Below are 72089 nucleotides of genomic sequence, written 5' to 3'. Positions count from 1 at the left end.
TGTGCTGTTGAGCAATCCAGCTGATGTCTTGTGGAATGCAAATAAAGTGCAGCAGCCGACAACGGCAGCCTGTCTTCTCGGTGATGTTCTCATTTGTTCGCAGTAATTAAACTAATTTTTCAAAATTAATGTGGTAATGGTTTATTGATGCTTAAAATGCTGCATGTAATAACTCTCAAATGACAAATTAAAATGTTATTAGCTCATGGATATCCAGGTGGAATACAGAGAAATACTTGTACCACAGCAGAGACACAGAATCTCATGCGAAGAATGGTGCTTGTAGCTTGACCGGGCAACTGGTGATGCAATTCAAATGAGAGAGGTACAAGGTTGTCTGAAAACTCCCCAGGCCAACAGGGGATAACCGATACTTTGGTACCAAGTCGATGCCAACGATGCCATAACGTGACAGTACTCGTTTTTCTACAGTACCGTCAGGGCTCGAGACTAACGGCATCTCAAGGACGATAAAAAACGTGTTTGGGACACAGTAAACTCACTATTGACCCTATTTTTTCTCTGATAATGCTACATTGTGAACAACAAATCTGTGTTGAAAACAGCAGGATGAGAGCTAGTTAACATTAAACTACATTAAACATTAACTAAACCAGCGCTCGTCCTGCCAATTTCAACACAGGAGGTACAATTGATTTACTTTATGATGCGTTCATGCTCTATTTTGTAAAAATGAGTATTGAGCGACAGTAAATTCTAACGTAATCATGGTGTGTTCAAATGTATCATGTAAAATGTAGTTTTTGACGAGAAACTTGAATAAATCCAGTTGTTTGAAGGAGATGTTTTCACAGCAATATGAAATAGATAATAGATAGGAAGTTAAACAGGTCATAATTCCCTAACAAAAACAGTATGCAAACGGTAATAAAGGAGTGTTGAAGTACATGGGATTTATTTAAAGACCTCCAAATCACATTCAAATGCTTTGTTTTTTCTTAATTTTGTATATATAAGTATGTAATAATGATGTATAAGTCCCAAAATAACCCATCAAATAAGGAATAATGACAACAATATTCATTATCCATATTCAACATTCATTATTATTAGTTATTCTCAGACAGATATCACTGTTTTCTGTATGTAGAGGTGCATGAGTGCACAGAAGTGTGGCAGCGGCACTGAAACGGGGGAGGTTCGAGACAGACAGACACAAGAACATGTCAGCCTGCTGCGCCACTCTGCTCCTCGAAGCTTCGAATACCTTTGAATATTTCTCACAGAAGCTCCGAAGGCCAAAAAATGGCATTCGGAACAGCCCTATAGATTGATTGTTTTACTTTTGTTTTTTACTGTGGTATCGAATTGGTATCGAGAATCGTGGAATTTCACTGGTATTGGTATCGACTACTACCTTTCTGGTATTTTGACATCCCTATCACAATCGCTAAATCTGGAAGGAAATAATTGACAGCAAACAAGCCCGTATCTTTCTATCTGTATCAAAGTCTCAATTTTCCGTCTGCAGGTTCAGCTCCGATTCAGTCTGCAGAGAGAGACGGAGATGGTCCTGAGGTAATGGACCCCCCACTGACAGCCTAGAGGGCTCACATGAGAATATGCTTCCTGCTTTCAATTAAACACTGCCAAGTGGAGCTTCATGTGCAGATTCCAAGCTCTGGGCGTCGTACGCGGGCCCTTGGCAGGCTGCTCGGCTGCACCCAGCCCGCGATCAAGAGGCCAAGCTCTGCCATAAAATACCACAGAAGCAGGCTTGGCTACAGCTCCCAAATGTAACTCTAGGAAGCGGAAAGCCTGCCCAAGGCAGCGAGAGTTACAGGCGCTTCTCATTGCCAGCATCCGTACACACGCCATGGATGCGGTATTGGTGTTAATCAGATGCTGCTTCGGAGGGGAGGATGAGTCATGTGCTTTGTGGCTGTTTGAAGAGAGATGTTCTCGGGTCAAAGTAGGTCATGGGGTAAACGGCTGTGTATTTTATCTTATGGGTATTAGGGCCGGATCCCTGATGTAGCTATATGCTGATGGATTGCTGATGTCAGCTCATTAGTGTCGTTACCTTTGCAGAGTCATCAGTCCATGTAGGTGTAGCAGTGCGCACCGGTGTTACAGGGGGCAGAATGGCAGAGAGGGATATGATAATATTGCGATGAAGAGCTGAAGTTTACCACACTAACGGACACATAGTAGTCGGCAATGTCACAAAAGTTAAGTAAAAGTCATATAATTTCTTTCCAAATTGGCCATTGCTCTACTGATAAGTGAGAAATGAAAGAAAAAACTAATTAAATGAGTATAAAAGATATGATGAATGCAGGTGTTTCCATACAAGGTTTGATGAGAATGAAAATAATGTGAATCATAATGCTTTTTCAGTGCTCAGAGCTCTACAGGAGTTTTAAAATCTGGTTTTGAAATGGAGTTACATCACGCAGAGGAGATGAGGAGAAACTTCGCAGATGTTCTTCTCTCTAATCTCAAACGTGCACACACTACAAGAAAATAATGACGCATCACACACACTACAGGATAACATTAAGATTATCGTGCCAGAGTGAGCAATGCACTCACGCAGAAGCAGATCTAAACAAAACAGAGAGTGATGTGGTGGAACAACTTGCTGGAGTAAAAACAAAAGCAGAAGGCTAAATAAGCCTAGATGAGAAATGGTTTGGGTAGATGCGGTCAACACAGGTTGTCTATTCTTCAGCGAGAACTGGAGGTGAGATTTTAACTGTCAAGGCCTTCACACACCGGGGGCGTGTGATGAATAAATGACATGAAAATGCAAAATACCCGCCTGCGAATATTATATGTCTAGGGCTTTTATTGTGAAAGGTAAGAACGGAAGGAATGCATCTGGTCTGTGCTGCCTTTGTCAAGGTTGAAAGGAGTAATACAATTTGCTGTCTTGGTTCGGACAAAGGACCCTCTGTGTTGTTGTTTCGTACATATGGGCGCAACTCAACCCGTTCCGCACAACGTGATTGGATGATGCCTTTATTCACGGTGCGAAAGCGCTGAAAAATCACCCTCAGTCCGGAAAAAGAGTTGTATTTTCACGTTAGGTAATATTCACGTTCTGTGTGAAGAAAAGTTCGAAAAAAAAGCTGCCAGTGTGTAAAGGCTTTTAGTTTTAATATTTGTCAACAGTAGTGTGCCAACTAACATTAGCCTCAAGGGCTAGAATGTTTACCGTTGTTTGGCAACAAAGTCAGCTGCTTTGGCTCGTCTCTCTCTCATGGGCTATTGTGGTCCCGCTCGGAAAGTACTCACATAATCATCCAGACTTTAACTTCTCAATATCAAACAGTTTGGGAGATTTAGGACTGTATCTGTAAACCCCTCACATTACCAGATAATCTGGGCTGAAAGCCGGTAACGACCAAGATCCCTGACCAGTTTACTCAGGAGGGGTGAATCGAGGGATAAATCGGACCAACACTCCTGTAGTCAGAGCTCGACTTTAGACAGCACTCTAACCACCATCAACAAAAACCAAATGAAGGAATTTGTCTTGTAAAAATGGTGTTTCGTCCGTCCAGTGGGGTTACACGGCCTTGTTGAATCTATGCCAAGGAGAACTGAGGCTGTTTTGGCAGCTCATGGGCGTCCTACTCCTTATTTGTCACTCACCTGTACTTTACAGTATATAACTCAAATTTAGGATTGACTTTACTACTGCGGCAGACACTATTGCACATCACATCAAAAGAAAGGTTATGTACTGAACTTATTTCAAGAATGCTCGAGTAAAAAGGCTGCATTATTTTATCACTTTCAACAGTGTCTCTGATAACCGTTTGAGGGCTCCACTTTTTCTTTATATGGTTTGGCACGATATTGCAAAATAAATCCTAACAGACATGAAGTGACCTGGCTGCTTGTATAAGCACCCTTGAGGTTTTTTCCCTGCACAAAACACAGTCTGGTTTTACCTCTCTATTTTTATACTTGTTAATTGGATTGCAATTCCAAGCATACAAACAGAGGTAACCTTTTAGTGGCGATAAGGTTAACACAATGTTGGTCTTCGGAACGAGAGGCTTAAATAAGCACAAGTTCTGCTGCCAGGTTTTTGAAGTCAAGGAGGTGGGGGCTACTGAGAGAAAAATCATAACACACTTTCTCAAGAGCAATAGAGAGAGGGAGCGAGGGAGAAATTGAGAGAGCGCAAAAGCGGCAGCTCTCATTCTGTAATGGAACGCTGTGGCGGGTGGCATACCACACGTTGCACTGGTTGCCTGGAGCACCATGGCAACAGGGAGAGAGAAGGATTGAGAGAGGCGGAGGTTCAAGGACTTCACTTGTTCCAGCATCATTTTAATTACTTTGGGCGCCGGCGTTTAGTGAAACAGATGCATTCTGGAGCTCCGGCAACAACTGGGAGAAACCCCCAGAGATTCTGGTGTTTGAGGGTTTTTCTTTTTTCTCCCCTATCATTTTTGTGAAATTACTGCAAAAAATGGAAATACAGCGAGATTACAAAGGCAGACTGATAATGAGAGAGAGAGAGAGAGAGAGAGAGAGAGAGAGAGAGAGAGCGAGAGAGAGAGAAAGAGAGGAGGGTGGAGAGAAAAAAGCAACACAAGAAAGACGAATGAGAAGAGAGATGAAGCAAAGTGAACACAGATAGAGATCGACAGTATGGGAGATACAAGCTGTTTGAAGGAGGTTGGTAAGAGATATGAGGAGAAAGGACCAAGGGAAAAAGGATTGGGGGGGATTTGTAGGGATATAAAAGCTTCAGTATTCCCCTTTTAGATACACACACACACACCAAAAACAGAGACAAAAAGTAATTATTTGGAGGATGCGAGGAGTTTTGCTTTGTCTGGCAGCTCCCAGAGTTGTGACAACATTTGCAACATGCTTAAATGCATGCGTATTTTGCGTACGCCTGTTTTCGCATGTGGATCCGTGTGTGAGAATATATAGCAACGAAAGCGGCTTTTTTTTTTTCTCCTGATGCCATGCCTAACGCGATCAGCGCTCATTAAGAGCTCTCCAGAGCCCCGGCACCTCACAGACAGAAACCCTCTCCAAAAGACAACCCCCGAACCCAGTAAACACACACGGCTTCCTGCCTGTAAGCCTCTTCTCCAGTGTAAACAAACTGGCATCCACTTGAAGCACTGGCAAGGTTATTTATATAAAATGTAATCCAAAAAATGCATCACATGGCTCTCCCCGTCTGCTTAAAAAAGTAACTAATATTCATGGTTGTATGCCTCCGCCAAAAGTTGCCGTTTACGTCCATGTCCGTCCAAAATGTCATTACCTTATCATTTTATCCTATTAGACATTTGTGTGAAATCGTCATAATTAGCATAATGAATTATTGAGTTATGGCCAAAAAAACGTGTATATATGAGATATTGCGTTCATGAGAATGGGGCGGACGTAAGGCCACAGTTGGGGCTGGGTATCTTTTAAAAAATGACGATGCCAGTACCAATACCAGTGCCCTTACAGTGATACCGATACCAATAGAGTACCTGATTCGATGCTCAGATTCAGCTCACACATCTCCGTGTTCAGAGTCGTGTACAGGCAGGCAATTCTGGCTGTATGGGTTGAAGATGCTGCGGTAGTGGGCTAATCACACGCCGCAATAAAATGAAGAATACGCTTCGAGCAAAACAGTCATTTTTATTTCTATATCTGGACAGAAAAAGGATCGAATGCAGGCGTCGTTTGACTGAAGAAGTTTCGATACTACTTGGTACTGGGTTGTTTCGGTCGATACCTTAAAAGGTATCGAGTACCGATACTCAGCCCTAGTCACAGTGACCTTTGACCTTTGACCACTAAAATCAAATGAGTTCGTCCTTGAGTCTGAGTGGATGTTTGCACCAAATTTGAAGAATGTCCATCGAGGTGTTCCTGAGATATCGCATTCACGAGAATGGGACGGACGTGAGGTCACAGTGACCTTTACCTTTGACCAACAAAATCTAATCAGTTCATCAGTCCTAGTGGACGTTTGTGCCAAATTTGAAGAAATTCCATCCAGTGTCACGAGAATGGACCGGACGGACGTATGGAGGTATGGGCGTACGGACAACCCAAAAAAAAATAATGCCTCCGTCCACGGCTGTCGCCGACGCGGAGGCATAGTTAAAACGCAATTTGTTGAAGTTTGATTTTCTCCTCATCATTTAAATGAGATTAATAGTATAGTATTATCTCTATGTTTAAGAAGAAATCTATTACCTTTTCATGATTTAATCTGTATCAGATTATATTACCACTATTTTGTTAATCAGATTCTTCTAATCCTGTTACATACTGTATAAACCATTACTGTCCAAACCGATCCACGGATGGATAATCCTACATCATAATCCTACAGGGAATATTGGTGTACCTTAAAATCCCCAATTCATGTTGCCACATCAAGTACTGTAGCTGCTGCATCTGGTTGACGGTGGAAGAAGCAGTAAAAGACGTCAGGAAAGCAGCAATTTAGATTTGCTTCACTGGAGGAAGGCTGCTATTTTTCATCCTAGTGCTAAAGTATGATTGTAAGAGGTCACACGTGCACATCTCGTGTGCATAGACAAGCCCGATAATGTGCTACGACAAGCTAATCCATTACACCTATGGACGTTACATCTGATGCAGTGCTGTAATCTGCTGCGTGAGGCGAGGCGGCGGGGGGGTGTACGATCGTCCTTGTCCGCGTCATGTTTCTTTCTTAGTGCGGGAGGGTGAAGTATTTAGATCCCCAGGGATACACTCGGGGATGAGAGCAGGCCCGTGCCTTTCCCTTTGTTGCCTGTAATGGATTATTTCATACAAACATGCAATTGGGCTGCGTTACTGATGGATAGCGGCCATTGTTATGGTAAAGTCACTCCATCGCCTTCCCTGGCTCCCCTATTAATCTCAGTCAAGTCAATGGCGCCATTGTGCAAAATCCCCCATTAAACCGCAGCACCTTGACAACAATGGAAGTGTCAGCGCGGCACCTTCCACACTCTTCCCAGGAAGGAGAGGAAATGGGATGTTTTCCTAACAGATTACATGGATTAATGGGTGTATTTCTAAATGCAAGGGAAAGAAAAGATGTGCCGTGTATCTCATTTGTAGTCGCATGAATGTTTTTTATGTGGATGGTGGATTGTCTTGCAGGTAAAGGTTGAAGGTAACTAACCCCATTTCCTCAGTGAGAGTGAACCTGGCTGACCTGCTGTGTTAAGCGACATCAGTTTGTGACCCCCGGATTGAAAGATGGTGATGGACGGAGATGGAGGAGAGGAAGATGGACTGACAAGAGGAAAGAGAAAAGGCAGAAAGGGAAGAGTCTACAGAACGACAGTCTGCTATTGTCCACCGCTGCTTTCGCAATGTGACAACATTTTTCTCTCTCGTTTTTTCCTCATGCCTCCCCATTCTTGTTCTCATTCTCTCCTTCCCCCGTCTGTCAATTTGTGAAGGCCCCACATCATTACTGTCAAAAAATCACACTGCAGTGCCAATACAAAAGCCACGCGCACAATATCACACACACGGGCGCACACACTCGTACTTGCCGCCCACTCATGCGTTGAAAGAGAGTGACTTTTTTTTTTTTTCTTCTTCTCCGACTGGGTTCTGACACTCAGCGGCGAAGCTTGTCCCACAGGAATCCTGAGTGAGACAGACAAGCAGTGTGAACTCAGAAGAACTGGAGTCTTTGATTTTCCTGTCAGACACTTTTAGCCCCCTGCCCCCCCCTAAAAAAAAAAAAAGAAAAACAGTTTGTCTCCATCTCCATCTGATTGTGCCGCTGTCTACTGCAGATACAATCTGTGCATCTTGAGACGTTAGCGTCCCAGATCGCCGCGTGATCTCGGTGACCTTTGGCTCCCCTCGCCGCACAGACATTTGTTTAATAACGCAATCAGCTCAAATTTCTACCGGAGGGACAATTACGGTGAAGGAGGGACGAGAGAGAACATTCAAGACCATTTAACTGCAGGGTTCGATGGGAAGAGCTCGAAGCCCTCTCGGAGTCAGAGAGGCAGGTGATTAAACCCCGTCATCAAATCTCACACCTCCCTTTCAAGCCACAGGAAGCGGCTGGAGAGCTCTGATTACCATCGATGACACTCCACCCCATCCATCTGATCCCCTGTAAGAGGCTGTTAAACTCAAATGGGCTCCCTCGTTAAAACTGGTGTCAAGCAAATAATAGATCTTTTTATCTATAGGCGCGGGGACTGGATAAACATGAAAGCAAGCTTATCCAATCCGAAAAGGTGAACAGTTAAAAGGTGCTCTAATCAGATCTGGCACTGATTCCTCTCATATACTTCTTGGCAACTGACGGAGCCGCTCTGATGTCGATGGAGGTTTCGCCTTAAAGCTAACTGACGCCCGTATATGTATCACCAATCACACCAAAGCACTAGGTAATTGGAGAGCACTGACGTTTTTACAATTTATCCATAGATAAGGTCCTTGCTCTGAGTGATTACAACAACATACTGACTCAAATAGCTGGATCGGATATCGGTGACAATGGGGCAGATCTATTCAATACAATTCTATGTTTATATACTATACACATTATATACCGGAATCTTAATTCCTCTTTAAGTTTTGAATAATTTGTTGCTGCATTAAAAAGGTTTACACTTGAATTGTAATTCCTGTTAGTTCCTGTCCAAGTTGTTGGTGTATGATTTATTATTTTAATAATAACTAACAATTCACTCAATTTATATCTTTGTACTTATTTGTTACATTTTGTTTTACTGAATTAAGAATGCAATGTTTAAGTCAAGCTCGATGCTTTATTACACATAAAAAGAATGATCCGAGTTAATTAAACACCGGTATCGTATCGGCACTCGGTATCGGACGATACCCAAAAAGCCCAGGTATCACTCTCGATATCGGGACTGAAAAAGTCGGATCGGTGCATATCTACTTTACATACTGTTTTTTACAAACTGTTACACCTCTGTGTATATATATATATACATACATATCTACTAATTCTCTATACATACTACATTCCTGTTAGAATTGGAGCAAATATGAAATGTTTGTCACAAAGGGTGAAGACACACAGAGCAGTGGCACTTGTGCACCACTGCAGAGAATGACGACATTCAGAGACACCCGCTGCAGCGATGTGTGGCCCCTCGGGCTGCAGCTCTAAGTGTCTCAGGCAGCTACACACACACACACACACACACAGCCCATAACTCTGCCTTGCTGATAGCAGGCCTGGGGATTGTCCCTCCTACCAGGGTTCACCCCTCCCCTCTTTCCCCTTTTCCCCCACCCGCCTCGTCCCCCCCTCCGATACCTTGTCCCACCGGAGTTGTAAATCGCTCCGGTGGTGTCCGCCAAGAGCATTGAAGCCGACACGTGAGGACTAACACACACATGCATGCTGATACACTTGTTCACATGCAATCAAACATGCTAACATATATCATGCACGCAGCAGCCCCCCAAACTGGAATACTCAAATAACCTTAAAATACGTCTTGATGATTAGTGCAAAAATCCCCCACTAGTAAAGCGAGAGATGACATTTGCTGGGGAATAATGTTATTGAGCAGGTTGCTAATGTAGTAGCAGACCTAGTTATTAGTGCTTTAAAAGAAAAGCCTGCAGAGACGGGGCGGAGTGATGAGAGTGGAAGGTGGGGGCTAAGACGGACACGCTGACAAATGAAGAAAGTGAGGGAGAAGCTCATTAAGCTCCCGCGGTTGAGGGAATAGTCAATAAAAAAAAAGCAAAAGGATGATCACGAGAGAGCGGGGGAAAGAAAGAGAAAAATAGATGAGAGCGGAGACAGGAAGAAAAGGAGATAAGCGAGGGGAGGACGAGACTAGGGGAGGGAGGGAGGGAATTGGGGAATGTTTCGAAACGTGGAAAGATAGTTACAGTACAGTTATTGCAATCCTTTCCTTCCACATAAACCTGCCTTGATGTCAGAATACCACAGAGTGCAAAATATGAAATTTTTTTGCCCGTTCACGCTCGTTCGGATGAGGCGTCTGGATGCTGGTTGTTTTTATTCTGTCAAGCTTCATTCACAGTAGCAGCTCTCTCTTTTCTCACCGCTCCTGTCTGTGCCACTACGAGTCTCACAGGGTGGGTGACACTCAGCGGTGGAGTCACTTTAGTGTTGGACTAGGGGAAAACAGCCGTATCCTATAACAGGTATTACTTTGCACATCACTCTTGCTTCAGTGCCAATGAATGGAAAATAAACTGCTCCGCTGAATTGCACTAAGCTCAGTCATCTACTTGCTAGCAGCCGCCAGGTACAGCCAGAGTGGCTTTTTTTTTTACCAAGATCTATTAAGGGAAACTGAGATTTGGTGAAGGTAAATATGCCGGTGTGGTGTCAGATGTGATACTCGCTCACAAACTTGGATTGTGATTTAAACAGAGGTTTAAAAAAAGGAGGGGTGTAGACAGAGCCAAGGGTGTTGCACATATTTTAAATTGAAGCCTTGTCTTCTTTGCGAATCACTTTTAACTGTGAACTTAAATGTTTTGTTTTTTGACCCATAATGGAGGCTACAGGCCTTCACCAAGGACAAAAATGTTTCTCGGGCACATGGCGTTCTTAATCATCCCACTGCTCATTGCCCTGAGAGACTTTGTGACTTTCCTCTTTCCAAAATGTCTGACAGTAGCCCATTAGCAATTAAGAATTACGGTTACTGCACTTCCAATGGCAGAGAAAGACAAACTTCATCACAGGCCGGGCCTATTCAATTGGCACATCCGGCCCAGAAGCAACCTCCGGGTGGCCCAGCGCACATAAATCTGATATATGACAAAATATGTAAACTACATACGTATATAGTAATGTGGGTGAGTTTCTGTGGATAACATTGCATGCAATATTCCAGCTTCCACCTTCTCTTCCCCTTTGTGCCTGGGGAACGTGTAATAGTGATACTCGTTTCATGGAGAGGATGGAATGAGATATACGTTTCTTTACGTTTCTACGTAAAAAAACTGCGCATCTAACATTAGCAGAGTACGTTAGCACATCATCAAACTCGGAACCCATCGGCAATCAGTCTGGTGACAGATAAGCCTCTGGGTGCAAGTGGCTGCCAGCGGGAAGCCAGCGGGTATCCGGGCCAAGACTTGCTTTTCTGTGCTCTGCTCATTGTTTACAGTCCATAAAGCATCAACAATTTTAAAATATATTTGTAAGCCAGCCTATGACATTCAGACATACAGCAATATGCTTATAATATTATTGTAAATTAGTCATGCAAACACACTCAAAATCTACAGTAGCTTATATATGTTTTTAGTATTCGATGCGTCATAATTTTTATTGGCCCGATGAATCACTCAGAAAAATATATTTGCAGGTAAGTGAAATTAAATAAGTACATTTTTAACGGCCTGAATCCCATAAAGCTTAGTTGAGATTGAAATCCTTGAAATATTGCTAGTGGCAGTCTGAGCTGCGTCCTTTCCTGTCCAATATGTTTATTGGCGATACCTGACTGCCTGAAGCGCCTTTATAATTCATTATGTCATGATTAAGCTTGCCAGAAAATATTAAAGTCTCAATTACTTTAATAGCTTTCCCCGCAGAATAAAAATGATTGCGACGGAACACCCCCAAGGTGTGCACACACTGGAGACACGCTGGTCAACGTTTCGGGGCCAGATATCGGGTTTTACAGTTTCATCATTTTTCCATCTAACCCTTCATTATTCACAAACAGGTTTCAGATTATCTATTAAATTCAGCCTCATGAATGCCCGAGAGGAGAGACAGATTGCACCCTTATCCCTTTTTGTACTATTCATCATACACTACACTATAATATATACATAGACTGCAAAGACATGCAAAAGACCTTCAAGTGTGGCCATTCAGAATAGGTAAACACTTTCGCCTTTAGACATAGGGCAACAAGTCGTATTAACAGCCCTGTCTCTAAAAAATACATTCCCATATAATGAAACTTTATTGTGAATTACGTTTATATATTTTGTCGCAGATTAGTTTGTTTTTTTCCTGTATCACAAATACGTACATACAAACAAACACCAAACTGTCACCCAGGAGACCGCTATTTGTGTCCCGAAACTAAAAGTCAACGTTTGCCCTTTTTTAATCCTGATTTTTTTTTTACTAAACCTTTTTATGTTGTGTTTTGTTTCAATTTCATAGTAATTGTAAGCCAAATCATGATGTTTTTTATACCAAACATAACCAAGTATTTTTGTTGCATTTTTTGTTTTGTTTTGTTTCAATTCACAATGTTAACCACATGTTTAAAACGGTTTAAAAATGCGATCATAATCCGTGAGAAAATACCTAAAAAATATGTCAAATTTAAGGCTTTCAATAGATTAAAACATTTCATCGCAATTAATCGCATTGTTGTCCATGATTAATTGCAAATTAATCACATTTTGTATCTGTTCAAAATGTACCTTAAAGGGAGATTATTTAGATAGTATTTAATACTCTTATCAATATGAGATAAGGCAAATATGCTTGTCTTGCAAATGTATGTATTTATTATTGGAAACCAATTATCAACATTGAACAATGACAAATATTGTCCAGAAACCCTCACAGGTACTGCATTTAGCATAAAAAATATGCTCAAATCATAACATGGCAAACTGCAGCCCAACAGGCAACAACAGCTGTCAGTGTGTCAGTGTGCTGACTTGACTATGACTTGCCCCAAACTGCATGTGATTATCATAAAGTAGGCATGTCTGTAAAGGGGAGACTCGTGGGTACCCATAGAACCCATTTTCATTCACATATCCTGAGGTCAGAGGTCAAGGGACCCCTTTGAAAATGACCATGACCATTTTTCCTCGCAAAAATTTAGCGCAAGTTTGGAGCGTTATTATGATATGATGCCAGTATCTTCAATCTACCTTTAAAACTGAGCCCACTGCAACCTGTGAATGATCGATGGCGTTAAAACAAATTTGCATTAACGTGTTAATATCACGTTCAGTTTGACAGTCCTAGTAAAATTCTGAACATAATTGAAAATGCAGTTCAGTTGTATGGGAACGTAATTTTGTAGCGTATTAACTACTTTGTTTGGAGCATATTGACCCTACAAAAAGTCTTTCAGGGTCAGATTCGAAACACAGATTTGACAATAAAGTTGCTTTAAATTCTTCTTCTATCACAATAAAGAAACAAGTAAGGAGGGTCGCAGAGATTCTGTCTGACTTTCAGACTAATAATACAGCAGCGACCTTGACTACAATAATCTTTTGCAGACTTCTGCAAGAAAATCCATCCAATAAATATTCCCAACTGTCCATCATAAAGGTGTCAACTAATGAAAGTCCCAATGAAACGAACAATAAATAAACAATTTAAGAACTGGAGTGTCGCATTGACATTTTGTTAATGCATGTTTGGAAAGAAATATTACGCCAGTGTTTTTTTTGTTTCTAGTTTTAGCGGGTATACTTGTTATGCGCTGAGTCTTTGTGCTGCCCTCAAAGTACTTAAAGCACTCATGCAACAAGACAAATTCAAATATCATCAGCGTGCTGTGAATGCCTGCCGAGGACCACAGATAGACAGCTATGAGGCAAGATAAAACCTGTTAACCCGCGTTTATTTACTAATTCATTCTTCGACTCCCACCATGACTCAACTCTAATTTCCATTTCCTGCACAACAACAATTTCTCTCCAAAGCAATGAACTCTATTAAGATATCGCTGCGAGAGCCATTTTTCTCCCCAAGACATCCGTTATGGAAAACAAAATCCAAAGCTGTGGTGGCAATTGATCCAAATGACGCTGGAATTTCAATTTGCCACATCTCACATGACTGAAAAAAAACAGATCAAAACCGTTTTCCAATAATAGCTGGAGATTAAAGTTCTCAAGCCAGTACTAACTAGACTAAATGTTTCCTCTATGTTGTGAACTCATACATGCATGTGTAGCAGGAGCCATGAAGCAACGCTAAAAATGGTAAAGGTAAAGAATGAAATGCAGTAGTACTTTTTCTCAAATGGTATATACTGGAAGCAATGAATGAGTATGAAATCCTAACTGCCTGTAAGATTTACTTGGTCATGGTTGGGATGGCGTACAAAAAGAGTCTTGAGGGTTCAGCGAAAGTGTCAGCGTTCAATTTGATATTATTCAACTGAATCCACAGTCCCCTCCTTTCCTGCTTTATTCCACCACTCTCACCATTCTCTCTTTCCATTATGCAAACTCACTCTTTGATCTCAAACAGTGAAAGGTGGCTTTATCTTAGAACAACAGAGAGACAGACGATCAGAGACTTAGTAGACCTCAGAGAAATCCGGATGAGAATAGAAAGATAGAGGAAGAGAGAAGGAGAGGAGGGGCGGGATATAGTAAGGAGTGAAGAAACAGAATATGATATACACACCATACTTACTGAGCCTTTTCACCGAGGGCTACAGCTGGGGATGTTCCTAACGACTACTTTCCATGATGTTTAAACGGAAGACTAGTCGACTAGTCGGAAACACACAAAATTGAGCACAATTTAATCTATAAGGTTGTGAATAAGAGCTATTTGAAATCATTTTAATCACATTTTTCAGTAAATGCCAATATGTCAGCAGTGCGCCTCACAGTGTGTGGTGTAATATTTGATGAAACGCCAGCGGGGACTGTGGTCTAAGAAGAGTCAATGCTGGCAACGATAATACGATTAGTATCTTAGCGTGCAATTTGGATTCACTGAGCTAGCAGGCGTTAGCCCGCTTCGTTGATTCGTATCACAGTAAGTCGGTAGCATACGTGCTAGCCGGCAAATATTATATGTCTTGGGCTTTTATTGTGAAAGGTAATAGAATGGAAGGAGTTGATCTGGTCTGCGCTGCCTTTGTCAAGGTTGAAAGGAGTTATGAAGTTTGCCGTCCTGGTTCGGACTACGGAGCCTCCGTGTTGTTGTTTCATAAATATAGACGCAACGCAACCCGTTCCGCACAATAGTTTGTGAAAGTATTCGTGACAGAAAAAACAGTTCGAAAAAATATATTGACGTACAGATAAATCGCACCGGTATGCCGGTATGCCGGTATGCCGGTATGTAACGGCCTTTAGAAGAAGAATACTACATCTCTAGCATGCTATTAATGTATCTGAAGACTACTAGAAAAATGTATTCATAGCGATCAAAACTGCAGCATAATATAAATGTTGAGTTAGCAAAGAACAGTAAAGTTGTGGGCCAGAAAAAAAACCAAAATAATTAGCTGAAAGATGCGAAAACATTCCGTGGAGATGAGGGAAACTGCAGAGTCAGGTGAGAGAATGAGTCCTAAAACCCGGAAATGAGTTCACATTTTAGCACTTCCGGTTCCCTCGCCTGGAAGTCAATGGGTTTTTTGAATGGGTTGTTGGTTAGATGCCTGAAATAAGGTCTGTGGTTAACACAAGCTGAAGAGATTTTAATGTTTTGTTCTACGACATTAAATCACTAAATATCCCACTCGTGAATTTTGAAGCTTTTATGTGTCTTAAAAAAGGCGGTGGCTAAATGAGACAACTAAAAATGTCATCACGCCGACTCCTCCTCCCTTACAGCCTTGTTGTGAAGATTATCTTGCTGACCGAAACATGTAAGTATCATAAACGTGTGTTTGCCAATGAGCTTATTTTCTGCAATAATCCAAAACCAAATGGAAAAATCCCCAAATAAATCATCCCTGGAGCTCTCTATACCCACTGTATAGTATAAATGTGTATGTATGGGTACGTATGTATGCACATGTATTCACATTTAGTTATTTTTTTATAACATGTAGTCAATATTTTATTGTTTGTAAAAGTTATCCCAATATCTTATCCCAATATTATGTTATCCAGCCGCTTTAGTATCAAAGGCTACTAGCTATTAATGTAATCAAAACCTAATTGAATTGAATCTGACTGAAATTGAATTGAACTGACACACACACACACAGAGAGACTTACAGAGACAGAGATAGAGAGAGAAACTAAAGGCTAAGGATTTTTCAAAGCAGAGGACGGCGAGATTGCCCTTGCAGTACGACCACCTTATCAATTTGATTAGAGTGTGAAAGGACACTTAAGATCTCAATTGCCAGCACATTAGTAGTCTACTCAGCCCCCCTGCCGTAGAAACCTATGGCTAATGTTTGGGCTGGTGGGGGAGTTTGAAAAGATTATTTGATTTCACTTAGATATGCCCCTGCATGTGAAATCAAATAGCGATTAGATAATGTGCGAGCTAAATATGAAAGGGCCTGCTTCATTTGAAACATTGATTTGCATTTCAAATGTTTTTATTGCCGAGGCAGAAACACAACAGTCGGCTCTGCAATATATGTAAAAACGTTCAAATGGCGAGACCTGTTAGATGACAAAGATTACAATATTTATGCTCGTGTAGATTAAACTTTTTAAGAGCTCCTTAAAAAAACAGTTTAAAAAAAAGACAAGCTGGGGTGTAGATATATATATGAGATACAGTATTTCCCTCTGCTCTTGGTCAGAGAGTGCAGCAGTAGGCAAAAAAAAAAGTAATAATAATTCAGTTTGCAAAAATAATTCAGAGAGGATGAAGGGGCTAAGCAGATCTCCTATTAGACCTACTTTATGTTCAGCTTGAAAGCAAAGCAGAGAAGAAGAAGAAGAAGAAGAAGAAGAGGGTGGGCGTCAAAAGGCGAGTTATTTTCACTTTGTTTCTTTTATCCTTTTGTTGTTGTTCCGTGTGTCGCGCTTCATCACGCAACTTTTTGTTTTTTCTTAAGACAATCCTATTTGGGAGAGCTGGTTGACAGTAAGCTTTTAGTGGGACAAAGATGTGGAGGAAAGACCGTCGCATTGTACAAAAATCAAAGCTAAAATTTAAATAGATCTCATGAAATGCATCTCCCTTTTGAAGAGTCAGTACATCTTTCAATGTGCAAAGAAATCAAACTTCGTTTCATTTCTGTGCGAGCGTGCTTACACAGAATCGTCGGCTCCCGAGTCGAACGCCGCAGCCAGCGCCTATACATTCTGTAACTCATTCATCTGCGAACAAAATCATCCGGCAGCCAAAACCTCATTAAGGTCCTACTTCTCTGACGTGACTACGGCACTGTCTAAAGTCAGCGAAGGGGCAATTGGATTTGATCCGTCACTTTCTCCATAAGTACGTTCATTCAAGGCCCGTGGATTGCTTCAGCTGTGGCGCTCATCACATTCAATTCTTTAGGCCTGGATCCAATTTTCAGGGAACTTTATTGGCGGACCAAAAATAGCAAACGGAGCATTTGACTGCAGATCTCACGGTTAAATGTAAGGGGATGGCTTGATATGGTGTTATAACCACAGATGCACACTGTGAATATGCATGTACACACAAGCTTGCAGACATCCTTGCTGTCTAAGTTTTGTTGCATTTTTGTTGTGTTTTGTTTCAATTTCTTAGTAATTTTAAGCTCAATCTTGATACGTTTTTTTTTTTTATTTGTTCAAAATGTACCTTAAAGGGAGATTTGTCAAATATTTAATACTCTTATCAACATGGGAGTGGACAAATATGCTTGCTTTATACAAATATATGTATATATTTAGTATTGGAAATCGATTAACAACACAAAACAATGATAAATATTGTCCAGAAACCCTCACAGGTTTAGCATTAAAAAAAAAATGCTCAAATCATAACATGGATGGCAAACTCAAGCCCCAACAGGCTAGCAAAAGGAGCATTTGACTGTAGATCTCCTGGTTAAAAGGTAAGGCGATCGCTTGATAGGGTGTTATAACCAGTGATGCACACTGTGAACATGCATGTACACACAAGCTTTCAGACATTGAGGATGTCTGCAACAGTTCCTGAAGTGAGTTGTTTTTAAATAAATCTAATGTTGGATTCCTGCTATATCAAAAACACACACTTCATAGTCTCATAGTGAGACTAATCATTACCAACATAGCAGCATATCCAGCCAATAAAGATGACTCAGATCACCAAGGGAACAGAGCACATCTCCTTCACTCACATCCTCTCCCTAGACTATCTCTCCACAGGTCTGTCTCACCAATTCCACCTCCATTTTCCCTCTTTTCATTACCTCTACCTGACTTTCTACTCATCAGTACCCCCCCTTTTCTTTTCCCTTCATCTTACACCATCAAGCTCTTTCTCCTCATCTCAGTAAACTGATTGGGATGCTCTCAGAAGGGGTTTACTGAGCCTTTATAGCAATCACAGACAGGATGCGAGCAAGCGCTGAGGGGGCACATATTCCTGCATGCAGCCATACATATAGACACCTTGTATGTATATACTTGTGCTAATATGCTGATGCCTGGCCCGGGGCAAGGGTGAGACCAGTTTACAGCTCTCAGTTTTTATTGGTGTTTGTGATGGCCTGCGCCGTTTGTGTTCAGAAAGTCGAACATCTCGTCGCCTCGGCCATTACGGCAGCGACCGCCAAGGACGTAAAACGGCAGGGCTCGGGGGCAAAGCAGAGCGAAGGTGTTTAAAAGAAGAATATGTCGATAAATATACACATATATAGTGCTGTTGTGGTCAGATAGGGCGCACATTATTCACACAAAAAGCGATTAAAAGGATGGAATACAGAGTTTCAAGGAGTATGAGGTAATTTAACTGAAATGGCCCCCCACAGGATAGAAGAAGGCGTGAAGTGGGTTTGTATGTTTATGTTTTTATCTGTGTTTATGCGCGCCCATTTGAATTTCTGCATGTGAATGTGTCCTTTTTTTTTTTTTTTGCTTGTCGGCAGCGCACATATGTGGGTGTGTGGCTGGCGAGTGGTTATGTAAGACGCTAATTGTCATGCAGCGCGCGGGGTTGCAGACACTAAGCACAGACATGAAGAAGCCTTCTCCGGAGCCCACAGCGAAGAGCGAATATTCAAATAATTAAGAATAGCGCGGCCGCAGAATTGAAGGGTGAGAGCATGTAAACATCAAAACACTTTCCGCTCACATAGATTACGCCTTAATGTGTTTGTTTGTACCTTACATGTGCGTGCATGTTTGCGAGTCCAAAGTTGCACATCACAGGAAAAAAAAGCCTCACATCGCCTCAAAACCTCGGAGACACTGACACGGGTGTTTGAATTAATAAGCGTGTGCCGTGACTAAACACGATTTCATGTGGTTCCAAGGAAGTGTGGATGGTCCCTAACATATGCATGTAATATTTATGGGCTCAGAATCAAATTAGTTTGATGCTAAATTGGCTGAAATCCTACAAATTGCTGGTTTGTGTTGCTCTTTTAAAAAAAGAAGATTTAACCGTGCGTACGACTTATTAGATGAAGCAACTCGGCTGAAATCTTCAGATTTTTCTAAACCTTTTGGAATTTGAGTTCTAATCGGTTCCTGTCATGATATCAGAGAATAATTCAAGAATGGGGAGATTTAAATATGGATGAAAATATATCAAAGGGCATAAGGAATCAGATTCAGCATTAGTCGGGAGAGAAATGTGATCAATTTTGTATGAGAAGTTTCTCCAGCAATTTGCAACTGAGTCTTTGGAAGACCCACCACAATGATGAGCATTCATGGGCATCACTTTTATTTTTGCACTGCCCTTCCTTGAACTCTCGCAATCCAATTATTTAGAATAATAAGGTTGTCTTGTCGTGCTCTGGAGTAATCCTTTGAATCTTTTAATTTGTTTTACACCGGCTGCTACTGGGCCGAGCCACTTGGGCCGAGCCTTTGCATGTCTAATACACTTCAAATACAAATGATATATATTTATCAAATGTTGAATGTCTTGCAACAATAATACAGAGCTGGTGTAGTCAAAGGAATTCTGCACTCCAGGGATGTGCGAGTATAGCCGGGTTTCCACCAAGAAGTTCCTGGGAATTTTTATCTCGGGACTACTTTTCAAGGAACTAAAAGGTTCCTTCAGCCTGTTGTTGTCTGCGTTTCCATAGCGATCTAAAGACCTGCGAAGATTAGGCAAATTGGTCGTCGCAGCAGTAAACACTGCCTGAAGTTCAGTATGCCCGCCCGTTTCATCTAAAAAACTAAATGTTTTTGTCTCACTGCGACGACATTTACTGCTGTCTGGTATTTATTGATGCACGTTTGAGGTAATGAATGAAATGCAGAGGAGGAAAATGAAACTAAGAGCCACAGTAAATCATCTGTTGAGCGTTTGCTGGTTATTTATTTGTGCTTTAGAATGTGACTGCTGCGAAACAATCAGAAAATAACTTTATTTTCTCTCATTCACAGCACCGGAGTGCCGTCTGTCTCTTCTACCACTCGCCCTCTCTCGATCTGTCTTTTTTAAAATGAGTCAGAAAGCCGATAGCAAAGCTTAACTTCACTTTTAATGTTATCAAACAAAGCGAAATGCTCCCCCCTCATCCTAAATCGATACTAGAGTAGGCTACTTCCTTGTTTATGAATGAAACAGTACACGAGCTGAAGCAGCTGTGTGTGTGTTTCACTGATCAGCAACGGTCATCCCTGCAAACTCCACCCCAAAAGTTCCTGTACTTTCAGAAAGTACAGCCCTGTTTCCACCGCAGGAACTTTCCAACAGAACTAAGAACCTTTCAAGGAACTCATTGCGTTTTGACCCCAGGGACCAGGGTCTAAATTAAGTTCCGGGGACATTTTTCGGGGCCTTTTTACCCCCAAAAGAGGCCCTGGTCGGGGGGTAGTACTTTCTGAAAGTACCGGAACTTACGGGGTGGAGTTAGGAGTTTGTAGGGATGACCATCACTGATTGGTAAAACACACAGCTGCTTCAACTCGTGTACCGCTTCATTTATAAAACAAGGAAATATTCTAGTATCAATTTAGGATAAAGGGAGCACATTTTTCTTTTTCTGATAACATTAAAAGTGAAGTTAGGCTCTGCTGTCAGCTTCCCGACTCATTTACAAAAAAGACAGAGAGAAAAAGAGAGAGACAGAGAGACTGCAGTGGAAACGTAGACAACAGAGGGCTGAAGAAACCTTTTAATTGCTTGAAAAGTAGTTCCTGGGACTAGAAGTCTCGGGAACTTTAAATGGCTGGCTTACTTCCCCCCAACCAGGACACTTTTTGGGGGGTAAAAAGTCCCCGGAAAATGTCCCTGGAACCTAATTTAGACCCTGATCCCTGCGGTCAAACTGCATAAGTTCCTCAAAAGGTTCCTAATTCTGTGGGAAAGTTGCTGCGGTGGAAACAGAGCTTATAGTGGCTATGGTGGCTCCAGCTGCTTGTCTGAAATCTCCTCCTGGACTAATCGACAATTACTGTTATTATCTCTATTATTACCACATGTTTTATTGTTGTTGTTGCTGCTGCCGTCTTATAATCATATTTGTGAGAAAGACTGCCAAGCTCCCCTCCAACGAGCGATGACATCATCGTCTTCAGAGTCAAGTTTTTCATGGAGTTTAGTAGAATTTCTGCTTTTTCTCCCTTTCTCGTCCTTCTCTGTGCACTTTGAACATGATCTAAGTTGTCATTAATCATTACATATGTGCTTTACGCAGCAGTTTGGCTGGTTTACATGTTTGCCAGAAACAGGTTGTATGAGCGTTTTGTTCTTAATTGGTTTATTAATGGCTTTCATTAATCAGCAGCGCTGCTTCAGGACACACTGCTGCTTCTGACACTGTTCCAGGAAGCATTGGAACGGCGGTAAAGACATGAGGACATTCTGGGTGAAAACTTGTTTTTCTGTAATAAGAACATCTCTCACATTGAGCTGTAGTGTTTACATGTTTTATGTGTTTTTCCTGCCCTCCAGACAACCATTAACCTCTCAATCTCTCGGGGCACTGGAGAAGAAATGTACAAAAACAACTCCCCGACAGAGTGACATAGAAGAGCAAGTAAAAAAAAGTCACTTATTCTGTGTCTGTAACTCACCAGGACTTGGGTCTTGAATGGGCCGATAACGCGCCAGTGTGGTGTGAAATGAAAGCCCTGCAAGAGAGAAGAGAAACAGGGTGATTGGTGCTTCATTCATGCTCATGCCGGAGGCTCCCCTGCCACCGGAGGGGCTCTCTGCACAAAATTTAAGCCACATTAGGAGTCGAGATGGCCGGGAAAGAACGACTGGACTCTCTGGTTTCTCCTTGGCAACCCAGCTGGCTCCGTCTGATTAATTTGCCTTTGGTATGCTGCATTACTACGTTCCATTATATGACCAGCTATCTCCTGGGGTTCACACAGTTCATGTTGTTAAGCCTGGAGGGGAAAAAAATCAGCAGAGATCAGCAAGTAATGGCGCCGGGAGTTTTACAAGAAAAGAAAGAAAACGATTTTTTTTGTTTCTTCCAGTGTAGCCGGCAGGAATCAGATGACTTCCATGTCGTATTCACAAAGGCCGTGATTTTTTTTTTTTCCTTTTTGTCACCAGTGTTCATGTTCAATTCATACAAAAAGGTGAGACAGCATTCACTCAAAGTCAATCACAGCACAGTGGCTCCCAACCGCTTCTTTTCTATGACCACACAATTACAATATTTATGAGAACTCCTGCTGATGGAAAGAGTATTTCACTGTCCCCCCCCCGCCCGCCCTCCCTATCTCCTCTTTTTCTTTTGTGGTCCTCATTCTTTTCTGCGGGCTTATTTTAATGAAAAGTGTGGCGGTGAATCGCTCAGGCGTTCTTGTAATTTCCACAACACGATGACGTGAATAACTATGAGCTGATGGTCCTAAAGACACTGACGGCGCCCAGAATAAATACATTAACCAAACACAGGAGAATAAAGAGCACAATCCCTCTTCATGTGGCCCCACTTTGCCCCCGACAGCCTCGAACAATAAATCATATAAAAAGCATTGAGAAACGAAATGTTCATTACAATGACCTTAGACGGTGACAGGAAATGCATGAGAGAGTGAGGCAAAATGACTGCATTTAAAAGAGGAGCGAACAGAAGGGGAACGCAAATGTTCCCATCAGAGTGAATATCTTGAAATACACCTCGGCCGCGGGACGATTATTGATAGCGAGTGTATGATTGTGGGTGGGTCGGTGGGAGGGCATTAAAAATACTCCCACCACCACTGCTTCTGCTGCACCGCCTCTCCTTCATCCCATTAAACCTCGCTGCTATAATATGCATCAGGATTTGCTACTAGGTAGTCGTTCCTGTGCTACAGCAGGCAAGTGAAATCTCAATCATTTGCACTTGAGGGTTGTGTCCTGGTGAGAGATGACTTATTCATAGCACAGTGTACGTACCCGAAGATTATCCGCGGATGGGGCCCGCCCTCCTACCAAGGGCATTCTAAAGAAATGTTAACCTGTGCTATAGCACTTTATGTGTTGCCCGAAGCGTATGTTCTCTCGAACAAAAGGAATAAATATTCAAGAAAAACATTTTCAAAAAGGCAGTAAGAGTTGTTAGAAGCTGGTTCTGTCAAAGTAAGTTACTCATACTACAGGTGTAGCTAAGTTACAGTGTGGGATGATGTAGGTGTGGGGACTATGGATATCTGGACAAACAGTGCAATAAACACAAAAGTACACAAAGTATAGTCAAAATCAAATTGCAGTCCCTACAATGGGTAAAACTCCAAAACTGCTGCATCCAAATTTCCCACAATGCAACAAGTAGCATGTGTTTGTTCGGTCGTCTCTGCCAGGTAAATAACTCTCGTGCTTCCAATTTGTAATTCAGGCTTTAGGACTTCAACCAAAGAAACTCTTAGTCAACTTAAGGTAACGACACGACCTTCAAAGTCAGATCACAGTACTATTCCCACTACACAACCTGTTGTCTTGTAATCGTGAGTCTTTAAGTCGTTTTTCCCGCTACATGACTGACTGGCGACAGGAGGTCACACTATAAGATCTCTCACCAGGATGAATACCCGATGAGGTCTCCAAACTACGTTTTGTCACGAAAAACATGCGAGAAATACACGGTAAATGATGTGACAACAAACGCTAGACACATTGCCAGAGTTGTTGTTGGCACGTGTTCACAAAATAGCCTGTTTCCACACTCTTTTTTTTGCTATTTATTCCTCTAGGTGCAACATAGATACAGTAAGTTCCTATTGTTACAGGTGACCCCTCTCACTGGTTGTAGCTCGTGGAGTCCCCGACAGGTCCAGATATTTAGCATGCTAGATATCTAGAAGGTGTCTGTGAGGCATCGGCGAGCCTCTCGGCGAGCGTCTTTGAGCAGCTCACACTTGACGCAATGTGCGAGCGGTGAGTCAACGCCGATTTGCCTCTGATCTGGGGCTTTTGTCAAGAAGCTCTAAAAAATGTCAGGGAGAGGTAAATGTCAAATGGCACTGTTTTTTCCTTCTGAAGACGATTACATTTGCAGCCACAACTGAGGAGACAACTACGCAGTATCATCCATGTGACAACTGTAAAGGGACACAGTTAATCTCATTTAGTTGCATGCACCAGGAACCCCGGGTGTAAAACAAATCCTGGTTAGATGAGATTTCATCCTGCTGGAATTAAAACCAGCGGGACTCTGCGTCCTCAGGCAGCACAAGTATTACATGGACACTCAAGTTGGAGGTGTCTAGGATAATGAAATGAACCCCACACCACGCACTCATGCACATCCCTCACCATCATGACACATTGATTGCCATTTGGTTTTGTATGTATATCCAGCCAAGCCAAGGGAACTGTGGGTAATGTTGGCACCGGCTCCGGGGACAGCAGACTATTTCATGGCCGGTCACTTTGGCCTCTCCGAGCGCCGTGGTGTGATCGATCCACACACACGCCCTCTCTCTGTTTCCCGCCTCTCCCTGCTTCCCTCCCTCTCTCCCAGGACACTCTACGCCGGCTTACGCAGTGATGCATTTGATTGCACAGCACCTCACCAGGGCCAACTCATCAAAAGCTTGATCCAGGGAGAGGCATGCGAAGGAATAAGTTTGGCGAAGCTATCTCTAGGGGGAAACCTATGGATAAGATAAACTCTGTTTAAAACTTGAGAAACTGCCGAGCCGAACATTTTCACAAATGACAGAATTGTAGTGTCAGTGTAAAATATGTACAGTAGATAACAGAGCAAGGTTTGAAGGCATGAAACGGGAAAGAAATTCCCACATTTCCATAGAGCTCAACAGTGACGGCTCCAGTTCCAGAAATGAAATTCCCTTTCATTCACTCTATTGACGTTTCAGGAAATCCTTATATAAAGAGTAATAAGCATGGAACCAAGCCAACCAGCTACGAGATGAGTCGCGACCATAAAACATTTGATTCAGGGCAAAAAAAATTGGAAAAAGGAAAAAAGGCAAAGGTTCACGACTATGTAAATAATTATTTTAAGAGTGAAAGAACTACTCATCCGAAAAACAAATGCGAATGGAGACTTTGGTGGTGCTCTTTGGTGGATGTTATCACCTTTGGGCAGAGCCAAGCTTGCTATTTTTCTAGTGTTTGTGCTAGGCTTAGCTAAGATAACTGACTATTTGCTGTAGTTATGTAGCGTACAAAATGTCAAATCTGTTTCTGTTTTTTTTTGTTTTTTTAAACAAACCGTTGTCAAACCAAAATGACAGATTCAGCAACTACATGCCTTATTTTCCACCTCAAATGTTTTCAGAAACACATTTAGGTGAACTATATTCATAATATATGAGAAAGTTTCCAAATGAGCCGTCATGTTGGCCTGGTTTGCAATCCTGGAGCAGACACCACGGAGCAGGGTCGTGTCTAGAAGGTTACCCCCAAGGTGCGAACAGAAGAAGAAGAAGAAGAAGAAGAAGAAGGCATACTTTAGTGATCCCGAGGGGAAATTCAATTTCAGGCCCCAAAATACATACACACATGCACAAACAGGACCTATACAAATGCCTTAATGGAGAGATGTCAGAGCGAGCAGTTGGGGGTTTGGTTCAAGGGCACCTCGACAGTGCCCAAGAGGCAAACTGGCACCTCTCCAGCTACCAGTCCACACTCAGTCCATGTGGGGGCTTGAAAACGTGCAAAAACTCTCAAGAGACTCTGCTCAATGACCTATCCAGTCGAGGTCCATACCTAATCCTAACCATTTGAGGTCAGCGCCGAATCTCACCCATCTCATGAGAGTTTTGCAACTTGTGGGTTACCTTCTAGACACAACCACGGAGCAGCACGCACAAGCATGTACCCTCACTAGCCGTTCGCGGGTGCGGTAAACATTTCCATCGCAAGCTCGACCAAGCAGAGACGTCGCTGTTACACTTAGGATTGTGGGTAATGAAGTACTTCTCCATGACATTGCAAATAAAACATGTTTTTCTTAAAACAAGGTTGATATCATACAGACTTGTGGCTTTTACAGGAGCATATACCAGCGTTTCACAATCTCGTAGCGCGTCGTAAGTCTGCCTCGGATGGTTACGACATTATGGCTAACTAGAAAATGCATTCCCTGCAGAAAATGCGTGTGAATGCTGAAAGCTAAAATCAAAGTATTGCTGAAAATGCAGAAATGTGAAATGACTTTCCAAAAAAAAATGTGAAAGCTGAAATGCATTGCACTGCGCTGCTGAAAAACCTGGAAATTGAAATGTCAAACTGGCAGAGTTGGAAACTGAACTACATTATCTAAACGAATGCCGAATCAAGCATTCATTCTAATAATCAAATTCCTCGATTCAGAACATGAATGGGATTTTCCCTTCCACAACCTCACTGTTGAGCTCCATCGCCACATGAATAATCTCAGAGAAATGTTTAATTCATTAACTTCATCAAACAATGAAGAGTCTACAGCGTATCCCATCTATCATACAACAATTCCATTTCAACAGTTCAACTTCAGAGCAACAGAAGCAGCAGCACTCTGGTTCATGTTACAGTCACACGGCTACTGTACATCCAGCTACGCCGTACACTCGGTGTCCTTCAGTTAGCCGTGTCACCGCTTCAGACCGCCCGTTAAATCATTCAGTGGGCTGTCCCCGGCTCTTTACTTAAACTTCTCACAGCGTTGGCGGCTTTATTATTGATGAGACACTGAGTGCAGGATACTCAAATATGCAAGATTTGCAAACTTTCTGTCAAAATGAACACTCATCTGTCCCAGCGCCTGCACCGTCATCTGCCACTGTCATGAAGTGGAGGAACTGGGAGGAATATTATATATGTGTGTGTGTGTGTGTGGGAGTGTCACAGTGTCCTCTATACCCTGTGCTTAGCAGAGATGACACCTCATTATAGTTTTGGATATCACCTTGGCTCAAACCGTGGACCCACATGTCGCCAGCGGACCACCGCAAACTCCACAGGGATCGTTACAAGCCTCTTCGCTCTCACCTCGCACACAGATAGCAGTAGTGATTACTTGGCCGCTTGATAACTTTCTCTGTGTATATAGGTCTGTATGTCCATGTTCGTGACAGCAGGTAAATATAAGAAACCGGCTGTAAATCTGTCCGTACTCGCACCGGGAAACCAAGCTGGGCGCTCTAAGCTGGATCTGGTTGAGCAAACAAGCTCTGTGAAATGAAATCTGTATGCACAAATGCGACACATTGTGCTCGAGTGCTCTCGGTGAGAGAGCCGGGGGGAAACGGCAAAATTACTTGAGCAATCCCCTTTTGTAAATGGACAGTCTATCCTTCCGTGTCACCCACCAGTCTTTTTGCACACACTCACGCTCCTTCAATTTCCTTTATCTTAGGCTCTAAGGTGTACGTATCTCGAGCCTTTTCTCTCTTTTGTGTTATCTCGGCATCAAATCATACTCGCACGCACGTATTTGTACACACACACACAGTGTCTTTTCTCCCTGGAACAATGGTGCTCTTCGGTTGAGGGAGCAGCCGGGCTAGATAAGGGGGCAGAGACTTGATCCCATCTGAGACACACTTGTCACACAGCGCTCCAGTGTAATTACAGCCCCCATCCATGCTGACCATCAGCCCCTGAGCATCCCCCACTGGGACCCGCGAGGCTCTGCAAGTGTTGATGTGTCTCTTGTTTTTTGTGATTTGTCAGTACGAGCTGTTGGGTTTCTGATATGTGAATCGGTCCAATCTTGTGCATTCGTGCAGTGTAACTTTGTGACCACACATCGCTGAGGAAGAGTACTCTGTCATTCGAGACTTAAAACTTTTTTTGCCTTAAGAGTTGACTCCAGGTAAAAGCTATTTCATATTTTTCCCTTTTCTTTTATTAAATCTATAGAAAATCAGAGGAGAAAAAGTTGGAGATAAAGTGAAGCAGAGGAGATCATTGATTTCTCAGACAGTCAATTTCAGAATGTACTTTTAAGTTACTGTGAGGAGTTTTTAACTGGTTATGAAACAGTCTCAATGTAATACTGATGCCTCTATATGACCTCCATAAGTAAACAAGACCATCAGCTAGAACATTGGCTATTTCTATATAGGTAATGCTTGTCAAAGATACGAAAAAAATAAGTGGAGGTAGAGAAACACCAAGTTTGGTTGATGAAAGTTTCACCAAAATAAAAGCCTGTTAGGAAGGAGCAGAGAAAAGACAGAACTCCCTGTTGGTCCCTGACAGAAAAGCTCCATCGATTACCCAATGCAGATAATTTGCTATTGGATGTTTTATACCTGTAGCTGCTAATGGTATAGATGAGCTGGGAGGATAATTGAATCTGACCAAGATGATCGAGTGAGAGGAAAAAAAGATAGACTCACAATGATAGAAAAAAAGGAACCAGTTGGCTGTAGTCCTAAAGAGCGCAGAGAGCGGTGAAATACAGCTAATAATGGCTCCAGTCCAACACCAGCTGAATGAATGCATACATGAATACACTTTTTGCAGGTGTACTGGACAGGTTTGTTCACACATATACAATATAAATCCTTCTAATTCGCAGTCTTTCCATACTTTAGAATGATGACAGCCACAAGCAATGCACCCTATAGAGCTGACAAACTTATGATAATAATGCAAATTAATTTTAACGCCACTAATTTCTTTAATGCATTAACACAACTTATATCGATATCGATCTTCCAGAGGTTGTAGCGGGCTCAGTTTAAAAGCTAGAGTGAAGATACTGGCATCATATGAAACTATAAAACCTAACCATGTCATATTAGCTTGTCACAAAAGAAGCTAAATAACACTCCAACATTTTGGCGAGGGAAAACTGGAACAGCCATTTTCAAAAGGGTCCCTTGACCTCTGACCTCAAGATATGTGAATGAAAATGGGTTCTATAGGTACCCATGAGTCTACCCTTTGCAGACATGCCCACTTTATGATAATCATATGCAGTTTGGGGCAAGTCATAGTGAAGTCAGCACACTGACACACTGACAGCTGTTGTTGCCTTTTGGGCTGCAGTTTGCCATGTTATGATTTGAGCATGTTCTTTATGCTAAATGCAGTAACTGTGAGGGTTTCTGGACAATATTTGTTATTATTGTGTGTTGTTAATTAATTTCCAATAATAAATATATACATACATTTGCATAAGGCAAGCATATTTGCCCACTCCCATTTTGATAAGAGTATTAAATACTTGACAAAGCTCCCTTTAAGGTACATTTTGAACAGATACAAAATGTGGACAATCATGCGATTAAATATTTCAACCGATTGACAGCCCTAATCCTAACACGGTGTAATACCAACAGAACAACTTTCTTCTTCTCTCCGTCTACTGCCACCCTCTTATTCCTCTCTGTCCCTCCTTCCTTTTGCTTCTCTGTACGATTATCTCCCCTTCTCTTCCACCACAGACTGAGAAAATAGTTTTTTTTTGGCCAGGAAATGTGGTTTTGTGTGCAGGAGATTGCACAACAGTGTGTTTCATTTGCACAAATTCAGTGTCTATGTGTGCGTATGCAGATGTCCGTGCGTATATAGTTGTATAAAGCCAAAGCTTCTATTGTAAGTAACGTAATTGGATTACAGTGGTGTAGACCTGCTATTTTCTGTGTAAGGCTTTTCAGATCCACGGGCCTGTGATTGAATTACCTTTTGTTCTAAGTTGCATGGTGCAGCGGGACGTGATGTCCCACGTCCTGTATTCATATTCAAATAGCAGACTCCTCGGTGGGCTCATGTGAGTGTGCAGTACTGTACTGAATGCGCGGTGTGACCAAGCATGTAATTCCCCACTCAGGGTAGCCGCCTATGTTTTTAGCGCGCTGCCGTGGCTCCCGCAGAGGTGTGGTGTCACGACGCTGCGTTTATGTTGATGTGCCATCTCCCAACACTGCGGTGGAAAATTACCAAGAAAGAGCTCAGAAAATACAGAACAGACCTCAGAATAATTCTGAAATTTACAAAAGGAATAAACTTTGCTTCAAGTCACGACGACACAGGGTTCATCCGGGGAATGCAATCTCACCAAGGTTATAATCATTTTAAAACCAAAAAGAAAACTACTTGGTAAATCCAATTGAAGAAAAATAACTGCATGACTAAAAGATGAACTAATCAAATATCACTTCTTGGAAAAAGACCAATAAACTTTAGTTTGAAAATAACAAATAAGCCCATTCAAACCACTGCACTTTTGCCACGATCGTGACTGCTACATGAATGTGAACTTCAGCTTTAGTTAGTTGACATCTCACTTCTCCTTTCATTTTTTCTCTTTGCACAGCTCGACTGTCTGCTTTAGAAAAACACGGGGAGTATAATAAAACATGAATCATCTGATGATGACATAACAGGCGCCCTTTTAGCAAAGGTAACTGAAGAAAAATGTGTGCTTTTCCCCGAACGGTAATTATTCACATAATTATAGCAACAACTGTTGCTAAGTGAAGGTTTATTGAGTTTGCCTCTGTCCCAACTTTGTATCTAAAATTAAACAGTACAAAAGAGGCTCTGATGCATACAGCGCCATTGAAATGAGGGTGGTTGCGTAATATGACATTTAATGTTGTTGGATGTCACTATACCTCCCCTGGTGGTGTTGTGTTACATTACCTACCAACTGAAGTGTGATGCTCCTGACATTAAGGCTATTTTTGAGGCTTTTTAACGATAATTGCACACTAGGAGAGTATTGAAAAAGCTGGTTGAAGAGGAAAAGATGCTAAAGTTTGATCTGTATTTGCTGGAGGTGTTAGACGCATGACTTTCAGGCTGCTGCAAGAAAAAACATTATTAAAAAGGCCTGTGAAATCATCGCCATCATACCATCATTTAAGGGCTCGTATGATGATGGTTGAAGGGCAGTCTCCCTACGCACTCCTTCACACGGCTGTAAAAGTGAAATATTGCCTCAGAGCCCCGACTGGCTGTAAGTATACTTATCAGTCTGTGTTGAAGTACTATCACCCCACTAAACATTTCTGTGTTTTGAATCAATAAATACATCTTTGCGCTCTCAGGATGATTGACTGGTTTGCTGCTTGAAGTACTGACTTGCTGGAAAAACACACAAGTGAATTATTATAGTCCATTTCTTTTTCCAAGGTATGCAGAAATAGTAAAGAGCCAGAAGGCCTGTCAATAAAAAGTGGGCAAAAAAAAAAACATGATTTATTTTCAAAGGACTTCATGATGACTTCACCATCTCTTCCCTCTCCTACATTTATTCATCTCACATATTTTTCTAGTCCCATTTTATCTCTCACAGCTTAGTATTCTGACAACATAACAGGCTCTGGTAGATGTTATGTTTCTCATGTGTATTTATAAAAAAGGGACACTATATCTTTGCATGCACGGCTCCCTCAGAGCAAGGATAACTGGTGGTGGTGCTGGTGTGTGTGTGTGTCCACCCTGTTATGGCAGAGCCATTGCGGCTGTCCTTCAGTGATGCTGACGGAGGATATAAATTCATTACTCCCTGAAGCAGACAACCCATCATTCTCAACACGGTGCTTCTGCATTCACATACAGTGCATCTTCGTGTGTGTGCAACACCTCACTGGGAGCAAATGTGTGTGTGTGTTTGCACACTCCCGGTCTGGTGCGTGGGTGTCAAAACCGGTGAAGGTCAAGCAGATAGGTGGGGTCAGCTGACTGTTATTCAACAGCAGCCGTAACAGAAGCTGCCAGGAATATTGATTGACAGCGTTTACAGTAGACAGCACCACTTGGGCATGTCATTGACATCAAATGTAAGACTTCCACCCCTAGTCAAGGAGCCCATGATTATCTGCCTGCATTCATCACACGATGATAATATGTGGTCAACTGCTGGATGTGCTGTTTTCTAGATCATGAGCTGACCACATGTGAATATTGATCTGAGGGGGCTACAGTGTGTCGGTGTACTGTATGTTCACCCATTACCAAATGCTCCTGACCTTCCATGCCAAGAAAATGTATTGTATGTGGATACCATTATCTGCAAAAGGATAGAAAAGTGAGAAAAAACACGACCCTTTGAGGCTGTCTTCAGCTATATACTAACGTCAACATGCTGAAATGCTCACGACGACATTGCTAACATTTTTCTGTTTTGCAGGTATCATTTTTGCCATGTTAACATCTTTAGTTTAGTGTTAGCTAGGGCTGGACGATATATAACACGCATGTTTAAAACCTCCTAACATGTAGACACACGTACTGTAGGCACATTCTAAAACACACACAAACACACAGACACACAGATTCAGAGATGTTTTGAAAGGGATTCAATCTTAATTCATTCTTAATAGAAAGTAGCCACTGGCTTTTTGCTGTTATTTGTACATTCTTTATCCGTTCTCATTTTCTACCATTTCCACTGGTGATTTATGACTGCCAGAGGTATTAAGGATATCGCTTTAAATGAACCGAAAATGGCCCCTTCCTCGTCCACCCAATGAAGTTATTCAATTGCCAACCAATATGGCAGCGACAAATGACAGCCATTAGGGTGCAAAGCTTCCACTTGCACTTTGGCCTGAGCATCTCACCTAGTGTTTATGCTGGGCATTCATCAGGAGGGTGTGATCACTGGATGGAATCTCTAAAAAGATCATTATTTTCCTATTACGGCTACTGGAGCAATCTTATATTCTTTGACCCTGCAAACTTCTCTTGAGCAGACGTATTATACTTTTTGTACGACACAAACACATATAAAAACATGTTTTCACACAAGCAGCCATAACATTTTAGTTAAGACTACATGAGAAGTGTCCTCTGCTACTTATGGCTTGAAGAGGTTCAAAGAGGCTCCAAGAGGTCAAAGAGCTCAGACAGATCAGAGACAAAGACATTGTGGTATTTCCCCAAAATGTCATTGTCTTTGATGCCACCCACAGTCTGAAATGGGGGGAACATTGAATGAGGACTGGACAAAGAAAAAGGAGGGCTTTCAAATTCTCTCCACCTCCATGTGAGGCAGCAAAAGAGAGATCGAGAGATGAGGAAATTGGATTGAACATCTGAGTCGAACAGAGGACAAAAGGGTAGAAAGGATAGTGAGAAATTGTTAAGAAAGAAGTAAAGAGTAAAGCAGATGAATCGAAGTGGGAGGAAAAAGTGAAAACTCTATAACAAAAAATCACCAAAGCCCCCAGTCTGGGTGAGAAAGAGAAAGGCAGACCTAAAATGGCAGAAAGAGAGACTTGTGGCTCTATTTTTGTGACAATGCATTGTGCAAGGCGGAGACATTTCGAGATCAATTTGGCATTTCGGGTGTATGCTGCAATTTTGGTGTCAAGAATGAGGGGTATTTGTTGCTTTCACTGCCTACCTGTTGAGACATGGAGTGTGGTTAGGGCTCTACCCAATAGTTTAAAACTTCAAGGCTTCATTTATAAAGTTGACATTCAATTTCTAAATCAACATTTGAAAGCTGAATTCTGTTTAGAGCCCCGGTGCATAGTTGCAGGTAAAGATCAGGCTGTTACTTATACTATTTGCAGAATTAGATTCCAGTGGTGGCTGCGCAGGATTGTTTCCGACTCATGTGATCCAAACATTTCCTATAAGTCTAAAAGTCAAAATTTATTGAAAAAAAGAGAGATGTAATCATTTCCAAAATGTATCTATTTTTATCTAATGAAATATCCATATTTGTTGGCGTTTAGCCTTTCAAAAACAACAATTTCACTCTCCCGCTTGCCGCACATAAAGAGAGGCTTGCACCTACTCTACATGTATTTATGTTGACGAAACTGACGAGTCGTATTCATTAAAGAAAGTTGATTTAATTAAAGAAGACTATTTAAATTGAGGATTTTGTTCGAAGCTTCATTCGAAAAACTCTACAGAAGGTTTGGATGTAAAAAAAAATATGACATTCGGTGCAGCCCTAGAGAGTGGCTTATCATGTTCTGTGCTCTTTTAATGCTTCAACCAAGCCTTCACATGTGAACAGATATAGAGAATCCTTATGAGGCCAATTTGACTCTGATGTACTGCAAAACCCAGCAGGAGTGTGACATGTGGCTGTGAGATCTAACATAGAACTGTCTTTATGCCATGACATGTAATCCACATGCTTTATTGGTTTCTAAGGAAATTTAATTAAGGCAATATTCTGCTGCTACTAAGACCGTGTGCGTCTGACAGCAACAATTTAATATGAAGAGCTACCAACGGAGACGTTACTCTTTTCACAATGTTAACGTTTGCTTCATCTTTGTGTGTGCAGTTTGATTTCCTACAACGTTAAAGCATGCGGATCGAACAATAAATAAAACGTTCACTCCGATGAATTGCATTTTTTTGAAGTGATTTTCAAGTGCCTGCAAGTTGATTTTCATTTCATACAGTACAAATGGAAGCCGAGGACTGTCTGGGTCGAAGAAAAAATGCATTCAGAGGTGTGAAAAACCTTTTCAGTTCAGGTGCTCTGTGCATATGTGTGTACCTGAAAAGCAAGGACGAGCCGCAAAACTGCTTTTAAATGGAAGAAGAGCAGGTGTTTTGATTAATAACTCATGCAAGCCCATACCACACTGAGATAGTTCACTGCGCCCAATCCCACCCAATTTCCAGCGGCGTGACGGTAAAGACCCACTGAAGGCGGCCCAACCTACCCTCCTTCATTTTCTATGGGACACGAGCTAATCGCTTTGTAATGCATTGTGGGATTCCAGGAGATGCAAGACTGACAAATGAAGAGAAAAACTTGATTTGCATAAACTTGAAAATGTTTAACCGTCTACAAATGAGGAAAAAAATTGAATTTCCGCCCTTTGTACATTTCTGTTAATGCACCTGTCAATCACAAGGTAGCCATGCCCTAAAGCATACCCTGCTTTGTGGTCTGTTTGACTCTAAATGGGACCATAATTTACTAAATGAACATCATGCTGTATTGAAGAAGACTTGAAACTAGTGATTGAGACCATAAACTCATGTTTTCAATGTTTACTGAGGTAATAAATCAAGTGAGAAGTAGGCTCATTTTGTCATAGACTTCTATACAATCAGACTTCTTTTTGCAACCAGAGGAGTCGCCCCCTGCTGGCTATTAGAAAGAATGCAAGTTTAAAACACTTCAGCATTGGCTTCACTTTTCAGACCCGGAGGCTGCCCACTGATTTTAAGTCAGTGATTCCCAAAAGCAGAGCTATCCTCGTTTGAGTCGAGTTGGTGAAGTCGGTAAGATTTATGAGCCTGTGTGCATTTTCCCACGTGTCTTTTCACCCAGTCCTATACGTCAGAGTTAATTACATGGAAAAGGGATGAGGGGTGCATCCGGCAAGGGAGAGAAAGCACAGAATCAAGACAGGCTTCAAAGAACATCTGTTTTGGTTGCCAAAGTGTAGTTGAGCTTGCGGATTCACTTTTGTGAAACCATATGACCTAAGCAGACATGTAGCAATCACAGGAGGATTATTTTGCATTCACATTAAGACAGAAAGTAAACTTTCACCTGCTAACCACCATGGGACGTTGAGCTTGAACTTTGCCTGCAGCTACTTGAGTTTGCTCATGCCAGCTGGGTTTTTGGAAGAGCAAATAGTTTCAGAATCATTTTTTAATATCTTCAAGAAAGTAGAAGTTCTTTGTTAATTTCCCACTGGTGGAAATATGTATGCAGTATAACTGACAACAAGGCCTGATACCCGACACTATAAATAAGATGGAAGAAATTCCTGACATGGTGTATGAGAAGAGAAAGTTTTGAACTGTTGTGGGTGGCGTGACAGAAATTCTCCCAAAGGTCCTTAAAAGTGATGATGCGGGCGGTGCATCAAATGATGACACAGACGAAAGGTCGATTAGAGTTCATCAACAGGCTCCAGACAGTGGCTGTCGGCCAGACTCAGCAGCTTGGCGATGTATGCCGTAACAACCGCCGATCCTCTGGGAACTCAATCCAGGGGCAGGTTGGATGATGTGCTCGGCCGGGCGTGGTTTCCACATATGCCAGGGTAAACTGGGAAACTGCTTTCCAATCCACAACATTAGAGCTCCAGATACTCAATATAGAATAGGACAAAGAATGCCAGATGGAGAGCAGTTCATCTTCTTCACTCAGCTCTAAATTAAATGGGATCAGAGGGGATATTTGTGATGGAGTTAAGAATATTCTGAAGTAGACTTGCCGCGGTAGTCGTTGTCAGCGGTGTTAAACGGTGTTCAGGCAAACAAACGAAAGGGTCTGCTCCGTACAGCAGCAGAGTCGCAGGAATCAGATTTCACGTGACAAGAGTAAAGCTGTGTTCACACTACGATCAACACCGCGACATTCTACAAGCCATTTTCAACGGAAGCCGGTGACATGAAGCCACAAACTGACTCCTGACGCTTGTTGCTCCCCTAGTCTGCAGTTAAATCTAATGCAACCAGATGTTTAAACTTATTTTCCAGCTGCCAGGGTGAACAGATCAAATATTATGAAGTGGGTTATCATTTATATTTGTCTTTTACTGTTGTCTTTTCTCCTCTGATCCATGTTTCATTCCCCCTAACCTGCTCTGGTTATGTCTTTGTATCAAATGTCATTCCTAAATCGTGTTTCTTTATGCTACATTAGCTCATGGTCTCATAAAAGAAAATCAAATCTGAGAACGGGTGATACCAGCGTGATACATTACTACAGCACAAACATATTTAGCCCCATAAAGGCAATAAAACTGACAAAATGTGAGTAAGTAAATTAGAAACCCGAAAATGAATGAAGACAAGGAACGGAGATATTGTAATGATGAAGAATTAAGATTCTTTGTGTGCTGCCGAGCTCTCTCTATTTTTGGCTTTTCGTTATCTCACTCATTTAATTCACACTTTTTGTCTGCTGGCTTCTCTCTCTCCAATTGGCCTCTCTTATCAACTTTCCTCCCCTCCATCTCCTCTCATCCTCTGAGGAATTTTTATCATCCTCTCCTCTCCCCAACTCTTCTTTTTCCCTTTCACACCTCCTCACTCCCATAACGCTCAGACTTCTGAAGGGCTTAGCGAGCAGCACAGTGAACAGTAAACATTTTACAGCATTTTTGGGAACCGTAAAGAGGAGTCATTTCACCTCAGTCCTAAAATCTTTTTTTAATAATGTCAGTGACTCACTGCAAAGAAGTACACCTCCTCCTTAGTGGGGATATTTACAAAGTTGCCTCGCTCGCTGCCGCATGCCATACTGAATGAGGTGTGTGGGCTGCTGCAGGTTTACAGAGTGGGAACACTTGATTGCATCTGAGGGTGAGGTGTTGAGGGTTTGTCCAGTGTGTGTGTGTTTGTGTGCCATTGTGTATTCATGTGTATACACATGCATTCAGCACTGTTAGCTGGGAACATATTATTACTGCTTTTCCCAGTAATTATAGTATACTATAATTAATGTCCCATTTTTTAAATGATATTACAGTTCTCATTAAAAAGTAAGTTAGTTGTGCTACTGCCTTTTTTGAATATCATTCAATATTATTTAAAAACATTGTGCAAAATACGTGGGTTGGGGGTCTCGGAGCCCTTAATTAACAACTAGGACTTCCTATAAAACATAAAGTCTCATTTTTCCATCTTAAAACTTAAGCCCATTATTTTCTATTCATCCATACTGAAATGTTGAAAGGTGAGGAGCTGCAAAGAAATTGACAATTGACAGTGAGCAGGCAGCTACTGTTTATTGGTGCTGTTTCCATACCGACGCTGCCGGTTATAGTTGTGCAAATATATACTATATATAGGCATATTGATACATTTAAACCTTGCAGTACTGCTTCTCCTCTGCATATTGGTCTTTAATGACCAATAAAAGCAAATGAGTCACGCGTCCTAATTTATTCTACGGGTGTATTATACGAACTGGACGCCAACTCCGAGATGGCGCCCATTCATTTCAATGAAAATTGCTCACAGAGTGCATAAGCCAAACAAAAGGTTTTCAAGCTTCAGGGTTTGTGCATTGGGATGACGTCACGCACATAAAAACATTTCTTTTCTAGGCTCTCCGAAAGATCTATAAATACAAAACCTCCATGGATTTAAAGTTTATAATGCAAAGAGAAAATGAAATTGAAATTGAAAATGGAAAAGTCGTTAAAGTAACTGCCAAGTAGAGGAGGACTGATCTGCGTATGTCTAAATGTTGAATATTATATTCCACTTCTACTAATAGATCCCACGAAATGTTACACACTGTTCCCTTAAACACTGTGCCAGCTGTGTGTAAAGTTGTTTAAGGCTGTGCACATGATTTTGAATAGCTTTCCAGACCTCAGTCCGTCATGCCAACCTCCAACAGTTCAAACTCCTTGTTGTACCAATCATGAATAAATCGTTAATAAATTATGTGCATTTATTCATCTGAGCTTTTTGCCTATACTGCCCAACAGCCATCTCTGAGTTTATTATGGGTCCAAGTCAGGTCTTATATTAATGGTTTGTGTCAGGTCCTGAATGGATTCATGGATAATTGCATGTAATGCACACTGTATTAAAACATGCCTCAACCCCAATTACCATTTAATGTTCGGTATAATTGGTTGCGGTCTTCTTGCACGCCAGACTAAAATATCTAAATCAAATAAAAGTTTGATTTGCATTCGTGGGAGTATTTCTAATGTATTTTATTGGGAGAAAAGATAAATATAAGGAAACACATTATGTAAATTATGTTAATATGTTGCCCTGACTGACAACTCCCCCTCATGAGAGGCAACCAAGTTAATTTGAGTTTTAAAGGTCAGAAGCAGATGCTGTAATGAATTACTACTGTCAGCGAGTAATGAAATCAGTGAAGAATAATGATTAACAGATTTTACTTTTAATTAATGAGAGCGCCAATGCTGAATTTGACTCCACGAGTGCACACCGCACATCACGCTGCGAAACATTAAACGCTAAATTCCACAAGTGAATACTAATATTCAGAGAAGTGTATAGATACACCCTCTTACACAAACAAGACGTGTGCACTGTACGGTGCGTTATATCATCATAAAGTACTTCTCCCCAGACTGCTGACCCTCAGCGTCTGTTTGTAGTTTTCTTCATCAACACTAATGAAACATCTGTCTGCTGTTTCTCCAACAGAGGCGGCACAGTTAATTGCAAATAGATTACCCTACTAATTATGTCACTTTTCAATGTCCAATGTTTGTTTTTGAGAGCTTTTGAGTGGAAAAGGGAAGTGTGTGTGCGTCTGTCCTCGTTCCAACTTCATCCGCAACTATGTAAACACAACCTGTAGAAAATGTTCCTACGACAATGCACTTATCCACTGATAGAAGTGGTTGTGTTTGCAGTGCATGATCATCTGTACATTAGAGAGCGTGCTCTGGGTGTCAGCTTGCATCCCTGCCCTGTCAGCTCCGTCTGCATTCTTAACTAGCAACCTCGCTGGAGAAATAATGACCTCGAGAAACTTTATGCGACCCCTGATAAGTAATCCTGTCTTCCCTGTGGCGCTTCCTTTCAAGAAACGTTTCATTTCTTCTCGCAAGCTCCGGCACACGTCCTCAGTTCAGAGGGCAACACTTTGCACCAATTGCGGAATCTACAGTGGCCATTAAGATCTGTCTCATTCTCCTCCTCTACTCTGTGTGTACGAGTGTCGGCGCGTGTATCGTGGGAGTGGGATCCCCTAAGGAGGCTGGGGAAGGGTCATGGCAAGTCATACAGGACTGCAGATTACATTCAGTGTCTTTACATTTTCCCCCTCCTTCAGCGTAGACTTAAAGAGGACCTATTAGGCTTTTTTTCAGGTGCATATTTGTATTTTGCGTTTCTATTAGAACATGTTTACACGCTTTAAAGTTAAAAAAAACGCTTTACTTTTCTCATACCGGCTGTGCTGCAGCATCTCTTTTCACCCTCTGTCTGAAAAGCTCTGTTTGAGTTCCTGCCCCGCCCTCCCGTATAGCCCAGTCTGCTCTGATTGGTCAGCTGGCCACACTCTGTCATGATTGGTCAACCGAACCAAACTCTTCAGACTCCGCTCCAGCTCCGCTCTAACTAGCTTTGTTTGAGGGCGTGCCAAACTAGCCTCTAGGCAGGTAATATGCAAATGTATTATTTGGTGACATCACCATGTTACGGAAGGAAAGGCTGGACTTCAAGTGAGGCGTTTCAGGCAGTTCAGGAGCAGTGTTTCTGCGGGAGAGAGTAACTCCCTTTGGCTTGGACTTTGTAACTTTTCCAGACCTTTATATCATAGACTGTATATAAAGATGGATGACATGACAGCTCCCCAAAAGTGAAGCCTAAACATCTCGATCGCCCCCTGGTGGCTCGCTGCAGTATAGGCCATAAAGCCCGCCCCGTCCATGTTAGCGGATGGGACATGGGTCAAATTAAAAATCAAAGTACAAGTCAAATAGTTCTTTCCAAAAGATGGTTTCTATCGTTTTAAGTAGTTCTTATCACGCTGATGTGTGTTCAAGTGTTAATTTTTCTAGTAAGTTTAGTTATAATTAGTTATAATTAGTTATTTGATGCTATAAAAAAGGGGGAGGGGACGTCATGATTCTTCTGTATAGTGGGAGGAAGTACAGACGCGTTGTCCATCTTCATATACAGTCTTAAATTTTATAGTTTTATATGCGCAAAAAACTACAGGAAAGGGAAAAAGCAAAAAAGCATAATAAGGAACTCTTTAAGGGGAAGAAAAGGGAACACCGGGAAGCGTAAAAAGGTGGTTTTGAAACACCTGTGTCTTTCCTGTGTAACAGGCAAAGGTGGACACCATGCACAACATAGTGTTGGGAAGGGAAGTAAACGAGAACAAGAAAAAAAGAAGAGGTCAAGAGGTCAGGATGGACACGCTGGGAAAATGAAGGAGTAGATTAAAAGAAACACGCGGCGGTTCACAGATTCAGACCTTCCCCGGCTGGAGAAAAAAAATTAAAGATGGCTGAGGGAGAATGATGGACAGAGACGCTGATCTCAACATCAAACAGGACTCCTCAACTGCCAGATATGAGCACTAGTAGCTACAAACAAAAGTTGAAATACAGCAACTTGAAATGAATTTCAAACACTGGATGAAAGGAGGCAAGTGAGGGAGGGAATTGGAATACATATGAAAGGGGAGAGAAGCAGTGGGAGGCAGAGTGACAGAAGGAAATGCCAAACTTGACATAATCAGAATAGAAGGTGGTTAGTAATCCCATAGTAAGCTATATGGTAAGGTGACCCGGCTGCCCTTGTGGGAATGTAAGTAGGCGTTCATGTAGCAGCCCGGAGGCACTCAGGGGATACAAAGCTGTTCTGAGGTCAGCTCGAAAGGCACAGGCATGGGGCCTTTGCATTTTAAGGGCTGCCAAATCCCCGGGCCCCAGATCAGATGAAATTAAAAATGCACAGGCAGGAACTATACATCTCCGTCCAAGGCTCATCTTCAGTATGCATTAAACAGTTGGAGGAAGACAAGGGACGGAAAAACCGGAATGAAAAATTAAAAGAATGAGGAAAGAAGACAGGTGAGGAAAATATGGAGGGGAGATATCAAAGGGGGTAATAAACTGAGACATAATAATCTCTCTACATATAAACTAATATTGCTAAATGCGCAAAAATGTAAATTACATTGTTGAAGCGTTTAATGAAAATGCATATGTTTACGATCCTCTCAATTGCTTTTAGGATTGGTCTTATATGGAGACTGGGATGCTGATGATGAGCGAGTCTATTAAAAGATACATTATCAAATATTATCACCTCAAGCATCATTGGCAAATATGCATAATTAACTCTACTCGTAAAGCGAGACGGGGTGAGATTTTAAAACATTTATTTTTCTGTTTTTAACTTCGATTAATTTGCTATTTACTTATAGATGCGCGTTATATTTTAGGAGATCAAAGAACATACATTAATAAACAGATTGGCCTTAAATTTGACTGGGCAAATGGAATAATGTACATGTACGCACACAAAAATCCTTTCTTTCAGTGTGTTCTGTTTCTTCACATTTTCAAATCAGATTTGAGGAAGCTAGGTCAACATGTCACAGGAGTCACAGGATCTGTTTACTGATTGGCTGCAGGTTCTCTCTGGCTGCACTTTGCCGCTAAAAGTGAAACTTTTCCCAACTTTTAGTTTGGCCCACTTCGCTGCAGAATCAAACGGCCGTAGACTGCACGGCAGCTCGCCGCAGGCCGCACTTCGCTGCTGCTCTGGTGTGAATTTGGCATCAAATTTTAGAATCATCATATACATACAGGTACATATGACCCATCCTAAGCATTTTTGGAGCAGTGGGCTGCTGTGAAGCAGGGAGCAACTTGGGGTTGAGTGTTTCGCTTAAGGACACTTCAACATGTGGACAGTGGGAGTCGGGGATCGAACCACCAGTTAAAGGATGACCCGCTCTACCCCGCTGAGCTACAGCCGCCCAAAGTCTCCAAAGTTGTCTAGAGGCTCGACATGGAGAAGATGAAAAAAGTTCAACTTTACCCAAATGTTTGAAGCAAGGGAGCAACCACCTGGAGACAACCAAAACAGTTTGTTTTCTACTCCAACTCAACTACATAAAAGCACTTCAAACAGAGAGGAGGAAAAGCTGATTGTCATGGTTAACGTCTTCCAGATCCTATGACTGATCGAAACTTGAATAAAAAAAAATAAAAAATCAATGCATGAAAATACGTCCTCAGTGCTAAACATCGCCCACAAGCATCAGACTCATGAGAGATGAGAGAGAGCCGGCTGCCACTTCCAAGTCTGAATGTCTGAACTTCTCCAAAGATAGTTGTCAGTCAGTTTCTGACACCTGCCAACAGCATGAAACTCCGGTGAGACGCTTTGAGACAATCTGCCCACTTGAGAGTAAAACAACAGAAACCTGAAGTTTGCCTTCTGAGTCGTTCTTTTTTGGCAGAGGCAGACATCATGTTACATATATCTCTTTCCATCGGTAAATATCGCTAGTGTAGAGAAGAGGAAGCAAACTAGTACAGAGAGAAGAGGGGAAATATGGCGACTATATATATACACACACACACACACACAACAAAAAGGAATTCACAGCATCGGCTCTGACGGCTGTGAAATTCCCCGCATGATGCTACCAGGTTTGAGTGAGATACGTAAATAACAGGAGCCCACATTGGAAGTATCACGGAGGCTCTGACTCACAAAGTACCTGTATATACGGAGTGACAGTAAAACTCTGCGTCCAGCACACTGTAAGCCTGCAGCAAGACATGCGCTAAGCTGCTTAATGTCAACGCAGAACAGAGGAAAAAGCAGGGCTGAGGAAAGGAGGAGGAAGGGTGGATGGATGGATGGACGGACGGAGAGAAAGAGAAAACAGGGATTTTCGGCCTGTGATAGGATGTCACAGGATGGGTGAGAAGGGTGAGGATGACAGGGGAAGAAAAGGACGGGTGTGTTTGAGAGAGAGAGAGGGGGCGAAGTAGACAGTGAAATGAAAAAAGCCCTCGCAGACAGCTTGGTGACAGGCCTAAGTAAACCCCCCCACCTCACCGAAGTCAGACGGCACATAATCCAGGTGACGTGGCACGAATAATAGATGAGACATCAAACAGCAAACCCCCACCCCCTACTTCCCTTCCCTTCGCCCTGCCAACCTCCCACCTTAACCAACTACTATGCACCCCCAGCCCATCCCATCCAAAATCCCCTTTCATGTTACCGCCCGAGCAGCACGCTCCAAAAAGCTTATCACCGTTGACAAATCCCCCCAATATGCTGGGGAAAAATAGAACAGAAGAATTACATATTTGTGACGCAGAGAAAAAAAAATTATTTATTTGTTTGAGGTTGTTGTACATTTATTTCCCCCGGGGCGCTGGGGTGGCGGGTCGCTAACACGCACAGTGAAAGATGTGCGGAGTCCCGGCGCGTGGCAGGAAGACGGAGTGTTAGTGCTCCCACGGTGAGAATTTGAGGGGATCGTTACATAAACATGGGACCCATTAAGTATTGGGGGGGGGGGGGTGTAATTTGTGGAAGTGACAGATCATTCTTTCTATGTTGTCGGGGTAATTGCAGACGCTGCATCATTGGCACACAAAAAAAAACTCAGAGAATCGCCTTCCACTGTCTTATAAATACTTATAAGTAGGTTCACTGTCTTTGTTGTAGTTGCTCTTCCTTTGCTTTGTGGTAGTTTCCATCATATTCCGCTTAAATGTGCATAGCTTGTGACTTTGCGGTGACTCGCAATTTTCTCCGTTGGGCGAAAACGTAGCAAAGACGGTGAAATGTTAACCTGCACTTGACCCACCTATGAAAGAGTTTGACAGCAAACACACCCCCGTGATGACAGCCTTTCCTGCTTTCTTCACAGCCATTGAATAAATGCCAGATTTAAAAAAAAAAAAGCATAATGAAAATGTGGGACATCATCTCAATATGTGGGACGTGGGACAAGGGATAAAAATGCTGCGCAGTCCCTCGTAAAGTGGGACACCTGGTCACCCTAGGTCAATGGTGGGTAGATGTGTATACCCACTCATATATACGATGAAAACTTCTGCCTCTTCTCTGTGCTGCTATGGTGCATTGCACCTTCTGGGCCCTAGTTAGTGGAAGCTGCTACCAGATAATTGAAAGTGTCAGAGAAGTGTCTGAGCACCGCTGGGGGCTGAGAGGAGGTGCGGTTTCATCAGGAGTTGCAGGTCACGAAAAAGGTAAGAAAAAGAAGAAGCGAAGGGGTCAGAGTGGACGTCCGCCTCTGTGAGGTTGCGCTACCTGCTGAGGTGGTTTTGATTGGAGCTAAAGGTTTCTTTTTCCTGACTGATATCAACACATACACAACAAAAAATGGGAGCACTGTTTTCTTCCGAGTCAGAATTTACTTCATCAGAGCAGAGTCCTCAGGGCCTGAGGGGGGGGTACTCCTCTGCCCTGCTTCTTCTTCTTCTTCTTCTTCTTCTCCTCCTCCTCTCTCTTCCCCGCTTTCTCTTTCTCTTTCCCCCTCTCACACTTTCCCTTTCGCAGAGCCCCAGAGCCGAGACCTTAATGAAGACGAATGCGAGGAATCAATTTGCGGCATCTTCCTTCCATCTGGCTGGGGCTCGTCTCTGCACCTCAATTAGCACGGCAGCTGGGGGAGAGCTCCTCCAAAGCAGCCCTATTACACACACCAGCGTCTAGTGGAGCGGCTACGGGCTACGGGCATGGCTGAGAGAGGAGATGCATCCAAATGGGAGGAATGTGCTACTTACAGCTTAGCAGCGAAAATCTGCTTTTTTTTTTTTTTTTCTTTTTTTTTCCAGAACCGAGGAATGAAATGATAGCTTTGGCAAACTCCACTCTGCACCGCTAAAAGTCCTCTAACAACCCGGTTGATGAACAATAAAGAGAATAAGATGTTCAAGTCAAGTATTTAAGTTGTATGACATTTTTCTGCTTTGTTGTGGAGGCAAATATGGAAAGAAATGCTTCCTGGTAAACTACTAACTGCTTGACAAATCTGTGATCACTACACACAACAAATTAGCAATTGTTTATTCACGTCCTTATTGGAAAGTCTGGAAAATCTTCCACCTGTTGCATCTCCCTAACTACCAAGTATTTACTGCCAGGGATAAAGTGCAGCTAGCCGGTCATTGTTGTGAAATAAACCCCACAACGACCCGCTAGATGCATATTATCCTGCTTATTACACGGCTACTTACTTAAGAAATCAATAATTTGACACAAAAATGGTCCTCCAGAATCCGAGTTCAGAACTGCGTCCATAGCAACAGTCTGTTATACATAGCAACTGTGAAGAAATAATAGGCGTAGAATGCCGTGATTGACCAATCAGAATCGAGTATTCAACAAAGCCGTGTAATAAAAACAAATAAACCTTTTATAATTGTGTGTAACCATGAACAATAACTGTAAGAAAAAGTAATTTATTGGAAATCTTAATTTCAAGAAAGTACATGGGGCGGATGCGGCTCAGAGGTAGAGCGGGTCGTCCACTAATTGGAATATTGGTGGTTCGATCCCCAGCTCCTCCGTTCTCCGCCCAAATTGCTCCCGAAGGCGGCGCCATCGGTGTGTGAATGAGTGTTTTAGATCAGATCCTGATGGGCAGGTTGGCACCTTGCATGGAAGCCTCTGCCATCAGTGTATGAATGTGTGTGTGAATGAGTGAATACTGACATATCTTAATTTCAACAAAGTACATAATTAATCGTGGGCTGCTACCAACATAAACTTTTGATAACTACAATTGTAACTTGAATTGAGGGGTAATAAAGGAGGTGTTTGAAGAATTGGTTGCTTAGTTTCCTAGAAAGTACGCAATTATATCTGAGTTATAAATAACCTAAACTGGACAAAACTACACATTGAGTTGATGGGTAACTAGAAAAGGAAGGGTTACCCAATTGTTTGTGCATGTCCTTGTTGGAAAACCTGTCGCATCTATGGAGGTAAAGCTACACAACTGCACAGTGGTTAGCCACGGAAAAGTATGTAAATATAACGACTTTAAAAAATGTGGACAAGAACTATCATAAAAGGCCTACAGTACAGTGCACAACAGTGTATGGGGAAAAGCTAAGAAATAATTGGACAAAATATGATAGTGCCTTTTACAAGAACTGCCAAAGCTTTGTAGAAACTTTTTTAGGATTCAGTCTTATTGCTCTTTCCACAGGATACAGGGGAGAATCCACTGGGATCTGAGCTAACAACAGGAAGGATAGAACTACCCGACAGATATCTAAAAAAGTGATGTGTGTGAAGGTTATGTTGCTCACTGAGCTGAGAATATCGCTCTCTGGTCTGTGCTTTCAACAGAAAATCCAGGACTGGCTGCTGCCCAGACACAAACATAAACACCGGCATCTACTGTCGCTACAATCTGCTGTTTCTCTGGATTACACCAGTGTAAGTCCGACGTTACACACTGACCCAACGCTCACCAAATATTGACAAGCTCAAACAGTTGGCGTCCATCATCCTGCATATCAGATTAGCGTGAAGCTAACAAATAAGGGCACGGCAAGCGCGCTGCCAATATCTAGCTAAATCTTGGGCATTTACACTGTAAAGCTTGTTGTGATGACAAGCTTGGCAACGGATGGCTGGGGCAGATTTTAACACCGGACTAAAGAGCTCAGGCAGACAGAGGGACAGCTCATTCGGAGTGGGCCCATAGAGGCTGCAAGTTCTCCAATGGAGGAAACCCAGCGTGGCACAGGAGGTGACCAAGGGACTTCTGGAAGCTATTTGGCAGGAGGAAGCTTAATTAAGTGAGCTAGTGAGCTCACCTTTTGCTCATTTGTTTGGCAGTAGCTGGCTCCAGGGTACATTAATTTCCCTTAAGGTAAAGGAAAAGTGAGACCCAGAGGGAAGTCTTGGATGAAGTCAAGTCTTTACTTTGTCCAAACACTTGTACTAGACTCTTATTTTGTTTGTCTAAATCAAGGTGCTTTTAAAAATCAAGTGACTAGTTATTTTAATTGATTTTTAATTGATTTAAGGTGTTCTATCAACAAGCCGTCTCCGGTGGCCAAAGCCAACAAAGCAACGATAGTTACTTTGGCAGTAATGTGAGCTGCTTTGTTATCATCTTCCAATGCTAAATGGTCCCTTATCAACATGCGTAGGTGTGTGCACTCACCTAATTGAGTTCCCACATATAGGTTTTTTTGCGTGTGATTCACAACATGCCTGCTCTGTTTCTATCTCCGCACTCCTACTCTCTCACCCTCCCACTCGGTTTTCTTCGTGATGAGAACTAATACTCTGTAGATATTTAAAATGCATTAAAAAACGAATGGACTGACTTTGATACGGTGCAGCATGCGGTTTGCATACACATACACATACATATACATGGAGTTGGTGTTATTAATCTTAAAAGATCTGTTTCGTTCACTTTGGCGGCACCTATGGCGAAAAGCGGAAATTGTTCCTTATGGATTCAAATCCAAACATTCAAATTTTGTTCAAAGTCTGTATGTTTTAGTGTCAAAATGCTATTTTCCCAAGCCCTTCTTAAAAACCTTTTCCCACGTGACCTAACGTAGGTTTCCGTATGATGCTGCTGCTACATATACAGTATATATATACATCCTTATAGTCAGTGTATTAATGTTACGTACAGTAACTTAAATGGCAGTCGGCACGCTTCCAATTTGGAGAAGCAGAAGCAGAAGCAGAACAATGTACTGCTGTCAGAACGCCACGTTAGTTCGTATCCGAAAGTTACTCAACAACACAGACTAACCGATCGATTCAGTGATAGACCAGCAACTTCTGTGTTCTGCAAGGTAAAATTTTCTATTTGGAAAGTGCTGTCTGATGGAAAGGTAAAGCGGTGAAAATATTCTAAATATAGAGTACACTTAAGCTGATATTGATTTTTTTAGGTTTAAGTGGCTAAAATATGTTTTTCTGCTGCTCACATCCACTTTACCTCGCCATCATCCAACCCTTTCCAACGGGGAATTGAGGCCATTATATCGCTCTCTTCAAAACCACCAGACTCCATTCACAAAATCAGTAATTTTACCTCACAGAACACAAGAATATACATACAACTCCACTTAAAAAAAAATCCAAACTAACCCTTTCAGTTATTTCCAAACTCAGCACAGTTAACTTTGATACAGCTAGTGCTAGCGTTCACCTTATTCATGACCTTAGTGATTAGCTACTTTGGTAACCTATTTCACTACGTTTTGTGGGCATTTCCATTTGAAAAAAAATGGAAAAGAACGCATATGGACCGGCCCTTTAAATGAAAATTTTTAGCTTAAGTCTAGATGGGAGGCATAAGGAGAAACAGGGAAGAAAGCAGATGAGGAGGCATAATATGCACATAACATATACACTCATACATATACATAAAACATCCACACGTGCGCATATATAGCGCTACATCAACAGAAAGCCATGCATCATTCTGTGTACAGCTTGGCTTAAAAAAAAAAATCCCTGCCCTGCAGCCTGTGACTCACACATACAGCTCCTCTAAGAGCATGCCCTGCAGCGATGGATACGCAGTCCGCCGCTGGATGAGCCGTACTAAGCTCTGCAGGGACGAGAGACGGGGAAGACCCCCTCGTGCCAACATAGAGGAGCCTCTGACGTCCACGGCTAGGATGTGTATTATGTGTGTGTTTGTGTACACGTGCTGATGAGTCAGAGCGAACGCTGCCTCTGGGGCATCACTCCTCCCAGACAGTGGCTGTGTCAGCATCAGAGACATTTCAGCCAAATGTCAAGCCTGCTACCACTACTACACATCTGTATTTGTGTTTTCATTTGCAGGGTTTTTTGTATAGTGTAAGCACGGTAGGGGTGGGACAATACACCTATCGCCCGATTCGATACTATCACGATACTTTGGTGCCGATGCGATATGTATTGCGCTTTTTAAGTATTGCAATTCTACAAGTATTGTGAATCGATATTAGGATTTCTTGCGATTTTTGTTAACTTTTTTAACACTTTTTGGGGGAAAAAGTTGAATCATACACCTCTAGGGACTTTTACTTTGGAAAATATCTAAATTAATACAGTAAAAATGTTTTATTTTCAGTATGTCAGAGATGTCCTGAAGTCAAATATATCAGTCATTGTTAGTCATTATTAATTTTTTTCCAGCAACCCAAAAATCAAAGAATAAAGACATTTCCCTCACAAATTAGTGGTGTTTTCTTTTTAATTTATAAGGGACATGTAATGTTTTATACTACTTGTGAATCCAATCCGATCAATCTTATTTCCATGTATTTTGTATATACAGTTCTGTTTGTTAAAACCGGACGTAGTCACACGTGTATACTTCCGCTAACTTCCGCCGTTTGAATGAATATAACATAAATGTCAGTATATGGGTTCTCTACAGATGTAGAGTCGGCCGATTTGACCACGGAGATGTGAGTGACGGCTGGCTTGACCGCACGTTATACGCAATACGGTAACGTTTCCTGTCCGTGACAGAGTTAGCATGCAGCTTTGGCCATGATGTCTAGCTCTGCTTTTTCCGGCAATATTTGAAACCCAAAGTGTTTCCATACTTTACTGTATGTGTAGTGTTTACCACGTTGGATTTAACATGTGAGAGTGCAGGTCGTATCAACGCAGACCCTCCGTCGTTTTCTACTTTTTCCTTTCGGCTCGCTGCTTCGCTGGCTGCTGTTTGTTTTGGTTGACGGATACGGAACGGATATGACGTCACGTTACTCTGGCTACAACAATAAAAGCAGTAACTTTCTTCAATCTTCGTATACAAAACCTTAAAAAAAAAAATTGCGATACATAGGTGAATACATTTTTTTCCCACCCATAGTAAGCATGGCTGTATATACTGCAGTAAAAATAAAAAAAAAAGCAGGTCATCTGTAATTTTATCTAGCATCTAGGTGTGCTTGGGAGTAACTTATTTTTATTTGTCCCAATTTTAATCTTGTCCAACTTTTCTTTCAAAAATAAAGCTACTCTTTGGTTTAGAAGGAGACAATCACTTTGGTTGTTGTGTAACATCCTATCTGCGAACAAAGATCACACGCGAGGAAGGCCTTGAGCCATGTTCAACGTTCAATATAACAAGTACACGGCTCAGTGTGCGCACTGAACCATCAGGATGCCCTTGATAATGATTAAAAAGGCCCGTGAGGAAGAGCAAGAAGCCCCCTCTTCCACTCTGTATGATACTTTCCACTGTACGTCCTACCATGCTCTCTCTCTCTCTGGCCTTCACCACCTCCCCCAACCACTCAACCGCTGAGTGGCTACACTCTCTCTGAAGTCAGTCCGCACCAATTAGCCTTCGCTACAAGCTGCGCCTTCGCACTGTCAGTGCGGATCACCTGCTAGTTCGACGCCGCCTATTAAAGACGGAGATGACTGAACGTGGAGGTGGTCGAGGAGGCTGGGCTCTCGGGAGTGGTGCTTGTCTGCGAGAGAGTTTCAAAGTCTCTACATGTCCTCACCTTTTTCTTTGTGTTTGCCAAATTTAAGGTGAGAAAGGGAAGGCGAAGCGAGAAACATGTGTGTGTGTGTGTGTGTTTGAGAGAAAGAAAAGGATGGTTAGTCTTTGTTGGTCTGTGTAAATACGGCCATAGAAAGTAGCCATAGGAAAGCTGCATCTCTGCTGCCCCTCTCAGGTGATGACATGTAACTGCACACTCTCTGCTGGGAGTTTGAAAGGTGTTTCACAGACACAATCTCCCAGCCTCTCCCTCTTCCAAACACCTTTTTTTTTCTTGATTCTTTCCCTCCATCATTTTGCGATTGTTCTCTTTTGCTTTCCCATTTTCCACGTCGCCTCTTTCATAGCTCCGCCACTCTCTCTGTCTCCCCTGTCTGCCGCTCCCTTCCCCTCCCTCTCTTTCTGCTGCAGTACTGTGTAATGGATGCCCATGGGTTATGCGTACCTGCTGCGTACAGTGAGCTCATATAATCTGTCGGCACGGATGAATTAGTATGTGACATGAAAAACTGGGAAAAGAGAGGTTAAAAAATAACAATCACTCTACATATACAGAACATGAGTTGTATGGTAATCTATGAAGAGTAAATTAAAGTGTTCCCTTTCATAATATGCTTCACACAACTCCATATAATAGAGCTGGAGTCACATTACAGGGCTAAGCCACGGAAGTCCACTTGAGACCAAATAACAAGGGCCTCTGGTAATGACAAAATTAATTAAATGCAGAAAAGCCATTGGAGAATAGGCATGTTTTCACTGTAGCCCGGCATCATATTAAAGAACTGCAATATCTCCTGAAATCCGTGATTACATTTCCATTAAAATCATAGTAACCCTCCTAGTGATTAGGTTTAAGATTAGACCGACAAGTTCTAAACCACGTCCAGTGCCTTCCAAAACAACACAAATTGCTGTACCATGAACAATCTATGAGCGTTTCAGCGTTTTTGCCTATTTTTAAACTCTTTCTAAAGACAGTCTGGAAATATAACAATATTCGTCTAGATATTATATCATCTCTGACCCTCCTTTTATTATGGTTGCACCTGTTCGAGTGGGAGACACCTTTATCATTCTTATTAGTTTGGCCTGAATCCCTGCACAGCTCCAACCAGCTTCAACATGAACTCATTAACCAGAAGTGGAAACACATGAGTGGGTGTACACGGCCTTTAAGCTATAGTTATGTTTAGAAAAAAAATATAAAAATAAAAATAATGGACGGACTGGGGTTATGGATAAGGTTACCAATGATGGGATATGAATCATAATCTCTGGTGCAGAAGTCACAAACTTTGTGTGACCTGTTTTTTCGAATATTTTTTATGGCAGTATAAAGGACTTAAAACGCCAGGGGGGCGAATAAACAACAGGAAAATGCTAAATACTCGCCTGCGAATATCATATGTCTAGAGCTGTGTCTCAAATCGGATACTTCCGTTAGTACAATTCCATGTAGTACACTGTGCACACTACGCATTTACTTGTGTAATGTGTGAATTTCGACAGGATAGTGTTGTAGCAAATCGCACACCAGAAGCTCGGTAGATCAGCTGGTGATAGTCAGCCACGGACATCACGCCGTATCGGCAGTAATTCAATTCAGACAGATAAATTCAGAGGAATAAATTAACACAATAATGGTTTCTATCCGACAATTACTTAATGAAAAAAAAAAACAATGTATAACATAAATTTCTATTGTTTGGTGTTCGCCGTTTCAATCGCAACCGCTGCAGCTTCCTAACCCGCCATTCTCACAAGTTTGAAATAGGTTGGTGGCCCCTCTCCTTCCGCTATGTAGCAAAGATGGGGACCGTTTAGGGTGAGAAGCGTCCAGCGATCCACACTCAATGTTTTGACCGTTTTGAGTACAACATCCGGGTACTTGAGTGCACTGCATTTTGCCATACTTATATCAGTGTGAACGCACTTATGCACCCACGGAAGTATGCAAACTGAGCCACAGCATGGGGCTTTCATTGTAAAAATGGAAGGAGTGGATCTGGTCTGCGTCGCCTTTGTCAAGGTTGAAAAGAGTAGTAAAGCTTGCCGTCTTGGTTCGGACTACGGAGCCTCCGTGTTGTTGCTTCATAAATATTGCCGCAACTCAACCCGTTCCGCACAACGGGATTGGTTGATGCCTTTATTCATGGTGCGAAAGCTCATAAAAATCAACCTCATTATGAAAAAAAATACGTTTTCTTTAGCCACGTAATATCTGCGTTCTGTGTGGAAGTATTCATGACAAAAAACAACAGTTTGAAAAAAAATATATTGACGAAAAAAACTGCCGGTGTGCAAAGGCCTTAAAGGCTACAGTCATTATTCGCACACACACATAAGAAGCTTGTTCATATAGAACACATAAGTTACTTTTAAGTACTAAAACCAGTGAGCAATGCTGGTGTGCTCCTAATGAGCACAGCATCCATTAGACATAGGGTGGTGATTTTAATAGGCTTTAATATCAACTTTTAAAATGAAAATTGCAAATGTGCTGCAGAGCTGTAATGAGCCTGAGTGCAGAGGTGCTGTCCTTGGTGCTGAAACACACTGCATGCTGACTGGCTGGGTCTGGAGCTGTCTATGGTGCTGAAAACAAACACTGAGGATTACCAAGCTCTTATTCAGAGCTCTTTCTATGTGGAGCTAAGAAACTCAGTCCAACAAAGCCACTGGAGCCGAAACCGTGAACATGACGCATATGCAATTAAATGTATTGCTTTTAAAATCGCTGTAATTCTTGTAATATATTCACAGCAATCAGATGATAAAAAAAACATTTTTTTGTCCCAAACGACTACAGGCAAAAGGAAGTGAAAATGTCTGGTGCTGGTGCTGCTGTGTTGTGCTTGGGTAGCAGGAGCTTTACAGCAATGCAGTGACAGCACCATAGCTAAGTACAGAGTCTTGGGAAGATGTACTTAGAGCTTTAGTGGCGTATGCTAGACAGCAAAAGCTGACTGCGGAGTACTGAGCACCACAGGGATGCCAAAGGGAGACACGAGAGGGAGCAAGACAGAGGGAGAGGGTGAGGAAAGGAGAGGAGGAGGGGAGGGGGATGACAGAGGAGCTTCCATTACTAAACAGAGGGAACATTAAGAAGATTTAATTTGCCTAATGACAAAGGCAGATCCCTAAATGGCTGCGCGCTATATTGTAGTGAAGCATATTCCATTAATGCAATACATCTCTGAATATTTAGGTCTGGGCTCCCTCAGCTTTTCCCCTCCTTCTTTTTGGCTTTTTTTTTTGCTTATACCCCTCTGTGCCAGTTCTTTTTTTATTACATAATATTGCGGACAAAAAAGTACAAGAGGCTGGTGCGTGTGCACCCGTGCTCTCTTTATGTCTCCCTCTCCTTTTCTACTTTCTTCACTCCATCATCATCCCAAACAACACGGAGCAAAAAAAAAAAAAAGCTATTATTCATGCACAGATTCCCCGCAAAAACACGAACAGATCCAAATTCTTGTCTTGTTTCACACATTCAAATCAATGCAGTATGCGATTAACATCAAAGCAAAGTTTACATACCAAGCTCCAGGGTGTGGGTAAAGCTTGCGCATTCATAATTGATAGCAAAGCACACAAACACACACACACAAAGAAGGCCCTAACTTCATACTGCCAAAGTTGCCATTACTCAAACTAAGCTAGAGGGGCCGAAACACAAAAGAAATCCCTCTACACATACTAATTCACGCGCAGAACTCGGCCAAACATACAGTAACCCCCATTAACTTCCCTGTTCTCCAACAGAAGGTAACCTGTAGATAGTGAGCGAATCACTTCTATATGCTCATAAAAGATGGATTATGTTTGTCAGACCTCGGTTGGCGGGGTTTGTGTTTGTCGCGAGGCTCCATTTGTTTTAGGTGGTGCTCCAATTTGTTGCGCGCAAGCAGCTCATTTCTCTTTGTTAACGCGCTAATAATGTTATAAAGCAGAGGACTTTGTTCTGCTATAGGCCAGAGAGCCGTTTGAGGGGCTGTAAACTCTCTTTATCCTCGAAATTCTTTTCTGTGTAGCTATGCGAGCTCGCCTCCATTCTCGAAAGCTGTCCCACATGACCTTCTGCGGCTTGAGTTAGAGATTAGAGATTAGATGGGGGAGAGAATACAACTGGGGGGATTTAGATAGTTAAAAGAAAATCTACAGTTTTAAGTAGGGATGCCAAAAAGAAAAGAGAGGTCTTAAAAGATACATTAAAGAGGAGCCACAGTAACAGTAGTAGCACTGGGAGATGAGGGGGGAAAAAAAGGGAGAGGGAGAGGGAGAGCCCTGGTGTGTATGCTTTTCTCTTTGTACGCCTTGGGCTAGAAGTGGTGGGAGGTCTTTCGTTTTTTATTCTAACATCGCAGTTAATCCTCTAATTGGGCTTAATTACCTGATGGCTCTAATTAGGGCTCTTGATAGTATGAGAGGAGCGACCCTCCTGATCGTCATGAGAGAGAGTCATGAAAAGACCCCTAGAAGCCCTCTCAGTAGTGTAGGTCTATGCGTTTGTTGTGTACATGATGGAAGATGGAGATGATGAAAACGAATTTGATAGGGCTGGAACGATCTCCCAATTCAATACTATCACGATAATTGGGTGCCGATTAGATATGTATTAGGATTTTTAAGTATTTCGATTCTACAAAAATTGTGATTCGATATTATGATTTATTGCGATTTTTGTTAACTTTTTTTAATACTAGACCATGGGAAAAAGTTGAAATATACACTTCTAGGGACTTTTACTTTGAAAAGTAGTCGGACGATTTTACGACGTTTTAGCATGCAGCTTTAGCCGTGATGTCTAGCTCTGGTTTTCCTGCAATGTGTGAAACCCAAATGGTTTCCATACTTTACTGTATGTGAAGTGTTTACCTCCGTTTTCTACTTTTTCGTTTTGGCTCACTGAGGCCGACTGCGGTTTGTTTTAGTTGACGGATTCGGAACGGATGTGATGTCATGTTACTCTGACTACCACAATAAAAGCAGTAACTTCCTTCTACCTCCGCATAGACTCAAATGAAGCAAATATATTGATATCCGGCATTTCAAAATCAATTTCAAAATTGTAAAAAAAAAAAACACGATACATCAATTTTTTCTAGAATTTGATGGAATGTGGGAATTTGCTGCCAAGTATAAAGAGGATTTGAGTGAGTATATGTTCACTTTACTTTTGTCCCTCTCCCCTTTCTTTTCACCCTCTTCTTCTTCTCCTCGTTTTTTTTCTCCTAATAATGATGAGGCGTTGACATGGCAGTGGGCCCTGCTCTGTTAACCAGCTTATGTAACCGTGCCCTGGCGGCTCGGAGGATGTGCTGACAGCACGCTTTCTCAGCGTCATTAGCAGAGTTACACAGCTGGCTCCAAAAAATAGGGGGAGGAGCGAGAGATAAAATAGAGGGAGGAAAGGAAAAAGAGGAAAGAGAAAGTGTGAGTAGGGAGAGTGGAGCAAAGGCATCAGCAGGGATGAGGTGGAGAGATGACGGCGGGGTGGGTGTGGGAAGAAAGAGGCGGATTCAGGGTTGCCGGGAGCTACGGGACCTCCAGGAGGTCTATCCCAACACAACTCCATCACACACACACCTTTTTTTCTACACAATTTTTACTGCAGCAATGCAGCAGGAGTACTGCCATTCCACCTATTGTTTTTTAGCCTCAAAGGAGACAGACATGAAAGAAGGAAAAAAGCTTTTCTCCCATCGGGCGTTCATGCTATCGTGCCCCCACATCAGAGGCAACAGAAAAGCAATTCACATGCAAATACCAATCTCCCTGTGTACTGAACACAGATTAGAAAAACAGCAACCTTGCATCACAGACCCCGAACAATGTCGGGGGGAAGACGCGTCAGATAACACAGATGTAAAAAAAAAAAAAAAAAAAAACATCAAACGGAGCCGGAAACTGCGCGACAGAGGAAGCTGTCAATCACACATGTCTGAACTCCAGCGCCTTGTGAGGATCAAACAGAGTATCAAGACGCCACATGAGGCAACTTTTACTTCTTCTTTTTTTTTTATTCACATTCTGCAGTAAAAAACAACTTGTGCAGCGAGTGGTTAGTGCAGTCAACAAGCCCCCTTTTTTTTCGATTTGGCTGTAAAGCTGCCATGTACATAAAATGAAACGCTGCAACAAGAGTTGAATCAGCAGCCAAAATATCTCGGAGGCAGTTGTGAGCAATTTAAATTAAGCTACAGCGGCTATCATTTCTTGGCCGGACGGCGATGAGAGGCGCACGGGCATCGTAATGAGGAGGACGACTGATGATGGAGAAGTTGATGGGGTGATGCTAAAACACAGGCGCAGGACTATATTATCCACTCTGTTTTCCTCTTTTTTGATCCAACATACATAACTACATACACTCTGGCGGTATTCGAAACCGCCTAATTCATACTACTGACGAACCCAGTATACAGTACATACTGCATACTGCGTTCCTCAGCAGTATGAAACAGTTAAAGCGATTTATTTTGCAGTTTGCTAGACCAGGCTTTAGCCTTTAAACCTGCTCTTAAAGCAATGGACAAAACTCGTACCACTATTGCAATTTTATCGAAAAATACAACTAATTTAGCCTTCTGACTAACTTGTACTACTAAATACTGCATGGTTTAGCTCCACCACCCCTTAAACAATTTATTCGAACAGCTCATGGTGAAGTAAGATCAATAAAAGACGGTAAATATAAAATATTGCCCAACAAAATTGCTTTCAGTTACAGCAACAAAACAGTGGACTGATATCTTTACAAATATTAGAGTAATGTTAGAAAGGGTCATGCTGTCTCAGCAAGTATCTCTCTGCCCCGTCAGAGGCAGCTCTTTCCCTTGCCACTGCCTGCTGCTCTGTAGCCGGTCTGTGGATGTGACTGACCGGCTGTCGAGTGGGCTACGCCCGCGGGCAATTGTGGAGCCTTTCAACTCCAAAAAGGCAGAAAGACAGAGGTTCCCGTTGATTTTATAATGGACATGTGTGTGTTGTGATATTCCAAACCATCCGTCAACAAGGAAATAAAAGCCTCTTGTCTATGAGACCGGTCTCTTGAGAGAGCTCCAGCCAGCTCCTAGCGGGGTCCGTGAGCTTGACTGGTGAGGTAGCAACCCTGGCAGGCGCTGGCTTGCTGTCACAGCAGTTTGTGGAGCTTCTAAACCCCGAAAACGTTGGGGCAAATGTTCAATTTGCCATCTAATATCATAAACCTGCCAATATTCAAAATCTGCACAGTGGATTTCGTGATGACATAGCTACAAAAATTTAAAAAACATGCTGTTTTTGGCTGCTATTGTTTTTACCGTAGCCTGTACCTTTCCAGCACATTGCATTGTGGGATACAGTAGGCGAGGTAGAGCGGTCCGATTCATACTGGAGATTTTTTCCAAATCAGTACGACATCCAGGTATTTCTGGCATACTGGAGATTTTGATTTTGTTTGCATACTACATGCTACATTTTGGCCAAATCAGTACGTACTGCTAGTATAGTATGAAGTTTCAAACACAGCTTCTGTCTCTCTCCCCTGCGTGGTTAACACAAGCTGCTTGGCTTCGAGCTGATTGGTAGGATGGCCCGGTCCACTGAGGGCTGCGAGCTCAGGGCCTGGATAAACATCCGCTGGGCACAGCACTGAGTCAGAGAGAGGTGGGGATAGACTGCACATCTCGCAACAATACCCTCGCCACCAGCTACAGCAGCAGCAGCAGAAGCAGCACAAAATCCCCTTCCTCTTCAAACTTTCATGCTGAGGGGAGACGCTGCTGCAATGCGAGGCCCCTCGTCTTCAAGTGTTGACAAGACAGAGTTGAGTCTGGAGGAAGATTTGGGTAAAGCGTGCTTAAGGAAGTATTGAGGACTCTGAGGATGCTTTGTTTTAAGGTTTAAGAAGTAGGGTCAGCATCGAAGAAAGTGTTGCAAGGCTGCTACTAGGTGTGGGGAAAAATATTGATTCACCTATGTATCGAGATAGGTAGAAGGAAGTTAACGCTTTTATTGTTGTATTCTGAGTAACGTGGCGTCATAGCCGTTCTGTATCTGTCAACCAAAATAAACCGCAGTGAGCTGAAATGCAAAAGTAGAAAATGGCAACAAGGTCCACGTGGATACGACCTGCACCCTCACATGTTAAATCCAAAGTGGTAAACACTACACATACAGTTAAATATGGAAACACTTTGGGTTTCACACATTACCAGGAAAAGCAGAGCTAGACATCACGGCTAAAGCTGCATGATAACTCTGTTATGGACAGGAAAGGTTATCGTATTGTGATAATGTGCGGTCAAGCCAGCCGTCACTCTCATCTCCGTGGTCAAATCAGCTGACGCTACAACTGTAGAGCACCCATATACTGACATTTATGTTGAATGCATTCAATCTGCCCCGATGGAGCTGAACATGGATGTATAAAGAGAACAGAGCTGACGGGAGAACTAGCGACAGACTTGGCGAAGTTAGTGGAAGTATACACGTGTGACTACATCCGGTTTTCAAAATAAGGTGTTAACAAAGGGAACTGTATATACAAAATACATATATGGAAATAAGATTGATTCGAATATATTCACCAGAAGTATAAAACATTACATGTCACTTATAAATTAAAAAGAAAATTCTTATTCTTAGATTTTTGGGTTGCTGGAAAAAAAATTATGAATGCCTGACAATGATATAATTGACTCCTCTGACTACATACAGTACATGCTAAAAATCTAACTTTTTACCCTATTAATTTAGATATTTTCCAAAGTAAAAGTCCCTAGAAGTGTATGAGTCAACTTCTTGTGTGTTAAAAAAGTTAACAAAAATCCCAATAAATTGTGATATTGAATCGCAATACATATCGAATCGGCACCCAAGTATCGAATCAGGAGATAGGTGTATCATCCCAGCATCCTAGCTGCTACAGGAATGAAAAAAGGAGTGGAAACTCAGTATGCGATAATATCTATGTGGGAAAGAGACAGAGGGAGACCGTGAGTCCGACATATGCATTTGTTTGTGTTCGGTGCTTTCGTCAGTCAGTCAATACCTTCAGCTCTGACAGCTTGCAGTCTTCCCTACCTTACATCTTTTTCCTTCTCACGCCCTCTCGCCTCAGGTAGACACACACAAACAAACACTGCTGTTAAATTTTAAGTCTGCTTCGCTCTCTCTGTCTCTCTTACTCTCACACCACTTCCCACAGTCTCTGCCTTCATTTCCTTCTTTTTGCTACCGCTCCCATCTCTGCTGCTGCCGCTTCTTTCTATCTCTCCAGAGGGGGATTTCTGTGGGACAAGTGCCATGTCATGGTTTGTGGTTATATAACGTCTGTTTTGTTTGTGTGTGTGTGTGTGTGTGTGTGTGTGTGTGTGTGAGCCTGGCTGACGTCACAGACAGATAACAGGCTTAACTTTGACGAGCCCGCCCCCCCCCCCCAAATGCCTTGGGGCAGCGCACTGACACGGTTTCACCTCGAAACCACGGAAACATCCTGCAGCAGCGCTTAACACAGAGAGCAACCGCTCTGGGCTGATGGTGAGTCTGACATCTCCACGTACACACCGAGGTGAGCCTAAGGAGACGTAAACAACAACAACTAAAGAACACAGGGGGAAATGAAACACGCCAGCAGGGTACGAACTCATTTGCTTATTCATAGAGTCCCTCCATACCAGAGCGTGACCAATATGTTATCAGGCGGATAATATCAGCTCATATTGGCTTCTTACAGATATATGGATGTAGATGTGTATATGTTGGCAGATATGCAAATAGGAATTCAAATTTTCTACTGTGTTTTTTGACCCTCCCAAGTTTAAAATATTAAAGTTACTTTGAGGAACTTTTGAGTGGTTATAGTCTCAACATAATACTGATGTCTCTATATGACCTACATAATTAAACAAGACCATTAGCGAGAAGATTTTCTATATAGTTATTTTTAATGGTCATTAGTGCCACTGGGTTGGATTCCGGAGAAATCTAACGGAACGAACGCAGGTTCAGCTGAAACTCCTTCAGCTGAGACTCCAGTGGGTCCTCCAGTAGCGACCAGCTACTCGGAAAGACCCAGATCTGGCTTCACTGCTGCCTTCGAGCTGCAGTCTGAGCTCTGGCAGGAGGTCGCCAGCAGCAGCAGAGCTTCGCCTCGCTGCTCCGCCCGGTCCCTGCTGGGAGCCAACACCGACACCGTGCTGCCAGAGGCCCAAGCAGTATTACTGGTCATGTCTAGAAAGTAATCCTCAAGTTGCAAAAATGAGCAAAAACCGTGCAAAAATGCTTGCAATGCTCGATGCTCGACAATGTATTCTAACCTTAACCATTCAAGGTCAATGCCTAACCTTGACCATTTCACAAAAGTTTCACAACTTCGGAGTTATCTTCTAGACAAGACCCGTATTGCTGGGCCCGCTGGATGGAAGGGAGGCACAGCAGAACCAGAACCAGGACTGCAAGAGGCAGGCTGTCAGACCATTCTGCAGTAAAATTAGAGGTTTTCTAAAGGGACTCTGGTGCTAGGAAACACTACCTTGGAAACCTTAGCGACAAAATCAACACAAAAAGAAAATTAATCGTAATAGCTTTAAAATATATTGGGTTTTTTTTTTTTAATAGTTATAGTTACTTTATTTTTAAAAGTATAATTTATATAAGTATAAATGCAATGTTATTTATGTGTGCTGTTTTTGTCATATTTGATAGTCAGGTTCACTGTTCAACTGCAAAATCAGTTATTTATGTCTTGAGTGATTATAAAGTTTACCTGGTACCTGTTTATATATTTTTGTTCTGACTCTTTAACTGAATCTAAATCTAAATCTGAGGAATTGTTTTTAAAAAAAAACATTATATTGAAGCCTGTAGAATTCATAAGGAATAAAAATGCACCCAAAGACTTAAAAGATAATTTTATGTAACTTTTTCTTATTCTTTTAATCATCTGTTCACCCCTAAGAATTACTTTGGGATCGCTGGTTTAGGTTACAGGTGAAGTTAGAAGTTACAGCCAGTCAAAGTGAAACATTTGACCCGTTCTCCATCATCAGAAGTGGAGGCCTATGATTTTAACTGGCTCTCTCGCAGCGAGTTGAAAAGTGGACAATGCAGTGATACAGCGTCGCCTCGGGCCCACAATACTGCCAAACTGGCACCGAGGCTCCTCCTAAGTCGGCTGGTACTCGCTGTGCTTTGGCTGCTGGAAGAACATCCCTTGAAGAGGGAGACAGAGAGGCGGGGGGAGAGTGATAGATGTGAGAAATGCTACTGATTTTTTATTCCGTGTGAGGTGCGCCCGCCCGCGTGCGTGTGTCTCCTGCAAATTTTGGTGTTTTTTCAGAGCTTCTTTTTTAAGTAGCACACTGCAGGCAAACACAAATATCCCTGAGGCCTGGGGCGGAGGGAGGGCTTGAAGATGGCACAGAGAGAATCGATTAGGACACACACAGGGGCCCCCAGACACTTCCTGGTTGGTACGAGCACGCACATTCCCCCACACACACACATGTGCATGAATAAATGTTACGCAACACCACCCCGTATCCCTTGCTCTCCACTTATCATCCACAGTTTTTCTCATTTTGTGCCATTTTCCCCGGTCTCTGTTCTCTCCCTATCCCTTCCCTCCACATCCCAAACCCCTTGTCTCACCATTACTTTTCACAACACATGGGAGACGCACTTTCTTGTTCTTCCACTCATCCCCAGAATGGATCCCTTCCTTCTCTTTGACTTTGATGAATCATTCTGTCCCCCCTGAAGAGTCCAATTATATCTGACGGAATAGCTTCCACGCCGCTTGATGTTTACCGAGCTAACTATCCGTTGCCAGGACTGTGCTGCCGGTTACAACACGGCTGTCACTCACTTGGCTGAGCCGAGAGTATAAAATGCTGTTCTAGCTGCCAGTGGCGAAAGTAAACACGTCACGGCAAGCCAAAAAACGGTGATAAAATGTCATTGTTAAGCAAGTGGAACGGCGACAATGTCCTTGTACAACGACTTCAATGTTTTCTCCTCGGAGCCAGTATGTAAGCTAAATTCTTCGAGACATTTCTGACATGTTGCAGCGAAATGGTACAAAAGTTGATTTAATGAGGGTTTTCACTTTGCCAACTCACCTCCCAAAGATGACAGAAACATAAACAGATTAATAAGAATACTTTGTGTGGCCGCGCTGGTAAAAAAAAAAAGAAAAAAAGATTGGATTCGGTCTGTTGCCAAGCTGCAACTCGCCGTGTTTTTGTAAGGTCGCTTTTCAGTGCACACTCTGTTTTTGTAAATCACTTTGGATAAAAGCGGCCGTTAAATTATAGATTAAGCACAAACCAGAATTGCACTTGTGATGAAATTATTTCTTTTTAAGAGACGCTGGCACACACAATTGACGCCGGCTGGCTTACAACTGGGTGCAGGTGGTCAGAGCTCAGCCGTGTTTGATTAGGATTTCCACATAATGAGTGCACTCGTATACAGGCAGAAATTTAAGCACATAGACACACACACAAAATAAAAAGCTGTCTGTCCTTGTGGGGACTCTCTACTCGCTACATTCATTTCTTACCCTTATGATAAACTTACTCTAACATTCACGCTGAATCCAAAAGTAAACTGGTAAAGCTTTGGGAACAGCTTAAGAAAAAAACACGAAAATGACATGGCATACAAGAGGTGCTTTCCATTTTCTCTGGTGCTCAATTGACTCAATGAGCTTCAGTGCTGCATTTTGAAGCGCAATATGCATCCAATTTTAATGTTTTGTCTCGTAAATGTCTTGCCTTTTATTTTATTTTCTGTTGGCTTTGCTATTGTCACATTTTAATCAGGGCTTTGTGTTGGCAAGAATCTGGCGATACAATACGTATCATGATACAGGGGTTACGATTCAATATATTGCGATGTATTGCAATACTGAAAGCTAGGCGATATACGTTTTAAATCTAATTTCAGGAACACTGTCACAGTGTAAAGAACACACCACCATATGCAGAAAATCTGAGAAACGAAAGTTCACTTTTTTATGCAATCAGAACAGTGGTATCTGCATTTGTGATCATAGTCCCTGTCCAACATCCAACATCATAGCACTACTTTGAGAGGGCGCCTCTCTTTGCAAATGAGTGCAAAAAGAGCAAAAGAGTTACTCTTTGCATGTAAACTATAAATTAAAAACCAATACAGTGTTTTTGAGAATCGTTACAGTATCACAAAACATAATGTCGTGTTATTTCGATATTTTCTCACACCCTTAATTTTGCTCCGACCGCACTTATAGAGAGGTGATCAGATGATGCAACGATTCTGAATTGAAACGTTGCTCATTTGTCTGCTTTCTCGCCTGCTCTTTCATTCGCTCAGAGAGCGAAACAGCTGGACACACATACGCTGCACGGTGCCGGGCCTGATGTGTGTGTGTCCAGCTGTTTCGCACACACATCGGGCCTGGCACCGCGGAGCATTAGTGTGTATGTGGGTGTGTCCAACTGTTTCACACACACACACACACACACCCACCCACACACACACACCGGGCTCGCTGTGGTGCTTCCTGTCTGAACAGCTCAATTGGTTACAATATAGGCTGACATGCGTAACAGGGTCAAAAATGTTCTGTGTGTTTAACCGTTGACATCCCTAGCTGGCTCCCAAAACATCAGAGTAACACCAGGTTCTGGTCCTCACTGCATAATATAATCAACATGAATGCTGTATTTGGCATAATGTCCACCTATTGGTATTCAACACATGATGCAGTCTCGCTTTGATCTTTGTCCCACTCGTGCTCCCCCCGTTCGCCCTCTCTCTCGCTCTCAATCTGCCTCCGATCACTCTATTTACCTCAAAGACAGTTCGTCCATATTTCAGTCTGATTTGCATGACAGCCTTGGTGAAGCTGTCCTCTAAGTCAAGGTGGAAGAGAGTCTGTTTGACAACTTGATCATACAAATGCAAAACGGGAGCCGCCTCCAAAAATCAATAAAAGACAGAGCTAGTGACAAACACTCAAGATCATGTAAATGTGGTGTTTGTCGAGTGAGCCAAGATAAGTTCATAGAGAGTGAAGACATTGTTTGAGGTTTAGAGACTAAAGTGGTGTAACAATGTTATAGGAAGTCATTACCTCTCAGATTCCAAAATGCTTTTATATCAAGGTCCGACAATGGAGATGACCCCCAATAATGTCCAGTGGAACAACATTTGCACAGATTAATGCAGTCTGTTTAGGCTGTCTGTGATTGTACTGAAAGGAATATTTAAATATCTGTTGATTACTTTCTTAATTAGCCAATTAATCATTTGGCCTATAATATTACACAAAACAGTGAAAAATGCCCATCACATTCTTATATACAGTCTATGATTCCAACACAACTGGTTTACCACCACAGCATGACAAAGAAATTCAGTAAATATTCATATTTGAGAAGCTGAAACCAGTGAGTTTTGGTCATTTGTGCTTTAAAAAAAAAGATGATTATCAAAACTGTTAATTTCTTAGCATTCAATTAGTCAATTAAGCGTTGCAGTACCAGCATTGTTAAGCAGCAAAATGCCATTAGTAACGGCAGCATAGCTGATAATAACCTCCTAAAGACTATCTAGAAACTTCTTAATACTCCTTACAGTCCCCCCAAACAATAAAGGTTATTATATTTTACTTACAGGGGCTCTCAAGGGGGGCTGTCATGTGTTGTTAAGCACACAGGCAGGTATACATATATTTGACAAAAGTGAAGGTAAAGACAACAGAGACATTGCAGAGTGCTCTTCATCAATAAATGCTCAGCTGTGGGCTCTCTCCTTGTGATCTATAACAATAAAAAGCCAATTGTGAAGTTGGACGGGAAGGGCATCGATCTGTCCCCGTGAAATATCAACTACGCATGAAGCCACACTTGGCTGAGCCCGCCGATCGAACTTTGGCAAGTCATGAGGTGCATGTGTGTGCGTGCACATGTGCAGGTATATGAGCTGTGAAAAGACCTGCCGCCGCCGCCACCGCCACCACGCAGTGTCAGGCCACCCAATAACGCTGGGATTATGGGGATAAGATTGGCAGGTAAAGTGATGTCTGCTCTCTTTGCTTTAACATTACAGAGTGGAACTAAGGCAATCTTTTGGCAGTGTACTCATGCAAACTCTGACAGCCTTGCCCCTGAGTCGCCCATGCCTGGGGAAATGTGCTGAGTTAAGAGTGCTTCATTAAACCCCTCACACACATACATATAAGCGCTCCGTCTCCTTCAGCCCCTATAAATGTGCAGGTGCACATACAGTACAAATGCATACACAAGCACAAATACAAGAGATAGGACCCTTGTCGCCCGAAGTGGGCTTCCTGGCACACTTCCTCCACCTAACTGTTATTGCATTAGCTGTTTAATGTAATGATGGGCAAGCTTTTGACTGTTTGCCATCCTTGAGGGCCTAAAAGACACTGTAGGCTTTCACACACCGCGGCGAGGGACACACCAAGGTCAGGGAGGATTGAGGCTGACACACGAGTGTGTAAACTAAATTAAAGTGTTGAAGCAGCGCGCTCGAGAAAAAGGGACATAAAAGGAGTGGAGAGGCGGTTTAGTGTTTGAGTGTGCATGAGTCAACGAAGAAAATCTTCAGTGTTGATTTAATTCTAAGTGTTTACACCCACACGGTGTTATATAGAATCTCATGGACGGCGATGAGCAATTTCCTCAAAGTCATATCGGCTTTGTGTCATTAAGCAATTAACGTGTTTCAACAACTTATAAAATATGAATGAAAACCAAAACGTGCTGTGTGGCTCTAAGTCAAGTGTTCTACAAGTATCCAAAAGTGTAAATGTAACATTATCCCAGTGTTTATATGTTTTTTTTAGAAAACATTTCAGTGAACTGAAACGAATGCTGTGAAAAAAGATAAGAAATCCTAATCCCAGTCGCCATAAATTATTAAACAAACATTATAATAAGAGATGTTTTCTTTTTGTTCTTTACTCAACTGATAAAATTGCTATGAATAGTAGGCAATAATATAAAAAGGAACAACGCCTCATATCTAATAAATAAAAACCCAAACTCTAGAGAGAGAAAGATGAAAACATCTTTTTAAGAAAGAAAGGGGTTCCTGAAAGCCGGTCTCGGCGGAAATTTACAAGGCATTAATCTCAACGAGAGCAATATTCTTTGGTGTAGAAAAACGGCATAGTAGCGCATGGTTATAAACAAAATAGACGGATTAAACAACCTAATAAATAAACATAGTGGAACATCATAAAAAGACATCTTAGATGTTAGTTTGTCATGTTGCACAGCAGTAAAAAGAGTGAGTGGCGGCTCAATCCAAACTTGGATGACTCTGCTAACTGCTAACTGGCCCTAAAACACCACGCCAACAGTTGGCCACCAAGTGCTGTTGGACTGTGAGGCTGGCTGCTCATCAACAGTACTTTTTGAGGTCCTGTTGTTGGGCTCAAATTGGCTCTTTGAGTCAGCGAATCAGAGCTCAATCAGTCATTTTGCTGATTAAAGCTGGAGTAGGTAGAATTAGAGCAAATATGACCAAAAAGAAATCATGACAGTAGTGCATGAAACAGATAATCTGAAATAAATCATGTGCCTCTGTGTCCTCCGGTGTTCTTAACGGCATCTGCAAGATTTCACAGACCGGAAGAAAACAACCAATCAGAGCCGAGCTGGAGCCTGCCGTCCAGCTGCCGTTTAATGAGCAGCTGGACACTCGCAAACTCCGATCAAACGGTCAAACTAGGCAGCGCTGATCAAATATGAATCAATATTCTGTTACTTTAATGCCTATTTCTCTCCTTAAATGTTTTTAGAAACATCTTGTAGTGTACTGTTTATCTGTAAAATGAGAAAGTTTGTGACCCGGCAGCCATGTTGAGATCAGTTCAGGGAAATACCAAGCATCGCTCATCAGCCAGAGCAAACTTTCTCATTTTACAGCTAAACAGTATACACTACAAGCTGTACAAGATGCCTCCGTTGAATGAACAGCCAATAGGATCGCTGAAAAACATGTGAGACGATGCAGGGCATCGTAAAGCGACATGGGGACGTCTTTGTCAGCTCTAGTTCTTTAAAGTCGGCTTGATGTGTCTGTGATGGTTCATTCCCACACTGACTCACACAGCTTTTTGAAATGCTTTGAATGTACAGAGAAACTGATTGATATCGTCATATGACAACCTTGAGGCTGGAAGAAACCTCGAACGTTATCACAATTCATAAACACCTCTAACTAACTAAAGGCGTCACGAGGACCTGCTGGAAAGAAAACACATGTTCTTCTTGTTTTCACAGGAAATGAAGTGGTGTCATAAATAACTGAAAAGGCGGTGATGACTATTTGTAACAACAGAGGTCGTAATCAGATGGTAAGTGATGCTGACACGTTACTGCTGTATACTACTCTTCTTATCTCCCGTCCTCGAGGGGCCATATTGATCTTTTGAGCACTGAAGATGAAACAAAGGACTCCTCCCTACAGTACATGTCCTTTAAAAGGGTTCCTCTGTGTCAGAGCAGGGGTGCAAGTCAACTTGTACTGCTCTTTATTTCACCTCTCGCGCTGCTCCTGCTGGGAGACGATGAGAGTGGGCGAAGAGAGTTAAAAGACGAAAAGTTGGAAAGGAAGAAAAGAAAAAAGGATGCTGTGTTTCAGCACATTATATTGAGATTATTGAGATGAGGTGACCTCTAAAGGAGTCTTTTGATGGAATATAAATGAAACTATAAATCACGTCAAATCTGTTCAAGTTATTGCATTGTAGCGACTACAGCATGGCGTTATATTTCCATGGAAATGTATTTAAAAACATTAAATTGGCGGCTCTCTTCTACTTCTAAGATAGAGGTTTTATTTTCTAAATTTGCACACTATATTATGAATATAAATACACGGGGAGAGACTGTCGAATTGGATTATGACAACGATAACCGTGACTTTAGGTATAAGATTAAAATGTGATACTCGTTCTCATTTATAATAATTGTATTGGCTTTTTAGATCTCCAGACACTCTTAAAGACTGATGGCTGATATAAAAGTGGGTGAATAAAGGAGTGATCAGCCAATGAGGAAGAAAAAATCACTTCATAAAGTAATAAACTGTGACGGTTCAGGGATTCTACCGTCTCAAGATGTGAGAATTATCTTATTTAAGGTGAGGAGACCTTGGAACATGCCATTAGCATAATACTGTATGATGAATGGACGGTTCCCGAGGCGGTGTGCATTGAAGGCTGAGGGTAGTAGGACGGCGGTGTGGTTTGCTGGCGCCCTGCCAGAGCGCTCAAGGGTCAATTAGGGCATATCAGCTGAGAGCTTGACAGTCTGTTGGAGATCTCGTTGGGCCACACACCGCTGAGTCTTTGGGGTCCAGACAGGCAATTAAGGTTCTCCAGGTGAGGGGAGGTTGATAGTAGCAGCCCTTTTTTTTTCAGCAGCCACATTGTACAAAGCATAAAGCTGTTTCAGTGATCCAACACTGGTTGGATGGTGGTGGCTGTTTTAGTTTAATTGCTTGGACAATTGCAGCGATGGGGAAAAGGCAAACTCAACTTATGTTTCTTTGACGGGTGACTTGGCTTCCTGGCCAGACAACTCCGGGAGCCAAGCCTAAATGGCACATGCCAATGTCCATTACTGCACAAATGTGTTTTCTGAGGCTTAGGGACAAGGAGCAGTACAGATTTTTTGGAATGAAAAAATGTCTTGGAGTCTGTGTTATTAGGTTTTATGACCAAAGTCTGCAAGAGGAGGAGTGTAGGACTGCTTTGATGGAACGTGCTGAGGGAATGAAGGTTCTCCAGAGAGAGTCCTGGTTAATCCTTCAGATGTGTCTTGTCAGATTTTGGTCCATGCTCTCACTCACTCCTGTGTCAGGTCCTCCTAATGCATGAAGGGGCAGTGCCCAGCAATAAAAGGTCTTTGCACACCAAGTCCGCATTTTTTGTATGTTTTTATCCGATAAAAAACATTCCGCAGAGAAGCCTTGCACACTGAGTCCGATGCATTTTATTGTTCTATTCATTGCAAAAATTCGCAGTACAAGATAAAACTGAATGAATTATGTGGATGCAATGGATAGTGCTATTCCCAAAGGGGGCTAATGAATGAATGACATTAACAAGAAGCTATCGTTTAGCTGCCTGGAGCACAATCACTGCTGTCTAATCTTTCATACATCCTTTGTTTTGTCACTGATTCCAAGCTGTTCTGCAATCACCTGCCACAATCTATATCTAAATTCCACATCTCTGTATTCTTTTATTCTTTTCTTTCTGCTTTGTGCTGGGAGACGAAGTGTATGTTTATCATGCCGTTTTGCCAATAAATGTGCAACAATTTTGGACGAAAAATACGGACTTGGTGTGCAAAGGCCTTCAGGATTGCCCGCTTATAAGCAAGCGCGACTTGGCAAGTAAAATGCCACGTCGGGCCAGAAGATCTAGCATTAAAAAATAATTAAACACATACTGTAGTTTTTTCCCAGAGCTGATGATGGGAGTAGCTACGGAGTGAGCCATCTCGCTTTCTTCTCATCTCTGTTGAGAGTTACACATGTACAGCACCGATCGGTCGGAAAAAGTGACGGCAGGTAAAGACAAAGTTTATGAGCTGAGGCGCAAGCGAGCATTTCAATTATCCTGGAAACAGAAGTTTAGTTGAGTGGCGTTCTCGAGATTCATTTACTTAAATAAAGATTAAACATGGCAATTAATTCGGTCTTTGTTGTCATTAGATAACCGCTAATAAATAAAACAATTTGTCAAGGGGCAAGTAAAATTAACTTAGGGCAAGTTGATTTCTGAACCGAGAAAGTGAAAAAAACATTACCGTTGAACCCTAAAGGGATGAAGCGAGAGAAGTGAAATGGCCAAACTTCTGCGCTGCAGGAGTTCAGGAGCAAAGTCGGCCTCACGGACTACACATCCCACTTTTTTGTGTACGTGTGTGTCACAGTAGTTTGTTTGTGTGCACACTCACTCTTGACAATAACAATGTATGGCACTGAGAGCCCGCAGCCACATCCCTGCTAGAACAGCATCCTGCATCACTCTACTGTCTACATGGAGAGCACAGTTAGAGGACACAGCCACACACACACTGTGCAAACACTGTCACAGGAAGTTGTGCTAAAAGTGTAGAGGACAGATGCATACTCAGCTGGGGAGAGAAGAGCGAAGCTAAAAGCATCGAAGGGCACACCTAACGCTACAGTCACAGTGAGAGCGAGAGAGGGAGGGAAACAGGAAAGAAACAAAATGGACAGCTAATGGCAAGTGAATCCAAACAAAGCACAGACATCATTCAACCTTGAGGTTGTGCCACTAAAGTTACATTTCAAGCCAATCACGACAGGAAAAAAAAAAAAAGCTAAAGTCCCAAAAATAAAACTAAAGCAGCGCGAACAAATGTCAGAACTTCAATGCTTTCCTTGCTGAGAGACGTAATCCAACGTGATGTGCAATTAATTCTGGTTCATTAAGAAATGAAGGCAAGAAAAACAGAGAAGCAGAGGGGGAGGGGAGAGAAAGAGCTCATTTGAGATGACCCTGTATAAGGACAGGGCATGTGTTTGGTAGTGGGTGGACGTTTGCGAATATGAGTCCTGATATTTGCTCAGCAAAGCGGAGTCACTGCATCAGAAGTTAAAAATACTCTTATATCTTCTTCCTGCCTTGACATTTTCTTTATTCGTGTCTGACATTTAATTTAAAATCATAGACTGTATATAAGTAGTGAACAAATGTCGATCAGTGTTTCCCAAAGCCCAACATGACGTCCGCAAATGTCTTGTTTTGTCTACAACTCAAAGATATTCAGTTTACTGTCATAAAAGAGTAAAGAAACCAGAAAATATTCACATTTAAGAAGCTGAAATCAGAGAATTCAGACTTGATTAATTGATTATCAAAAATAGTTGGCGATTAATTAATTAGTTGACAGCTAATCGATCAATCGATTAATTGTTGCAGCTCTACAATTAACTTTCACAAACTGAAAACACACT

General features: G+C 42.1%; 2 long non-coding RNA genes across 2 annotated transcripts; both read right to left on the bottom strand.

Moving 5' to 3' along the window:
* Positions 1–27853: 27853 nt before the first annotated feature.
* Positions 27854–42317, bottom strand: LOC119482886. Its single transcript, XR_005205567.1, has 3 exons — positions 42174–42317; positions 37716–37718; positions 27854–27865 (listed from the first exon to the last, which is right to left on the bottom strand). It is a non-coding gene; the product is annotated as an uncharacterized LOC119482886 (long non-coding RNA).
* A 9369-nt stretch (positions 42318–51686) lies between these two features.
* LOC119482940 lies at positions 51687–70253 on the bottom strand. Its single transcript, XR_005205580.1, has 4 exons — positions 70135–70253; positions 58339–58342; positions 53690–53694; positions 51687–51697 (listed from the first exon to the last, which is right to left on the bottom strand). It is a non-coding gene; the product is annotated as an uncharacterized LOC119482940 (long non-coding RNA).
* Positions 70254–72089: the final 1836 nt, after the last annotated feature.

The sequence above is a fragment of the Sebastes umbrosus genome, chromosome 23 (genome assembly GCF_015220745.1).
Source record: "Sebastes umbrosus isolate fSebUmb1 chromosome 23, fSebUmb1.pri, whole genome shotgun sequence".
Lineage (NCBI taxonomy): Eukaryota > Metazoa > Chordata > Actinopteri > Perciformes > Sebastidae > Sebastes > Sebastes umbrosus.
Note: the sequence above shows the minus strand (reverse complement) of the source record. Positions and strands in the feature narration are given on the sequence as shown.